This window comes from Lepidothrix coronata, unplaced genomic scaffold (assembly GCF_001604755.1).
Source record: "Lepidothrix coronata isolate B3197 unplaced genomic scaffold, Lepidothrix_coronata-1.0 Scaffold14, whole genome shotgun sequence".
NCBI classification, from domain to species: domain Eukaryota; kingdom Metazoa; phylum Chordata; class Aves; order Passeriformes; family Pipridae; genus Lepidothrix; species Lepidothrix coronata.
Window position 1 is genome coordinate 8,695,610 of NW_016690194.1, and position 63,568 is coordinate 8,759,177.

General features: G+C 37.2%; 1 long non-coding RNA gene across 1 annotated transcript; it reads left to right on the forward strand.

The window, feature by feature from the left end:
- The first annotated feature begins 48,830 nt into the window (after window positions 1–48,830).
- On the forward strand, window positions 48,831–59,265 carry LOC108493100. The gene is made up of 3 exons (XR_001873343.1): window positions 48,831–49,084; window positions 52,603–52,639; window positions 57,416–59,265. It is a non-coding gene; the product is annotated as an uncharacterized LOC108493100 (long non-coding RNA).
- The last annotated feature ends 4,303 nt before the right edge of the window (window positions 59,266–63,568 follow it).

The window sequence follows — 63,568 nt, forward strand, 5'->3', positions numbered from 1 at the left end:
GGATATTGAGGTGCTGGAGCAGGTCCAGAGAAGAGCAACAAGGCTGGTGAAGGGACTTGAGCACAAGTCCTATGAGGAGAGGCTGAGGGAGCTGGGGCTGTTCAGCGTGGAGAAGAGGAGGCTCAGGGGAGACCTCATCACTCTCTACAACTCCCTGAAAGGAGGTTGTTGCAACCATGCCCTCTTCTCCCAGGCAGCTGTCAGTAAGACAAGAGGGCATGGTCTTAAGCTCTGCCAGGGGAGGTTTAGGTTAGATATTACGAAGAAATTCTTTACAGAAGGAGTAATGAAGCATTGGAATGGGCTGCTCAGGGAAGTGGTGGATTCTTCGTCCCTGGAGGTTTTTAAGATGAGACTGGATGTGGCACTTAGTGCCATGGTCTAGTAACCACAGTGGTAGTGGATTAAGGGTTGGACTTGATGATCTGTGAGGTCACTTCCAGCCCAGCTGATTCTATGTTTCTATGATTCTATGGTAGTTAAGTCTGCAGAACTCCGAGTTCCTCATAAATTGACCAAAATTAAACACATTAAGAACTGTGCTGGTTTTGGCTGGAATAAAGTAGGAATTTTATCACTGAATTTAGTGTGTGGAATGTCAGGTGTTGCTGATTAGCCATACCAAATCCATAAAAGCAGAAACCTAAGTATATTAGAATAAACAGATTTGATTTGCAAAAATGCATTTGGTAATCAGGAGCAATCATAGAGGTAGAGAGGAGAAATATTTAAAGGTCAGATTAACTGCTGATACAAATCAGCACTTCCCTAAACCAGCTCTAGAATGTTCAAAAGCATTCCTAGTTATTTCACTCTTTAAACCATCATCAGCCTGGAAGATTAGATATTTCTGAAAAAATATCAGCAAAGCATTATCAGTTTCAGATTCAGAGTGAAAGAAAACAAGCAGAAAAATCAACATTGTGTAGAAATATCTCCGAATTAAAAGATTAGTAGGGCAGGAAGGTGCCACTTTAAAATACATATTTTGAATAAATGAATTCTAAGGAACATCATTACTCTACAAAGCCACATCAGCATTTAAATTAAAATACTAGGTCTTGAGAAAATAATAATAATAAAAGTAGGATCCAATGCAATTTCACATTCCTTTTGAAGTTGCTTGTTCCAGCAATTCTGACTCTGCAGGCAAAACATTCATATTCCCAGTGGATCTCAAAAGCTTGAAATGAATTTTACTTTAAATATGCAACTCCACTGCCATGTATTCAGGGAAAAGTTTGGATAATAGTCCTTTCCAATCAATTTCTTCTTCTCATGTATGAATGATGAAAGTAGCAGGGCTATGAAGGAGAGGCAAATGGCAGAAAAATACAGAATTAGAGACATAGAGGAAAAACAGCCAAAAAAAAATGGCCTTTTGAAAGACAGGTGTGCCAGCATCAGACACAAAAAAAGGATGAGGAGGAAAAACAAACCCATAACCTTTTAGCAAACTAGGATTCCTAGGGCCTCTCTGAAAGTGTTGGAGGGTAAACTTAACCCAGTCTGTGCTGAAGAAAAATAAAAAAATATTCTGACAAATATTATAACAATGGCAATCTATGTAAACCCAGAGTAGGGGGGGGAAGAATGCTACTGCACTAGGAAAACTCCATAAAGTTCAAAAAGGTCTAGAGCTGCCATCAAACTCTGCAGGCAGGAGGCACATCTATTTACATAAAAGTCAGACGATATATTAGACTGTGCATGCTTAGAAGCAGATAGATGAAATGGAGTCACAACTCCAAATGAATATTAATCCATTACTATGGCTAATTTTAACAGCTTGAAAGTCAACAAACACATTTGTCTTAGGTCCGAAAGGAATAGATGTGCTTTTGAAGTGAAGTGATGAAATTATTGCTGGAAATAAAAAGCTACCTATTGTACCAAATGTTAGGAAAATGAAATGGTGTCTTGTCAAGTATCTAAAGAGAAATGAATGCAGATAAATTATAATTAAATGTGACCATTACAACAATTTTTTATGCTTCAAAGCTATGCATTACACATCATTTATCTTTACTCCTTCACTGTTCTTAATGGCCAAAACTGGCTTTTGCTAGTTATGAATTTCTAATGTTATGAAGATGGGTTTTTTTCCTCTTTGTGTCAAAGAACAAGTCACAAAAATGCTGTCCCTCACCTAAAGGTATTAGTGCCTGAATGGCTGATGGAGCTCAATAAGAAACAGTGAGCAGGGACTGAGTTTCCTCTTCCGTTCCTACTGAAGTCAACAGAAGCTGAAATTGGCTCTTAAACCAGTTTTATAATGGCATGGTTGAACTGAGTATTTTTCTTTTGCTCTTTGGCCAGTAAAGGAGAGATTGATCAAACTAATTGCCTTTTGAATTTTTTTTAATTAATTTTATTTCTTTTTTTTGTCCCAAAAAGGTTTTCAAACAGAATTTGAATGCACATGAGAGTAGTGGATAAACAATGGAGAAAAACATTACATACTTGAAAATGACAATACAACAAAATGCACAAAATTATGAAAGAAAAGCTATGGCTGGCACTTCAGAGGAACAATCAAGAGAGAAGTTGGCAGAGAAGGACTGAGGTCTGAAGGCAGGTTCTGATCACCATTTACAACTGACAGGGGACGTAACAGACTGAAGACTTTGCAGTGGAGCACTGTTTTATTGTGGCATGAGATGGTGTTAAATGTTGTAGCCTTAAACAACTTAAATACCTTTAGAATATTAATACACTCAAGAATTCATTATAACATGAAAAATATCTAAGGACTTCTTAGATATCAGACATTTCCACACAATAACATGATATCTACGAGCCACAAAAGCACTCTGGAGTGTCTGTGTAGAAAGTCTTTGTGACCAGTGTGATGATGTCTTCCATGAACCTTTTGAAAGGAGAAAATTATTAAGGAATAAAAAATATTTTAAACATACAATAAATTAATCCTAACTATGATTACCATCAATTTTTTCAATAAATAATAGATGAGAAAAGCCTTCTGTCTAGTCAGTTACAGAAGTTTAACATCCACATTTGTACATTTTTTAGTGTTATTCTTACTCTGTTGGAAAAGTGTGTATCTCTGTTCTACTAAAAATGTGTGTGTACACTCTACGTAACTATTCATAGTACCTTTGGATCAAGTTTTGCACACATCTTAAAAGTCATCTACATACATGAGGTGGATATTTATTTAGAAGTTTTTTGAAGAAGCCCTTAAGGTAAGGTTTGCAATACTTTGGTATCTATATCATTTGGTTAACACCCTTTAAGTTAATTGAACACACTTCACCAGAAGCAAATCTATCATCACTTGGTTCACAACACGTGGTATTTTTACTGAACTTTCATGTCCCTTTCTGATGCAGAGGAGGCCATCCTGCAAAGACTCATCTAACCCCTTAAGTCTGTGCCCAACCACATAGGTGGAACATGAGCTTTATGAGATTATTCATATGTTAAGAAGGGGAGCAAGATACAAATCATCTTTCTATTCACTTCTTGGCCTTACTAGTTCCTTCTTTCTCCACTTCCTGAACTGAGCTTTTCCAAGGACACTGCTAACATGCACCTTTGCTCCTTTATCTTTAAGGTCCCCATAGAGTGGCAATCTTTTCATAAGTCACTCTGGTCTTTCTTCTCTGACCCTCCATACTTCATATTCCTGTTAAACCTTCACTGTGCTCACACCCTGACTTCCAACTCCTGGAAATGAACTGCTAGACTTTGAAGAAAATGTGTTTTCATTATTTCTCTGTAACTCTCATCTTTCCAGTAATGCAACATAAAAATGACAAATAATTTTTCAAAACTAATTTTTCAAACCTTTCAGAACATAGCCATCAAAGTGAGCTAACACTATTTCTCAACTTTACTTGAACTTTAATTTCTCCTGCTTTTTACAGGGAGTTACATCAGCTTTGTTCGTTTTTAAGGGCTGCTCAGGGTCATCAGCAGCTCAGAAATAGATTTCACCTGAAAATATTGATGTACATTCTTTCTAGTGATATTTCTCTTTTGAGAATAGCCTTTTAGTGTTGTGAATTAAAGGCTTGGTGAGAAACATAGGTTTTGGTTAAATAAAAGTGCAGGCTTTATCACAAGTCAAGCAGCTGACCAACTAGTCATGGATTTTTGTTTTCTTTGTCGTGCTAAAGTATAATTATAACAACAATCATTATGTTTTGTTATTCCTTTTGAGGGAATGCCCTGGATGCCCAGCTGCCAGGTGAGTCCCATTGAGCAGGTGCAGCACAGATGTGGATGCGACATGCCTGAAAACATATTCCCCAGGGCTTCAGTTGCCAAGATTACCCACCCAGAAAATAAATCTTACATTTGCACAATCTGAGGAAATGCAGACACTTACAAAATAGGTATGACACTGAACTGTTTGTTGGGAATTTTGTGTTACAGAAGAATGAGGAGTTACCCAAACAAACAATGTGCTGAAACTCAAAACAGAGAATCATAGGATCATGGAACTGTTGAATCATAGAATCAGGGAATCACAGAGTCATAGAGTACATGGAATCAGTGGATCTCAGAATCATGGAATGATTGAATGATAGAATCACAGAATCTTGCAATCATAGAATAATAGACTCAAGGAATCAGAGTCATAGAATCATGGAATCATAAAAACAAGCAATCAAAGACAATACCAAAACAGGGTATCAAAGAATCATGGAAACATAGAGAATCATGGAATCATGGAAACATTTGCATTATAGAATCAGGGAATCACAGAGTCATTGAATCATGGAATCAAAGAATAATTGCAGCGCAGAATCATGGAATCATATATACACAAAGTCATTGAATAGTCAAATCACAGAAGCAGGGACTCATAAAGTCATAAAAACATAGGGTCATTGCCTCATAGACATATGGAATTCTGGAATCATTGTGTCATAGAATCATAGAATTGTAGAATCACAGTATTATAGAATCACAGAAGAATGGAATAATAGAATAAGGGAATCACGGAGTCATAGAATCATGGATTTATCACAACATGTAGATATGAATGTGTAGAATCATGGAATCATTGCATCCCAGACTCATCGTATCATAGAATCACAGAAGCACAGTTATTGAACCATTAAATGAGTCACAGATTCAGGGACTCATAGAATCAAGAAATCAAAGAATCAAGAAGTCATAGAATCATGGTATCAAAGAATCACAGAATCATATAACCAGAGGATCACAGAACCCCCAAATACTTTGTTTTATATATGCAACTTCTTTTCTCACAAAGGTGTTTGCTGTTTCTAAGAGTTCACCCAAAGTTTACAAAAATCTAAAATCCCCACACTTTTATGGAATTCTCTCTGATGGCTTTTGAGAGAAATGGAGATGTTTGTTCCAGTACTCTTGCATGTGTTCTTTTAGAAGAACCAGAATATCATTATTTCACATTGTATTTTCAAACACTGCACAAGAGTAAAATATGTCTTTTTTTTTTTTTTCATTTATTAACAGTTTCTAATGTCATCGCAAGTCAAACAGCTGGATTCTTTNATGAAAAGCAAGTTCACTAAACAAACAACCAGGATCTCAATGAAAGATTGGAAACAAAGTTATTTAAAAAAAAAAAAAAAAAAAAAAAAAAAAGAAGAAAAAAAAAAAAAAAAAAAAAAAAAAAAAAAAAAAATATTTTTTTTTTTTTTTTTTTTTTTTTTGCGGGCTGGAATTTTGGAGTTCCCTGGAACAACATTAATAAAAGGAAGGACTTGAGAATGGAACTAGAAGACATGGTAAGGAGAATGACACCACACTGCCAGCACTCCAGTGCAAGGTGGTGACAGAGCAGCATAAGGAAGATATAGGAGAAAAAGAAAGTAAAAGAGAGGAAAATATAGAAAGCCAGTATCTCAGGTATCTTCTTACTGTCATTTAACATAGACTTCTCTTCACTAATCCCAGTTGACTAACTTCTACTGACTCCAGGGAGCTTGTTCTTTTTTGGTTGTGTCTTTTTTTTATTCCTCATTAAGTCATCAGCAGCTTTGTTCTTATAAATTGCTAAATTAAGGAGCAACACATCAAGAAATCACCTACTCATATGCACTTATATCATAAACAAAGAAACACTTTCAACATGGCAAACCCCAAGTCTTACTCTTCCCTGCTCCATTTAGGTGGGGAAATTAGAGGTGGGATTCAATAAATCAGATTCAGCTTTGATCTCTCCCCATAAAAGTCTGAACCTAAAGCTTTATTTCAGATCTTGCATTTACAGTCAACACTGTACTTACATCTGTCTCAGCTCCTGACCAGTCCTTTTAAGCTGCATCTTGTTTTCAACAGCCTCAACAGGAAAAACTGCCCATCAAAATTCCCCAGCTCCTCAGGAACCACTGAGTATTGGTGCTGCCTGTGGCTCAGACGATTCTAGCCCTTAATAGTACTTCTCTGAATGCTGAATTAGCTTCAAATCCCTACTTTAGACATAAGACAATGCCTTACTTTTGTGCCCTTTAAACCATAATTTGGAGTTCCAAGTGGCATTAAATTACTTTCCTTCCTGTAAATTTCAGTCTGAATAGTATTTCTTGCTTTCATTCTTTTATCCAGCAATTGTATACAATAAAATAAATTGTATACAATAAAACAAACAAAACCACTGCCTACTGCTTGTCATTTTTACCAGTGGAAAAAAACAATGTGCTCAGAATTTATCATAACTTTCATAAAACTCTGTAATTTTATTGTATTCAGCCATAAAAAACAGTTGACTCTACTACAACGATTAAAATCACAAAAATAGCTTCATGATTCAGTATTTTCAATGTATAAACACAGAAATATCTTTCAAACAATGCTTCAGTAAGCCCTGGGGTTACAATACAGTCTGATTTAACACAAAAATGCATAGGAGGCAAAAATCTGATAAATAAAGAAAACACAGATGCTGGAAACTGTATACTATCTCATATTTCTTAAAAAAAAATTAGTTGGATGAGAATGGGCAACATTATTGTATTTTGTCACAATGTTGTTTAATTTTTATTTTTATGAAGTTCAGGTGCTTGTTTTCCTCCACTTTCACACTATCACAAAAGTTATGTAGCTTTAAGGGAAATCCAGTAGTCTACAAAAACAATGGTGCCATTAACCTCAACCATTCATCTACTCAAGCTTAAAGAAGACAGAAGTTCTCTATCAACCTGAACCTCAGGAAGTCTTCCATCATCCCCATATCACCACTGGCCAATCAGTGCTCAAATCAGTCCAGCAGTTTAATTACCTAGGTAGCCTCATCTCCTCGGATGGTAAGATCGACAGATAGACAACAGGTTAGCAAAGGCATACAGTGCCTTCGGAAAGCTTCATAAGAGAGTCTGGCGAAACAAACACTTGAAGAAAAGTACAAAGATCAGTGTTTACAGAGCCATTGTGCTGTCTACTCTTCTATATGGATCTGAATCATGGGTCATCTACCGCCACCACCTGCGACTCCCAGAATGCTTCCATCAACGCTGCATCCGTACAATCCTAAACATCCACTGGTCAGATTATGTGACCAATACCTCTGTTCTAGAACAGGCAGCGGTTATGAGTATTGAGGCCATGTTGCTGAGAACACAGCTGCGTTGGGCAGGACACGTCTCCAGGATGAAGGACCACCGCCTCCCTAAGATCCTGCTTTATGGTGAACTTGCCACTGGCTGCCGCAAGAGAGGAGCCCCAAAGAGAAGATACAAGGACTCCCTGAAACAACATCTCAGCCTTGGCCATATTGATCTTCATCACTGGTCTACTCTGGCCTCCAATCAGGAGGTCTGGAGACAGACTATCTATAACTCTGCTGATGCTTTTGAGAAAGCACGCAGGATCACTCTTGAGGAGAAAAGGCAACACAGAAAGAATTGTGCCTTGCAGAATATACCACCTAAGGAGTCTTTCTGCTGTGCCTTTTGCAACCAGACGTGCCTGTCTCGAATTGGCCTTTTTAACCACCAGCATGCTCGTAACAAACGTGGGTAGAGCCCTTCCCAAATCTTCGTTCGCAAAGCCGAGCCATGATCATCTACTTATGGTGAAAATAAAATTTAGTAATACCAGGTAAGAACTCTAATTTACTCTCAAGATGAACACCATGAACTAGGATATCTTGTCAGAATTGTAGTTTTGTATTGCAGCCATATCTATTGAGTTCATGAGGTAAGAAACAATGTTTCACAATAAAGCTGCCAGGGGATATGCAACTTCAGAAAAATAACATACAGAACCATATTAATCTTGATAAAAATAAGCATTTAATTGAAGTTTCATTCACAGACACCCCAATTGCTTCTCTCTTTCCTACCTTCCCAAATTTATTCTGTACATGATGCAAATCAAATGGGAATATTCTTCCTGCGAAGTCTATTGCAATAATGTCAGCGTTATTGCAAACCATGACCAGCTGTTACTGTGAAATGTAATTTCAGTCACTCTACTGTCTTTTTCACTACAAAAAATAATATATTTATATACATTTATTAGACCTTCAAGACTCTGATTCTTCAAAAGTCTTGTTTCAGTTCAAGGAATAGTAATCCTTAATAACTATTCTAAATCACATCTACTAGTTTAGGCAGTTTTTCCTTTATATTTACTGGCCTGTTTGTGCCTTCGCATTATCCACGTACTTAAATAAATGGATAGTCCAGTTATCCCAGACTCTCTGGGTTTCTTCCACCTCTTTATAACTCCTACTACAAGAATTCATAAAAAAGATGAGTCCTCAATTAGACAAGCTGAGGCTCTAAAAAACTACCAACTATTCCCCATTTCCAATACCATATTCCTTTATTTCCAAGGGGAAACTGGGGAAAATTATCATGGGTAGTTCCCATGAATTTCCATGGGGATTTTGGGGAAATTAGACTGGGTGGTGATCAGTAACCTGGTCCCTCAGCATTTATGCAGAATATGTTATGGTATCTGATAATTTTGTGCTTGGAAATAGATGAGTGAATCGGAGAGTGGTTTAACAGAGATTCTGATAAAGAGCATCCTGATGTAAGCAGTCAGTCACAGGTAAAATGGAAACCTCAAAGGAACTTTTGTGGTCTGTCCAGCAAATTCAGAGCACTGTGAAATTCTGCCAGTAAAGGTAGAATTTTGAGTGTGTGTGTGATAAACAGCCATTTCTGTACAATATTAAATTCAATCTAATGCAAGGTAATTTATCTGTTTGTGGCATGTTCTCTTAAGTATATAATGGAGCAGAGTTTTTGAAATAATAGAGAAAATAAAATATCCTGCAAAGAAAGCATATCTTAATCAGATTTTTTTTCATATTTTTGCCTAAGTACACTTTGGTTTATCTTCTCTCAAAAATCAAACCAAATTTAAAAAACAATAGAATATTGAATTTGAATCGCAAAAATACTCCCATGAAACTTCTTGAAGTTGTACATCAAAGATATAATTAAGTATCAGTTATTTAATTAAATTATATTTATTTTTCAATTTCTTGATGGAATGAAAGATGGACACTGTCTTGTTCCAATATCTGACATATTTGCTAATATTCACAGCAGATATAAAACCTGGCAGAGGACTTATAGCAGGAATTTATAGTCATAGATCAAAGTATTCGTAGTTCACCTTAAATATAACAACAGGCACTTTTCAAATAGGAAAGAACTGACAGTGAAGGGGTAAGACATGAAGTAATAGATACATATTTGTAGACTACAAAAATATATTCAGTATCTTAAACAAGATCTCTAGTGGAATATTTACACATGGGAAACTTTATTATAATCAGAAAGTGGGAAATCTGGTGAATTCACATGTGTGAGAAGAGCAAAAAGGAGGCAAAACCTGAAAATTTACAAGAAGCATTTTCAGGATGAGTGGACGGGAGAGACAAAATTGTACTTGTGTGATTGAATGACATAAATAAACAGATGACAGATTAGGACAACAGCATTTTAGATCAGAGCAGTTTTAGGAATTTTGGATTTGCTGGAATTTTATCATTAGCAGGCAGTATTTCTGGATTCAGGACAGCAACTGCTATGAAGCTGAGGACAAACCTCAGGTGATAATCAGCAAATACAGAGAGATTGGCAACCCACCTCTCAGAGCCCAGGCCCAAAATTCAGAGAAAAAAATTGTCACTTATCACCTGAGCCTGATGCAAATTAAACAAACAAAAGAGACAAACAGTAGAGCACTATCCACCTAAAAATGTAAGGAAGGGAACAGAAGAAATAGAGCTGACAAATAAATTAAAGGTTGAACCAAAGAATATAAAAAAAAAATTAAGCAGCCTAAAATTGCAATTAATTATTGTAAAAGACAGATCCTTATTATGCAACATACTTTAGAAGTTCTTGTGCTTGTAGGTCATAAAATAATTACACAAAAACCAGCAAAAACAGAGTCATGAACATATTGCCTTCTGCAAGGAGTGAGAACAAAGATAATCAAAACAAAAAGAAAGAATTCAGAAAACAAACCACAACAAAACAATATTTTTGGGAGATAAGAGTTTAAAACAGATGCTAGTCTTCAAAACTAGGATATTAGCTGCTGCTCTAGCATATCTTTAAGTCATTCTGAATTAGTACAGTTATTTAATTTTACAGTCTGTACTTGTAAAAGTATGTGCCTATGTACATGATGACACTACTCTAACAATTGTAATTTCATCTAAGGGTTTCAAAGATATTATTTTAATTTTGGGGGGGCAGGAGGGTCAAGAATGGAAATAAACTCAAAACTCAGAATCAAATTATCCTCTGGTTACATAGGTTACAAAGGAAAAAAAAGGTCCAGTTTCATGTATTGATACTATTCCATTTTCTTTCTATTAGAAAACTGAGAAAGGGATGATTCAGAGTAAAGAGGTTCCTCTTTTCCTACTGGAGAGCTGTAAGTAGTCATCGCTCTGACTTGGTAACCAACTTCATCCATTAGCAGATACCAAAGGAGTGCAAGAATCTCAGGCACAATTAGAATCAGGAAAACATCCAGTTCTTCAGATTCTTGTAATGATTTTCTTAATAGTATGGTAGATCTGAAGGACAGTAATATTGTCTACTAACTACACTGCAAAATTCTAGAAGCATCCTTTCTGAAAAAATTTCTTCTCAAAGTCTCTTATCATGAATATTATGGGATTCTTAAAAACAGAGAGCAAAAAGATTTTTATTTACCTAGGCATAGGAAGTAAAATACATACATACCACTGGTTCAAATAAAAAAGGACAAAAAAGCAGTAGTTGACACCAGAAAAGGGCTCATGTCCAAAGATTTATTCCTATTTAAATTAAAATGTAAGCAGTTTCACAATAAGGGTTTCCTTACATACATACAAGCTTCACCTTACAAAATCTAGGTCTTTTTTCTTTCTCTTCAGTTTATATCAAGATCTTTAACTTGACATTTCAAGATTATTAAAAAATTAATCAAAATAATCCAGTCATTTCTCCAGTAAAGGCTAGGAAATAAAATGCTGCTTTGCCTACTACATTGTAATAGCTGACCTTTAACATTTCCAGTTTATCTTGGATTACACCACAAAGAGCTTTCCTTTGCTTTTCAATGTTCTTTAACAAAAGTGATTACCTTACATGTGGGAAAATCACAGCAGTTTAAAAAGATAGAATCAAAATGAAAAGCAAGTTCACTAAACAAACAACCAGGATCTCAATGAAAGATTGGAAACAAAGTTATTTAAAAAAAAAAAAAAAAAAAAAAAAAAAGACCTGGAAAAGTCTAAAATAAGGAAATGGGCATTTTAAATGCACAATAAAATAATCTCTTTTCCAAACTGCTGTTCAGGGTGTCTCCAAGGGGTCACCTTCCAAAACAGCAAAGCTGAGCTTTACTCGACAAAAGCTGAGAGGCTGTTGGGTGTCACCTCACTTTGTAGGTGACAGATTTCAGAGTCTGGCTGCCAGTTTAACCGAGGGGGCTGGAAACTAACACACACTCAGGAAATTTTCAGATTTACCTCCATTTTCTCTCAAGACTGATCTTGCTCTTCCCCCCACTTTCAGTGCTCATTATTTTCCCCCAAAGGGAATGGAGATATAAGCGTATACCAGATACAACCAAAAAGACACAAAAAAACCTTTTTCCACCCTTTTCATTTTAACTGAGGTAAAAAGTAAAAGACAGAAATGCAGCAAATGGGACAGGAACTTGAAAACCATTGTCCCATTTTTGTTTGTTTGCTTGTTTATGAATGTAAAAATTGTCAGCAGATAGAGTTGGTGCTACTGTTCACACTGCAAATCTGCCAAAATCTATGTTTCAGGGCAGACAGTGGTGTCTAGTCATAGGGATTTTATTTTAGATTATGTAGCATTATCTTGCTTGAACTTCACCTTCTGCTCCTCAGTGTCATGGTTTGCCCGAGGCTTTCCCTCTGTTCTTTCCTCTGCAAGGTACCTAGATATTCCAGAACAACTAAAAAGCTTAAGCACTTGGGTCTCTCCATTGAATTCTTTCTTAAAAATAAAAGGAAAAAAAAAGAAATCATAGTTCACGCTGCTGCAGGAAAAAAAATTAAAAATCCCTTCTACAAGTGGTGAAGAGTCAAATAAGGTTTTCCTCTCAAATGCAGCTGCAACCTTTCTGGAACAGGCAGTTTTTAGGCAAAGACACTGGCAATAAGAAGCAAAGAGCTGCTCTCTGTATGCCTGAGAAAACTGGTTGATTTGAATGCAAAGATAACAAACATTTGTCTTGGTAAGTGGTATGGCATGGAATTAAGCGCTGTTGGATAACTACCTTTGAGAATTAAGAGCATGTAGAGATGTTCCTTTATATTTTTTTCCTTTTAATTATATGCTGTATGTCATTAAATCTTCTTATCATGTTCCTACACATTCAATTCTTCGTGTAACTTTAATGTAATTGCCTGTTTTACCAAACCAGATTGCAAGTTAGCCTTTCTTTAGCAAATTTTTATTGCAGGAGCAGAGGAATCAGACAATATGGTTTGGGGGTATAATTTGCATGCATTGTATCAGAAGCCACATTCAGTTTCCTGGAGAAAAAAACCACCAGAAATTGAACCCAGCCATTGCTACTGCTCTGTGTCACTGTTGTATTTCTTCCCTGTATTCTGCCATGAGCACACATAAGGTAAAAAATCATCATATGCTGTACACATAAACTTAAAATGTTGTTGTTGTTTAAGCAGTTTAACTGTTGACACCTTTCTGAACAAATTGAGCTGCACAATGAACACAGTAAGAGCTACAAAATCTAACAGGCAACTTAAAAATATGAAGAAAGAAAACTAAGATTACAGTGCAGTCACATTAGGTTTAATAAGTAAGACTATGGTGCAACAGGCAGAAGGAAAAGAAAAACACAGGTGCACTGCCTGGAGAAAGGAGAAAAGGAATTGAGGACACTGAAAAAAGCAATGTGTATTCAGTTGCTGTCACTACAATAAAGAGTAATCGTTAAAATCTTTTTTTTGTTTGGTTATGTTTTTTAAAATCAGAATAAGGAAAACAAAATCAAGGCATATGTGGTTAGACAAAATGCATTCAAGTCAGAGGATCTGGTGGTATTTATTTTGATACAATTTCTGAATTATTGATGGTTATATGAGAAGTAATGGGAAATTAATGAGAGCCTGGAGGATTGAAAAAGGACATAAATACTATTTGTCTTCAAAAAGTGGCTAAAAAGAGGATAAACTGTCCTAAGTTTAATACCTAAGGAGATATCTGAACAAATGACTAAGAAATTGATATGTAAATTATTTGGGGATTAGAAGCTGGATCTAGCATATGATACCCAACCAATTTCATCTCTTTCTTTGAAAAGGTCATTTAATCTATCATAAAAGGAGCACAACAATTGTAATGTAATTTGAACTTTTTTGGAAACCCCCACGAGATTTACAGAGAGTATGTTGCAAATAAAACCACACCGAATGCAAAGTTAATGTAGTTGAAAAATCTTACCAAAAAAAAGCCTCTTGTAAATGTTAAACTTTTGAGAATTCTTCACAATTTAGGCAAATGCAAAGTGTTTAGGAGGTTATAAAAAAATGTCAATATAGTTCTTCTGTTAGTACATTTATGAACATATTATTTTATTCCTTCATAATAATAATATAATATAATAATAATAATAATAATAATGACCAGTCTTCGCAAGCGAAGATTTGGGAAAGGTCATTAACCCTTCGAGCCTGCGCAGTGGATTTTTTAGGTGAGACCCAGCGTGCGCTGAACTGAGCCCACCCTTTAATCCTGAGGTTCATCTGCCGGGGCCAAGCAAACTTGGACAGTGGCAGTGAGGATCTCAGGACATAGGTTTGTTTAGAGTGACCTTCTCTTAGATGGATTGCCACACAGGGCTGACGAGCTCCATCTGCCCGGGGGGCCGGGAATCAAACCCGGGTCGCAGCGGTGAGAGTCCTGCACCCTAACCACTAGACCACCAGAGGCCCCCTGAAGGAATAAAAGGGGCCTCTGGTGGTCTAGGGGCCTCTGGTGGTCTAGTGGTTAGGGTGCAGAACTCTCACCGCTGCGACCCGGGTTCGATTCCCAGCCCCCCGGGCAGATGGAGCTCGTCAGCCCTGTGTGGCAATCCATCTAAGAGAAGGTCACTCTAAACAAACCTACGTCCTGAGATCCTCACTGCCACTGTCCAAGTTTGCTTGGCCCCGGCAGATGAACCTCAGGATTAAAGGGTGGGCTCAGTTCAGCGCACGCTGGGTCTCACCTAAAAAATCCACTGCGCAGGCTCGAAGGGTTAATGACCTTTCCCAAATCTTCGCTTGCGAAGACTGGCCATTGAGTTGATTTTATTCCTTCATATCCTCATTACTTAAAATTTGGTTTCCATCTTAGCTGGTTTTTTACTTTATCTCTACGTACTTATAGCATGTATATATACGTACTTAGAGTACGTAAAGAAAAAATAAAAATCCTTTCACTGGTTGCCCTAGAAAAAGTGTTACATTTCAGCATTATCTCTTCCTGGTCTTCATTAAAGTAATCTTGATGCAGGATGACTATGCACTATGCATCTTAATTTTCAATTGTATTGTTTTGGAGTGGTGCATATTCCCAATAACTTTCATCTCATCACAAATAGCACATTTTCACCATTTTCATGTGAGATTTTTCCTACTAATTTCTTGGTTGTGTTGAATCCTGTTTGTGCAAAACCTATAATCTGTGTTCTACTGCAGTCACAAGCACCTTCCTTGAAAATGAATGAATGCTTGCATTTCACAATCACTCTCTCACAAATTACCTTCAATCTTTCACATTCTCAATCAATTGTAATAGAGAGTTGTCTCCTTCTAGATGTATTGGCTAAGATTTCTGAGGGGTTTTTTATTTTCCAGTGAGTTGTTGATAATCTGATAATTCCCAAGACACATTCACTGTTACTAATCTTTTTCCTGGACATTTCCAGTAGTTCCTGAGGTAGCTCAAGTATCTTTCTCTTCCTAAGAACGAAACCCTACATCACCTTTTCTGTCTTCTGTTCCACCATCTTCTGCATTGAAAGGGCTCAAAAAACTTGAGTCTCATCTCTTTTAGACTAAATACAATTTATATCTAAATTAACAAATAATTCATTGCAACAGGAGAAGATCTAAAGAGCAAAACAGCTCATTTCAGGATTTAGTGGAATTACATGATCTTTATGTCCCCTCCAATCCAAATAATTCTGTGATTCTTTGTTTCTTGTTCTTTTTTCTACTATTTCTGGTATTTCTATATTAACTAAATTACATTTTCTAATTAATACATTTCCTTTTTCGTCAGTATATACTTTGAGGTTAAATCCTTCCATGTCTAAGGAAACATTTCTTCTTAAAAAAAAGAGGACATGAAACAACAACAACTATATCTTTTTTACTGGAAATATTTTTTTAACATACCAAAATAATATTTTACACCAAATTTTAATTATTATATTCTTTATTTTTTTTAGCTCCCCATTAAAAGCAGCAGATGGGAATTAGAAAACTGTATCATTTGGACCACCACTAATGTTCATGTCTGCATGATGATGGACCTCAGACCTTTTCCTCAGAAAGGCAAACTTATGAACATAAAGCTTTAAGCTTCCATTCTAGTATTTACTTTGAATTTTAGCATCAGTAAGATCCCAGGGATGTTATGAATAAAAAAAGGGGGGTTTTCTCAATTATTTCACTCTGTTTTAGCAACATCAGAGCAGATTTGAGCAGAAATTTTCTTTTACAGGAGCTCAAAAGATGTAAAAATATTCATACATCATGGTAAGTCATTTTTCCTTTGACATGAGGACTATTTCCAACACAAAAAGTCAGATTTTTCCACATAATATATAACAAAGCAAGAATGCAGCAAAGGTATTGGCAATATTTAATCAGCAATTAGTAGTTCAACTTCAGCAGAAGATGGAAAATGCAAAATAGACTTTGCTATATAAAACTTCTGCTTGTCCTATGCACACAAAACTATCTTTGAGTCCACCAGCCCCACATATTTTTTTTATTAGTTTTGCAAAAATTTTATTTTCAACATAATCTTTCTCCTCCATTCATGAGCCTTCCTCTGAAGTTATTCTCTACAAAAAAACCCCAAACCAACTCGCAACCAAAACACCTGATCTCTCCCCATTTACCCATATCATGCTTTTAGTACAAATTAACAGGCACAAATTTTTGTATTAACTGATTCAAGCTCATATGTTGTATTTATTTGCTTAGTTAATGGTGGAACCTTTCCCCTAAACAAAGATTGCGTTGCTTGCACTCCCATAATTTTCAGGGACTGATTAACAAATTATTTTCTTGCCTGACTGAGAACGTGGGTAGGCCCAATATCATTCCTGCTCACGGTGAGAATTACACTTGGCAGTAGTAAAGTGCTGGAATAACACTATGAATTAAATACAGAAAAAAAAATGGATGGCTGAATAACTTTTTTTATATTGAGTGTAATTAATTTGAAGTATCCTCCAATACTGAAGAGGCAAAATAACTCTGATACTAATAAAACTGAAGAAATAATTGTCTTCCTGTTTCTTTAAGTGAAATTTTCTCATTATTTTCTTAGTACTGACAAAAAAAAGGTGAAATTTCCTGGCTCTTGTTCATATTGTATGTTTTATTGTAAAATGTTTGTATTTTTACATCAGTGTTGTATTTCATGGTAGAGATTCTGTATATTCATGTACTAGTTTCTACTCACAAGGGAGTAAATCCATTAATGTAATTTATGACAATTTTTGAGGTTTTCTTTCCTTTGCTTCTGGGAAAAAGCAAATCTTTCTGGCTGAAGACAACCAAATGCCCATTATTCTGATAGAAGAATTTTAGTTTGTTCTTGAAAAGTAAAAGCACTACCACAGATCTGAAGAGGAGACCTATTTACATCTTAGTAGTCCCTGGTGTAGTTAATTATGTGTTGTTAGCTAAGAATTGCCTGTAAATTAATTCCTGTAATTTCACTGAATATTCTTTGTGCTGGTTGCAGAAAACAGATAGAAGAAAGGGCAGATTTTCCTCTTCCTTCCCTCTACCAAATATTCTTTTTTTAATGGTATTTATTAACACAGCAATAAGTAGTTTTGAATGCCATTTTAAAAATCATAATTACTTATAACTACTCCAAATGTTTATGGATTGAAAAGAAATTGTACCCTTTTGAAATCAATGGATATTTCAACCTAAAATGAATGATATAGTGAGATATATTGTTAGTGGATAATATTTTCATTAAGAAACTCTTTATAGTCAGCAAATATTCTGCAGAAAATATTTCCAATACCTTTACTTGCAGTGTTCCTATGGGTAAGGATTGGAAGTGTCTTAAATAGCAGCAAAACAAATCTAAATACAGATCACCTTTCTCTTCGCTCTCATCCACTTATCACAAGTATCCAGCTCACAAACTTTTCCCATCTTTGTTATGTCAGCAGCCATAAACAGTCCAGTGACAGCAGGGCACTGTGAAAAAAAAAAAGTAAAAAGAGCCATATCACCAGAAACACAGAATCACTCCAAGTGCATTCCATAGGCAGGATAACAGGAATTTGAAAGCCCTTTGTACTTGCCTCATGCATGTTTTCCCTAAATAGCACATGAGCATGGAACCTCTTTGCAAAACCACAATGAAGTCTGATCTTAGAGGGCTTAATTAACTCTAGAAATTACCATTTTTGAGAATATGAGAAGAAAAAATCTGGTTTATGTAGGTGCACGCAAGCCTACGAGAAAGCTGGAGGACAGTGGGGAATGATGGGAGGACAGTGGGAGGAAAGGTGGAAAGAGTGTTCTGGAAAATAAACATTAAGAAAGCAAACATTTGCAAGGCTCTGCTCTCTGAAAGAAATATATTGCTTAACTACGGGACTAAGTAAGTAATGGCCAATCTTCGCGAGCGAAGATTTGGGAAAGGTCATTAACCCTTCGAGCCTGCGCAGTGGATTTTTTAGGTGAGACACAGCGTGCGCTGAACTGAGCCCACCCTTTAATCCTGAGGTTCATCTGCCGGGGCCGAGTGAAACTCGGACAGTGGCAGTGAGGGTCTCAGAACGTAGGTTTGTTTAGAGTGACCTTCTCTTAGATGGATTGCCTCACAGGGCTGACGAGCTCCATCTGCCCGGGGGGCCAGGAATCGAACCCGGGTCGCAGCGGTGAGAGTTCTGCACCCTAACCACTAGACCACCAGAGGCCCCCAACTACGGGAATAGATAGCAACAAAACTTCCTTCAGCTGGTTTTTCAGGTGATTATGTCGCACAGTTAAGGGAAGAACCGATTTTCCTGGGGTTTTTTGGTGGCTGTTATCACAACAGTAGATTGCTGTTCCCCATTTATATTAATGAAGGGAAAATTTTCCAAAAAGACAGAGTGGTGGAAGAGGAGACAATTATGATACTGGAAATAAGTTTCCTTGCATGAATTGTATTTAGATATTTTGAGGCATACCCGGAAATGAAAACTGATGTTTAATTTCTCCCTTTTATATTGCCTTTATTTCAGTCCTACCAAGTTTGTAGCATCTCCTTTAAACTCACCTCCCTGATGCTAGCAGAGGCTCTTCTTACTAAGGAACATATTCTTTTGGACAATCTCAGGCATTAGATTCCCAAACCACAGGGAGAAACTAAAAAATTAAACCAGTCTGGGGTGTAGAGCAAGAAGAGGAAAAAAGAGAAGGGGGCTCACACAAAGGAATTCTCTTCCCAGGAAAGACACTAATTCCCTGGCCATCATTTTGATATTTTAATGTTGACAGAAAAGGTTCAGAAATGCCACAAAACTTTCATGTTCTGGAAATGCGACTTCCTGAACTAAGTCTGGTTTGCTGCTGCTTTGCTTAAAACCAGTTTTCATTCTCTATAGGGATGTCAAGCCCTATGGAAGTTGTAATTTGAAAATCTCACCTTTGCTACTTTTAAGGTATTAAATTTACAAAAACACTCAATTTTCTTAAATCCTTTGTGTCAGTTAATTGAAGAGTTTAAACTGTGCTTTTTAAGACCAATGAAATATCCTTGGAAATCGTATGAATTTAAATATATCTTTAAGCTGCATCCATACTAAATACGTGGGGTCTACAAGAATACAACAGTGATAAAAATATGTTCAATTCTCCTCAAACAAATTATTTAAGCTTTTCTAATGGAAAATTTGAACCCTAGAGATAATTTGAAACTTTATTACAGCACGTAATATGGCAGTTTTCCAGCTACCTCTGGGAAATACTACTTCACAGAATATTTAAATTCTTAAGGAAATGATGGCAGAGTGCTGTCATTTCTCTGTTATTAGTTCTATTAGCCCATGTTATTTACTCTTAATCTATTTCTTACTGAAGCCAAACTTAAGGATTTGAGCAAATTTCATTCTATTTACCATCAATGTGGTTTTAGAAGAGTTTGATTTTAGAGAATGAGTATTGTTAAGAGTCAATATAACAAGTGACATTATTTTTGGAGATAGTCTGTAAAGAGCCCTGTCTAAATTAGCACACATTTGCACACTTACAGGAGTTTCTTTGTAAATAATAATTCAGATTGGACAATCCATTCACTAGAAGTAAACGTATTTATGATTTTTAGAGTGCTAGATAATGTCAGCTATAAATTAAGTTTATACAGATTTGCACATCACATTTCCAAATAAAGTTTCAGTACTTGAAAGATATAAGGAAAATAGATTATTTACTGCAACTACTTCAGAGTTTTAAGTTAGTTCTAGCACAATGGAAATAAATTATAATGCCTCATGTTCAGATATTCACAAAATGATCATCTGAACATGATTTACTGAATCTTTCCCCTGTATTCTTACATGGTTGTGGAGAAACAAGAATCAAGGACTGAGTCTGAAGGGAGAAAAATTACAATGATGGAGCAAAAAGTTCTCATATCTATGTGTCCTTGACATAAACATTTTTTTTCCGGGAACAGGCTGTTAAATTCCTTTCAAACAAATCTTAAAGGAGAGTTTATAAGGATCTTAAATTTTGAACCACACTGAAAAGTCAAGAAATAAAAATATAATTCTAAGAGCAAAAGTTTTTGTTAAAGTACTTGTAGCAACATTGAGTTGATCCTGCAACATCAAAGAAGGACACTTAGAAAAGTATTGTCAGGGACAAATTTTTATCTTCATTCTCCTCATTTTTTAAAGCTCAAGATTTGGAGCACTGTTATTACAAATAAGCTTTTCCTATCAGGGCTTATTATATTAAATTATTTGCTTTTACACATAAATATTAAAAGAAGTATAAAGATCAGAAGTTCCAAATTACAATTTTTTTATTTTTTAAATCTCATTTCCCTGAAACGTTGTTCAAATATCAGTAGTGCTTCCCTTATTTTATATTAAGGGTGGATAATAATGATATAATAATGAAATTTAATCTCTGTGTCCAAGTTGAAAACGAAATCATATTCCTTTGAAGAATCTGATGCAAGACTAAGTGACCTAGAAATGGAAATTATGTATGCTTGAAGCATAAGAGATCTAACCAGAAATGTTTTGCAACACCATATTTGTCTCTCAGGGCATCTGAATTAGTTCTTCTAAAAAAAATCAACAAACTTTTAATAAGAGAAATCAGAAGTTTGGGATTGTGATATTTGTGCTTCTAGGTAGAAGGGAGATATGTGGTTACTTATATGAATTGTGGGTGTATAAATGGAGCCATTCAGCTTGCAGCTATATTTTAGAAGCATAATGAAATTGTATTAAATTCAATATGCATTTTTTGCATGTGCACAAGAATACAGGTAAGGCAGCTATGGAAAAGCCACAATGAATTTTTATCTCTCCAAAGATAAATTTAGCCCACTCAGACTTTGCCTGTTTATAGGAAATTCAGAACACTGATTTCTTCATAACACTCATAAAATCATTACAACACAAATTCTAGGAATCACCAAATACTTTTGGCATTTTTCCATTTATTTTGTTTGTTGACTAAAATACACCAATATTCACCAAAGTGCATCTAGATAATGTCGTGGTCAAATGGGGTCCTGAAAGGAGGAAAGATCTCTTGTACTTGGTGCAGAAATTTATGCCATGAAAACAAAAGGCTGGCATTTCATAGAAAATCTGTTTTTACTAAAAGTAACTTTCACATTGTCCTGAAAGAACTGAACAATTGGAAGGCTCTGAAGGATATCAGCAAAGTCAATCCAAATTGTATAACAGTTTTTCCTTCTTCAGATTCAAGCCATAGAGTAAAATCTTCTCAAGTCTATAAAATAAAAAGGTCTAATCCCTCTGAACCCAATTACAAACTCTGCAGATTCAGTATTTTTATTTTATATATTACGCATATTTCCAAAACAAAATGAAAACTATATGGAACCTATATGAACACAGGGATTTGTTCATCTTATTCTTTAACATAATTCAAGTGATAAAGTGCATATTCTTGTGTCAATACTTAGTCACTTATTGTCACTTGGTCACTTGGTCACTTATTCTTCATTTTTTCCCCCCACGCAATATCTAAAAACCTTATCAGAAAATATTTTCTGCTTCAGCTTTCATCCTCTGAGATATCAACCCTCTTTGGGAGCTTCCCAAGGCATACAAACTCTGCGTTACATGTTAAGATTTTTATTCACCAGACTTTCTCCTAGATCAGCCCACGAAACTCTTTTTTTGTATGTGAAATTAGTTGTCTTTGTCAACATTCTCACTGCTTTATGTGCAGTGAATTATAAGGCAGTTTACTACCATTCACAATGTTTTGTAAAGTTTTCTTATAATGTTTCATACTCCAACCTGTCTTTACATTTCCAGCTAACTTAGTACCACCATAAAACTTTGTTTCTTCACTGTTCATTATGTTTGTAAGTAATTTATTAAAAGAATAAAAATCTTCCAGTGCAGAGCGCTTTAGAACGCAGATGGTCTTCTCTCCTAGAAGAACTGGATATTTCCTCCTACACTTTGTTCCTTAAACTTTTAAATTTTTTAGCATTTATCCATGTATTCAAGGACCTTCTTTCTCACATTGAGGCTTCTTGGTTTTCCTACAGTCTTTGATTAGGGGCTCTGTGTAAAGTCTTTTTGGAGAACCAAACAGGCTATAACAACCACATAATTCCTGTGCCGTTTCAATTACCATCTCATTTCCTTTTGCTTTTAAGTTGATTGAATATCCTCTGCTGCTGTTTGGAATTTCGGTTTTATTTCTCAGTTCTGTTTCTACCAGTGAACCTCTTACCCATGTCTAAACTAATATGTGTTTACCTGCTCTTACATTCAAGGCTTTTTAGTGCTTATTTTCTCCTGAGATATTTATTATTTTCTGTAACCTACTCTTGATAACAGATTACCGTGCCCAAGAGGGATTGTTTGTTTTAAAATTTTCTTCACTTTCCTTGTTAATTTTTCCTTGAGAACTGCAGAAACATCAAGCTCCTTTAATATAAACTCTCCCTTTTCTGCAACTATTGAAACACTGAGCTTGTTGAGGCTCCTAAGACCATCACTGCTAATTCTCACAAATGCTGTCTCATTGACTTTGTGGTTCTCCATCTGTTTATTTGCAACCATTTGCCAGTTCTTGCCAGTTTGAATAGGATGAAAATTTGTTGAGACAGAAGTTCTCTTTAGAACTTCCTAATATTGTGTCCTACAGACCACTTACATACTGTGAGTTTTCAGTCCATGACTAAGTCAGCAAAAATAAGCAAATAAATCAACACATTGATAGTATTATAAATTATTAATACCAACATCTCTCTTAAATCTGGTTAGTGAGGCTCAGGTTGGACTCCTGTTTGCAATACTCAGATGGCCACTTTTTTCTGCCTCTTGACATACTGTGGCCAGAATCTCTTACTCTGTTTGGCTTATGCAAGAGCAAAGAAAATGTGTTGTATTCTGTACAGCCTGAAGTAATTCTGGAGCCACTGAAGGTGCCTTTGGTGTGGTGCTCAACCAAAAAACCTTACAGTATGTCCTCAAATGCTCCTGCACTCATGTCATACCTACCTCAGACAACCTGCTAAGTAACCAGGGTTTATTGCAACAATAGTCTATTTTTAATAGACTATTATTAAATTAATTAATATAAATAAACTAATATTAAGTTAATTAGTAATTAAACAATCTCATTGTTTCTGCCACCTCAGAACTATAAGCGACCAGCAGGAAAGAAAGCTTACTGCTAGAAAAGCAGACTCGTGATTACAGTTCAGAAAGTCAACCACTGGTGGGGAAAAATAACTCCTTCCTACACCAAGCATTTGAATAAGCTCTCTCAAATGTATTGGGTAAAGGGAGAAGGGCACTATTCAAGATTCTCATAGAGTTAATAAAGTAAGAGATGTGTATCATTGCTAACACCTCACAGCAGAACTTCTCAGGAGTTAAAGAGAGGGTGCAACAAGGGAAAGATTAGGGATATCAGAGCAGTAATTAGATTTATTTTCTTTTCCCCTTCATTTTCCATATTGATTCTTAGCCAAAACTCCCTCTTCTCTACCTTTCTTATCTGTCTGAACGTAGCTGCTGGGTTTTCAATATAAACATACATCATGCCCTATCAGACAGCACTGCCTCCTCAGCAGACGGTGTCTGGTGGAGCCAGGTAGACATCAAAGCCTGCTAAAAATCTCCACGTGTGAGAGTGAGAACAGCATGAGGGGGAATGTAAGGATAAAACCAAATTTTGCCACAAGTTAACCACTCCTCAATTAAAACTAGATTATTGCTGGAATCAAAGTGTTCTTCTTTCTTGCTTGAGCTGAAATTAAGAGAAAGGGATTGAACAGATGTGCAGCTGTGTCATGCAGATAATCAACCTACCTCAACCTACCTCATGGAGGGGGCGGGGGTGCGAATCAAGAAAAAAAACCCCAAACACATCTCTATCAAATACTCTATCAAATCCAGTATATTATACTACAGAGAATGAGTTCTGAAGATGAATTGCAGTTTTTTGTATTCACAAATATTGTCATCTACTGGAGCTGGGGGGTGGAGGGAGAAGGGAGATAGAAAAGAAATATGATTCATTCTTCAGGTTATTGAGGAAAGTTACTGTGCTTACATGCTAGTAAATAACACTGTGACTGCTGCTGCAATTTCATATTCTGACTAATATTGTGCAGCCTGGTTGCCATTAGACTGTCTTTGTAGCATTTCCTTCACCTGTAAATAAATGGTTGAGGGGTTGTTCTTGATAATAGGCATTTGACAGAACAATATCAAGCGTGTAAGTTATTGCACTTTTGTGCTTCCTACTTATGTAATTTTTTTGAGACTTAGCTATCACGAGGTAATTTTTAAGATTCAGGGAGCTTTCTTCAGATATAAATAATCAAAGGGGAGATTTTGCTGACTGAAAGCTTAGAGCTTTTTATTTTTTTATAATTTTACTGAATGGTCAAAAAAAGGTATGAAATATTTGTATTAGATGAGACCTAGGAGTAATGAAGTTCTACTAAAATTTAACTGAAGCCTTTGTTGCCTCAGTGTTTCTGTGCTTGTTCTTTAATTAGTTTGAGGAAGCTCCATGTATGGTGTCACCCAATTTTAAACATTTTCCTCTTGCGCATTCTTTCCTCCGATGTAAACAGGGCTCTGGCTGCACAGCACGTGCTGAACTTCAGTGTTTACTAGGACTTTTCCCTGTGGAGGAATGAATTTGCTGGATATATTTATTCAAAGATGTTATTGACCAAAACCAATCTTTTGAATAAATTGTAAATCAGAATTTTTATAGAATAGTTTCATTTTATTAGATAAATTATTTAAATGAAAAGAAAATTGTCACATTTAGACAGTGAAGATTAAAAAAAAACAGGCCATGCAAAAATCATAAGAAAATAATCTTAGATTATTTTAAAGTTTCTTTAGCTTATTCACTTATTAATGTTGTTTTGCTAAGTACGCTGGCAGAAGTATGAGGGCTCGTATTCAGAAACATCACACATAGGAGATTCCCCAGAAAACAAAAACTCTACATTTTATTTTCTCTACTTTGTCTATTTACTTGCTAAATTGCTGTTTGCCACATTAGTTAGTGCATTAAAATTTAATTCTTATTAGCTACTGAAATCAGTTGGCAAAACCTTACACACCAAGCGCTACCCCATTAGTAAGTCTATATTATTGAAATTTAACATTAAGTGGTATTTTAAACCATGAACAATACAATATAACAAAACACTGTGTATTTATTTTTCCTCCTAACAAACAAACAAGGTCACTGAATTATTTTTTTGGGAGCGTAATACAGCAGGTATCAATGTATATACAATGTGAGCTGAATGTTCTAGGTAACCCTTTCATGTAATTCCTTCTTTCCTTTATCCTTGATTTCTCATTAGCATACATATCAGATTTCCTAAATGGCTTCTGTAGGTTCAAGAAAGAGCATCATTGCAGTGGAGGGTCTTAAGCACAGTATGAATTTAAATCAGCCCAATCAGACTTACAGAGACTCAAACAGCTCTCAGCAATACACTAAGAGAAGACATGTTAAAAATGTGATCTTTTTTTATTTCTCTGCACTTAATGCAGATTAGCAAAATAAGGCAGTGCTAATTTTATGTGCTGACTTTGATTTATGAACTACCAGACATGAACAAGGATTTGTTTCAGTCAGGATGTTCAACCATCCTTCCAGTGAAAGGTGGTTTTCTCCAGGCAGCTCTTCAAGTCTTTTGTCCTCGTGCTTGTCAACTAGAGAACCTGCAACCCAAAAACTTGCTTTGAAAGGCTGAGACCTGAATAAAAAAAAAGAAAAATTAAAAGACTAAAAAAACCAGGAAAAATTTAAAAAGAGATAGAAAGAACACTGGAACAAAAGAGATATAAATAGAAAATTCTATCTCTCTCAAAGATGAATTATTGTAAACATTTAAGTTTTGCAAAATCTTCCCTTGAAACTGTATAAGGGTTCAAGTATTATTCAAAGGAGTAAATGTTTAAGAAAATCACTGTAGGAGGAAAGCAAGTTTCCCTGACTTCTAAAGAGTTCTGAAATAGTCCAGCTTTAAAGAAAATTGACATATGTGGGAAACCACTTAAGAGAAGTGGAACAAAGAGAATCTTCTACTGCTCAACACAGTTTGTGCAGAGTGGAAGTGTCCTTTCAATCCTTCTTTGTTTCTTTTTTTCTTTTAGGTTTTGAAACCATTGTACAAAGGAAGGAACAAAAAAGCAGGAGTTATCCAAGAGTTACTGATGGTCCATACAGAAATCACGCTTAAGCTAATTAAACCCAATCATTGAGTTTGTAGTTGACTCTAGAATTCTTAATACTATGTTAAAATCTCCATATGCATTTATTTGCTTTGCAGGAAAGCAACCAAATGTTCTCCAATTTAAGCATGTTTCTTCGAGGGGGGGAGCTGTACAGTTTAAGCATTTCAAACAAGGTTTAGGAAAAAAAGCGTTCCGTTCCAAAAACCTTCATGACTACAAGAACAAGAACAAGCAATAACATTGGGGTATCAACAGATATCATGCCACATTCCATTTCTTTACTAGAATGGTTGATATGTTGTTGAATCCCTCAGACTCATTAGTTATACATGATCTCTCCATAGATGTTATTCAGTAGACTATCCAAAGTTTTAATATGTAGTGGGACAAGCTCAGCTGACTTGTTTCTTAAATCTTGGGTTCCCGGTGAAAACCTGGAATATTATACCTTGTGTCAGCTTTTCAAAAAGGAAAGTATAAAGAAGAAAAGGCTACAAGAGCCTCAAAAAAAGTAAAAATTGAAAAGGCAGTTTAAAAAATCTTACAATTTGTGTTTCCAGACACATTTTTCAGGAGCTAATGTTCATTTCCGTGCTGGACACTGAATACTCTAAGCAAGTCTCCTCTTTCAGATGTTCCCAGTTCAAAATTTAATGCCTCTGAAAGGCTCACTTTACCCAGATTTCCAATTTTATGCATTCAACATAGAGAAGAATGAGTCAGGTGCAAAAAATACACAAAAGCCAAGAATATGTGAGGTAATGATCTCTTCTGACCCCACATTTTGTGAATCCATTTTAAGATTCAACGTTACTTAAAACAGACAGGATGTCTTATTTAAAAAAAAAAAAAAGAAAAAAGGAAGTAAGCATAAATAATATTCATTAGAAAGGGAATGTTGGATGAATACCTTACAATTTCTTCAATCTTTGCACAAATGAACACATTAATTCATGTCAATTGTTTTCTCACACACTCATTCATTTTGTATGAACATCCTAACAGATGCATTTCTTACTCTACTAGAGACAAAAATGGCAAATACTTAATTTTAAACAAATTATATTCATGGGAATGAATTCCAAGTTCTGTAAAGATCACTGCCTCAATAGAAATTTGATCATATACAGTTATATCTGCCTACTGAGTTGATGAAAGCAGATGATCTCTGCTGTGAGAGGGATTCTCCAAAGGGCTGAGTGTTGATCTAGCTTTGAAATTACCCATTGAAATTTACTTCAACAGCATGCACACCCTCATTGAATCTAATCAAAAACTGCCAACACAAATTCAGATTCTATAAAAAAGTGCTGACAACAACTTAGAGGTATTGAACAGACCAGCAACAGTTTGTAACTATTTTACAGTATAGAATTTAAAATAATCAGATGTGAGAAACCATAACTGCTTGTAGATAACAGGGGACCAGAAAAACCTTGGTTTACTATTTTAGAAATTATCTTCTCAATTTAGAAACAGTAAGCAAATAAAACAGGGCTTCTCTGAGCTTTCTCTAACTTGCTCAGAACTGAGGGAATCTAAAAAAAAAAAAAAAAAAGAAAAGGTAAAAAAATCAATATATACTTTAATCTCCAGTTTGCCAAAATAAGCATAAGAAAAGAAAGCCTAATATCTCTGAATTAAGATTAGTTTACTCATTTTTCACTCCTTTTGGAATAAGACACATGTGCCTTTTCTGAGGAAATTACATTAATGCCTGTATAAATCATAACATTAGAAGAACAGATGTCTGTTTAAAGATGGTTTTCATAAATAAGTCTTTCAAACTGCCAACTCCTCTCTAGAAATCAGGATAAAGCTCTAAAATGAGAAATTGATTCCCTTCTACATTTGAGCATCTCTAGCCTGTAAATATAAAAGAAAATGGAGAGCTAAATGAGTGAGATTATTAAATAACAATTTTCAAACACTCCATCATATACAACACCTAAGCAAGTGCTGGTTTAGGGCTATTACATTACTGAAACAGATCATTCAAATTTGACAATCCAAATAAGTCCATTGAGGTCTGTAAGATAATGACAATATAATATCCCTTATTTAAGGACATCACCTAACTCCAGAATATTAGAAAACAAAATATAAATTGTTCAAATTCCACAGTGTCCACCAGCATCTATAATTAAAATGTCATGTACATCGTGCTTGTACACACCCATTTTCCTTCTCTTCCCTTTACAGTTACAGGAACACCAAAACTCAAGCAAGGAGGACCCGCTCTAGGCTGAAAACTATAGAAAGACACAAAGAAAATATTTCCCTGTCAAGTCAAAATGGAAACATAGATTGAGAGTCCCCTGGATTTACAGAACCTGAGCTTCTTTTCCTCTAGTTTTGATACACCTCTGTTGGGAAATGAAGCATTTTTAATCAGTGCTGTAGCACAGCTGAGGCCAGTCTTAAATTTCAGACCATTACAGGTTTGTCCCTTTGCTCTGAAGTTGGACAATCCAAGAGGATTGACTATGGTTATGTGTTCGTGGGAAATTGTAACAGTCAGACCACAAAGCAAAATTCTTCAGGTTTCCCACTCAAAACATCTGAAAATGAGTCTTCAAATCCCTTTCCTGAAAATGAGTCTTCAAATGATAATTCCTATTTTTCTTAAAACTGTACAATAGACCCAGACGACTAAATTTCTTGACATTACTTTAAAACCTATCATGTATTTCAGTGATTTTTTTAAATTACTAAATATAGAATGGCAGTTTTGCACTAAGATATTCATACATTTTTATTACCTGTAAACATGATCATGAAATTATAGAAATAATTTGTATAATATCATATATTTTATCAATTTATGTGTATCTGAAACACTGAGAAATGTTCTCAGATATTTTTTTTTCATGAGTCAAAGGATTTTTTCTGAATTTGTGAATTTGTGGGAGAAATTAGTGGTCAGTGTTAAATTTAATTACTTTGGCACTAATGTATTTCACCGTTAAGTAAAAGACGTTAGCGTAATTTTTTTTTTTTCTCACAGAAGGACATGAGAAAAAAAAGAAAATCTGGAAAGGGGAGTTTTTTACGTTGATTCTTTGAAACTGTATTTTTATTTATTTACCTTTAGAAATCCACACAATATTATGTACGGCTAGAAAATGTGAGGTACCAAGGAGTAAAAACAAACATATCTCTGTAGAATTTGAGTATAGAAACTAAGGAGTAAAAACAAACATATCTCTGTAGAATTTGAGTATAGAAACTAAATACAATTTTTTAATTTATTCCAGACAAAACATATTGTTTTCCTCTTTTTTTCAGAGGAGAACTCAGTAACCAGCAGTGCATGATCCCAAACCAATAACAATTTTGACAGGATATAGAGCTGTACAGCTGCACCAATACTTCAGGAAATGTTTCGCCTCCCTCTCTGAAGACTTTAAAGAAAGAATATCAATACCACTCTTAAAAATCAGCAGTGCAAAATATGATAGAAAATAACCTGTTTCAGACTATTTCTTGCCATTTTGTGAGAGATTAAATCAAACTTGTCAATTTCTCAGTACATCCACTTTATCCCAATACAAGAAACATAAAAATCATATTTTAAAAGAAGGGAGAGTACCCATCTGTTGCATGATGACTGACAGAAATCCCATTTCTGAAAGCTGAAATGGCAGATGGCCTTTCTTGATCCTCATCCGATGGATTTGTCATAATAGGAAATGTGCCCTTTCATTTGACATGCTCCTTCCCATTGATTTCCAGATGACAAATAACTAGGAAAAGCACTGAGAAATAAACAAACAGTGGCCTTAGACTGGATATTTTCTTGATTTTTAATTTAATTTTTCATTAAATTAAGATATACTGTAATAAAGTCAACTTCACAAGCGTTTTGAAATGGGTCCTTTAATTGCCACATACAAGAAATGCATCTAAAAGCTAAACTTTTGCAGAATGATAATGCAATTGTTGCTGCAGAGTTCACGTTGCAACAACATTTCCAGAATGTGGATATATGTGGACATATTCTGTGGTAAAGATATTTACCTTATTATTCAGAATGTGGCTTTAGCATCTGTTTCTTTCTGAATACTACTATTTCTGAATACAATTTTTTATTTAGAATGGTCAGATGTTAGGTTTTGCTTATATTTTAAAGCAGGGGAAAAGTTTTTGCAGAAGACAAGGACACTAAAGTTTCTTAAAGGAAAAAAAATCTTCTGTGGGCACGGTTAATCTGATACCATAAAAGGCAAGTTACTGTCCAATCCTGCTATATAGAAAAAACAGTTTCATCTACATCCAGTTTTGGCACTGGAGTAGGGCTTTAGAACACTAAAGAAAAGGGGGGGGAGGGGAGAAATTGCTTTCCTTTTTTCCACAATCATTGCATCCTCTCAATATGGACCAAAAGAGGTCTGATTTTGATTCACATCGGGAAGTCTCCTTGAAAGCTTGTTGAAGGTATAGATGCTCAGCTTATTTTGTCACCTATTTATGGTCTACATAATGGAAATAATCCAGAACAATGTGATTACACACAAAGATGGAACAGAGTTACCTCGAGTGCCTTCTGCACAGAAAAATGTTTCTACAAGGTCTGTTAAAACTGGGTAGTAATCACTTCCAAAAGTCATTGTGCAAGTAAATAATGTAGGAATGATGCCAAATCTTCCTTACTAACTGCTCTTGTTTCTGGCAAGGCACATCTGAAAAGAGACTGTCCTCTGAATTACCTTCCTCCTCCTCCTCCTCCCGGGTAACTGGGGAAAATAAATATGAGCAACATATGTAGAAGACCCTCTATAGCTAAAGGTGCAACACAAAAAGGTAGTATTTTCTTGCAGAGCACTGCTGAGTGAGCAGAGAATCGGTGCAGAAGCACAAAAAAGCTGTGGATGCCCCATCCCTGGAAGAGTTCAAGGCCAGGTTGGAGCAACTTAGTCTCGTGGAAGATGTCCATGGCATGAGGTGGAACAGATTATCTTTAATATCCCTTCCAACCCAAACCATTCTGTGATTCTATAAAGGGAGAAGGCAAGGAAAGAGGTTTGCTAAGCACTAATGAGAGGTTAGAATTAAACTGTGATGCCCTGGAGACTCCAACACAACCCAGAGTCCTCCATCACTCACAGTGGACCTGAGACTGGCTGGGAACATACTGCCCCCTCCCAGGTACACTGGAGAGAGAAAAGGGAGAAAAACACCTGAAAACCAGAGCAGAATGTTTTCCTCAGTGAACCTCTGTGCTGTATTTGATCTACAATCAATTCAGTCACAACATCTAGAAAAAGAGTTTACCTTTGCTTTAAAGCAATGTGATAAGTTTATGAGTCTCAGTCTTCAGTGTTATAGCCTGCAGAACTTGGAAGACAACATTAAAAAACATGTTTTTGATGCAAAAATGGTTTGGGCTATAAAATCCATTACCAATTCTCTTCTCTACCTTGGGATCTCTCACTTGTCCTCATGAACTATTCTCAATCCAGGACGTTATTGTGCCTTTATTCATTATACCTTTTGACAAATAGGTGTGAACACAAGCAGTGGAGTAATTCCCTTGAGAATGAACCAGATTTATTGCTCAGGCATGAGCTGACTGCACTTGCAGCTGTGCACAGCTCAGGCACCAAACTGGAGAGATGATCTCCAAAATATCATTGCTCAGGAATGTAGGATGTGGGTGGTGCCAAGTAGGTTGCTGGATTTCTGTAAATCCTACATTTTATCCAATAAATCCAGGTTTGAGACAAATGTTGGCATGCCCCAGGGTAAGGCAAGGAAAAGGACATGCCTGTGGACACCATAATGTCACATTAAATTACATCTATTTCTTTTCAAGTTCCAATTCCTCCACACATTTTGCCAGCTGCGCTTCTGCCACAAGGACTATCAGCTGCCATCCTCTGGACCTGCAGCTGGGAGTCCTTGCCCAACACACACAGTGATACTTCTCAGTTCTCACTTTTTCCCTGAAACCTCCTCCAGACTGGTCTTATTTTCTGCTTTACACAAAACTGTGTCTCTCCTCTTTCCATTCCGCAGTCTTTCTACAAGACCTCCCTGTGGAGCTCGCTCCATTTCTGTTGGATTCAAGACACATCAAAACTGCTGCCTCTGATGTGTAAACAGTAGAAGCAGAGATTCTTGACCCTAAAATCCAGAAGGTTTGTTATCTCCTTGCTGATTTTCTCCTGAACGTGTTTTTCATTCTGTTTGAAATAGCGCAAATAATTTAAAAAAAAAAATCAATTAGATCACGTTACCAAGCTCCTCAAACTTCCACTGAAGTTACACAGTTGATGAGTTTTAAAGTCATTGTGTTAAGAGAAAAGGAAATTCCATTGAGACAAAGTGGACTCCACCTCTGCTTTTAACTCAGACAATTCTTCGCTTCATTAATCCACTGATTGTTAGACAACACTGTAATAGCCAAACAGCTCAGATGTTCTGAGAGTCCCTTTTTATTATGCACTTACAGACAACAGTGTCTCCCTCTGCGATATCAGAAATCTATGTTTTAAATAAAGCCAAGTAAGTGACTGAACAGACCATAGAGAAAAGGAGAGCAAACGTGAGAAATTACTAGGTTTGAATTAACAGTTAACATGGTTTATTTACCTATATAACTAAAAAATGTGAACATGCTGTAGTGGGTTGACTCTGCCCAGATACCAGGTACCCACTAAAGCCGCTCTCACTCTTCCTCTGCAACTGGACAGAGGAGAGAGAAAAAAAAAAGCTAAGAATTCATGAGTAGAGATAAGTGCTGGGAGTGACTGATTACCTTCACAGGCAAAACAAGACTCAAAGTGGGGGTAGTACTTATATTTATTACTAACAGGATAAAAGCCAAAGAATGAGAAATAAAACAGTCTTAAAAACACCTTCCCCCCACCCCTCCTTCTATGTCCTCCCTCTTCCTCCCTAGCAGTGCAGGGGGACTGGAATGGGGGTTATGGTCAGTTGTTGTTTCTGCTGCTGCTCAGGGAGAGGAGTCCTTCCCCTGCTCCAGTGGGGTCCCTCCCACAGGAGACAGTCCTTGATGGACCTCTCCAGCATGAGTCCATCCCTCAGGCAGCAGTTCTTCTCAAACTACTGTCCCATCAGTCACTCCTCCATGGGGTGCAGTGCTTCATGAATGAGCTGTACCGACATGGGTCCCCCACAGGCGCCATGAGTCCTACCTGGAAAAAACCTACTCCAGTGTGGGCTTCCCTCTCCACAGGCCATAGGTCTCCTGCAGGACGCTGCTCCATCCTAGGCCTCCCACGGGGTCACAGCCTCCTTCATGCATCCACCTGCTCCAGCATGGGCTCCTCCATGGGCTGCAGGTGGGTCTCTCCACCCCAATGGTCCTCCATGGGCTGCAGGGGCACAGCTGCTCCACCATGGGATGCACCACGGGCTGCGGGGGCCTCAGCTCTGGTGCCTGGAGCACCTCCTGCCCCTCCTGCACTGATCTTGGTGTCTACATTGTTCCCGTGTTCTCACTCCGCTCTTCCCTGGCTGGAATTTTCTTCTGCCCAACAACCTTCTGTTATTAAATACGTTATCACAGAGTCGTTGCTATTACTCCTGATTGGCTCGGCCTTGGCCCGTGGCAGAAAGTCCATCCTGGAGCCAGCTGGCATTGGCTCCACAGAACAGGGGAAGCTTCTAGCAGCTTGTAGTGGGTTTGTGTAGCTAAATAACATTTCTTTTTCTGAGGAGGAAACTAGGATAAGTCACCTGACTCGAACAGGAAGATATTCCATACTCTGTTACATCAGCCAAAACATAAAAAGGGGAGGAAGAGATAGCTTGCTCTCTTCTTTTCTGGTAACTGTGGGGAGCGGTTGGGCAGTTCCATCAGGGGAGGAGATCATTGGTTGTGGGGAAGTATCTTTATTTTTAGTTCTTCTCTGTATGCATATTGCTTATAGTGGTTTTTTATCTTTGTGTAAATATAAATAATCTTTCTTAGCAGCTCCGATCTAGTAGTTTTTTCCTTCCCTCTTTTCACCCCTTCCCTCCCTTCTTTCTTTTGGAGGGACTTGGGTGCAGGCCCAGTGGATACCTGGTGTTCAACCAAAGTAAACAATAATACAGCTTCTAACAGAAGCTACCCCCATATGCCCCCCGCTACCAAAGCCCAGCCTCAGAAACCCACTACACATGTAAATATAATTTAGAACTTTTACACACTCACCAGCTTCTACTGTTAAAGATCTTCACCCAGCAACGTATAAAATAGTTGCACACTGTCAATCAATCTGCAATAGCATGTTTGGCTTGGAGGTTCATTGGTCCTATTAGGTTCAAATGCTAAAATTCTGCATATTTACGTGATCCTGCTTCTTGTGTTATTAACAGCAATGAAATAGTCAGGTACTAAGAAAACAGGGAGACTGCTAAAGCCTTAGCTTTGGAATAATGTAAATATATAATCATTCACACAGACATCTCACTGCATAGTTTGCTTTGCAGATTGCTTTACAATTGCATCTCTTCATTATTCAGTGTGCCCCATCTGATTACTGACAGGAACCATTAGACAATCAGACAAATAAAATATGCCAACTGAATCAAGGAGGTTTCTTTGTCATAAGAAGGAAATGAGGTGAAAACTAAAATACTCTTCCTGATTGGTGTTTTTAAACACATGTATCATGAAACACTAACCTACAAGCTAAAATCTCTGCTGCCTTCCAGTAACTCATATTAAATCTTTAACCAGAGTTTCGATCTTTTTCAGAGAATGAAAAGGTATGGGTTTGTGTCTTCTAAAGTGACCACAGCCGTACATTGCAAACACCCTGCTGTAAGCTGATGTGACCAGTTCTCAAATCCTGGGATTTGAGATAACCATCTGGCTTTCAACAAGGTCAGCTTTTGGCTTGTCCTCTTGTCAAACACACAACTGCAATGCCTGAATGAATGATGTAGGTATGAGAAAATTATGCCCATCAATTCCACATTTGTGTAGCATTTATTTAAATTTTGAAAGGATACAACGTGGAAGAGGTCTCAAACAGTAGGCACTACTGATTATGAATAAACATTTCTAAGTTACTGGTAAAAAAAAAAAAAGGTATGACCTTGTACACTGGCCTGCTAACAAAAGATTTGAGTTTTCATTCAGCTGCATCAGCCCCAGTGAGGAAAATGCATTGCAAGAAGGTGTAATTTTGTTTGATGATGGGTCACTGAAGAGAGAGTCTCATGATAAATCAAAATTTCCTACCCCTTCCTCAGCACTAAGTTCCCCAAAGACACAAGTGCCTCCTAAAATTTCCACTCATACACACTGGTACACAGTCATGTCTCAAAATCAGCCATATCTTCCCATTTTTTCTTATTCAAAGCAATAAGGTTTTGTTCTTTCTAGTGAATGAATTTGGATAAAACGGTGGATCAAAACCATCCTTCTCCGAGTGGTATAGAGATGACCAATCTTCCAGGAACAATTGGGATGCTTCCAAGGGAACAGCATGTATTTTGGACTCATTATTATATTATATTTAAACTAGAGGCAAAATAAAAAATTTCAGACCAAAAATTCTACCTACAATAATTTCTTCATAAATGTCCTTTTTATGTATAATTTATAGCAATTGTGTAGAGCAATGTGGTAATCTGATTATACATCGCACAACTACAACTCATAATAAAACATGATTAACTCCTTACTACTGTGAACTATTTGCATGTGCAAATAGTTTTGAATAAAATTATTGGAAAATTTATTTTCAAGTCAAGTTTTATCTTTTGTTCTGCATATTAAGTATGACTTACAAGACATGTCTTACAATTTCTCCAGCTAATAATTTAAAATGTCATCTTATTTAATATTCTGTAAAACAGAGACGAAGTGTAGAATGACTGTCATTCTCAGTGGATTTCTTCCCTCACACCAATAACATAGTGTTGTAGTAGCCCAAATAGTGGAGTAGCCCAAAGCCAAAATAATTATTAGGAAGATTCGCTGGAAGAAAAGCTAGAAAATTTATGGCCAAAAAATATATTTGTTTTTTGAAAAGGAAAATCTTTTTCTTTGTGTGTATAATTCAAAACAATTCTGGAAGATTCCATACTTACACAGTTAAAATTCTTTATCTTTTATGACACTGTAAATGTTACTAGATCTATGAAATGTCATGGAAATGTAATTTTGGATGGACTTGAAAGATGCAGTGGCACTTCCAAAAGTCCTAACTGTCTTAGCAATAAATCCACAAATGGACTTCAAAGTTAAGCATCTATAACTGGTCTGACACTGCCTTAAATTTTGATTATGCTTCCTGATATCAACAAAGCACAGACATAAAGTTAAAGGCTACATCTAAGCCACAGGTGCTGTCAGTGAGGTCCAGATTTTGATCCCCAAATCATTGATGCTGAACAGTTTGAGCACATCGTGGCTTCTGTGCACTCTGTCCCTCTCTAAACATGTATCCTGGCTTCCTTATAGCAAAAGAGTGGGAGAAAACAAGCAATAAGGACCAAATGCCCATGAAGCTTGTTATTCAGGAGATCTAGGAGAAGATAAATGCTCCAACATCTAACTACATACAGAAAGTTCCAGCCATGCAAAAGCCTAACTGAACCGTCAAAATAGAAACACAAAGGAGAATTCTATCCCCTGCCCCCAACATTTTAGTTCCTGACTCTTTCCCTTTATGAATTTTCTTCTGTGTATACAGTCAACAAGATAATGAGCATTTCCCAGCCAGCATGAAACGGACTATAACATGGCAGGAATCAGCAAGGTAGAACATCTTTTTTCACTTTCACGAAACTCGAAAAAAAGATTGCATACCATTAAATTTGGATAGTGTCCCAGGAGCTATTCTGGGAGCCACTCTTCAGTCTGCTCTGCTGAGCTGGTCCTGATTTTATGGTGAGTTGAAAAGACTTCAACATGGACCCTCCTTTCACAGACTCAGTAATGTCCTCAGCAGCACAAGCTGCAGGGGGTGTTTAGCATTAAATTCACATTAAACCTGGCTCAGAATTATTAGTGTCAAGACAATAAAAATCACCATTTTAGAGTTAAGGGTTGTTTATAAACTCTTGTTGTCAAAGAGCTCCACCAGGAGACAAACCCTGAGTCTCCAACTCAGCAGTAAGGTGACCATGTTTTGGGAAGCTGCTGCTCAGTTTTTGCTGGCATCAGACACAACACTAATGAAGGCAAGTTTCCTACATCTCAGCAGACAGCCTTAATCACTAGGAAAGGGGCATCATGCCTTTCTGAACTGAATCTTCCCATTTTCTCTCTTTACAGCCCTAAAAGTCCTTCCCAGCAAGCTTCATTTGAGGTATTTGCAATTTCAGGAAATGTTTGGTTTCACAACTCAGTGTTTCTTGCCAGTAGCACATACCTAAAAGAATTCCTGACTGTGTCTAAATTCTCTGTGTAAACAGTACATATTAAAAATATGGTTTTCTAACATATGTAGACTCATTCAGGATACTAAGCACACACTCACAGGGACCTGACTGCATACCCCACAAGTATATGCAAATAAAGCTAGTTTAGGGTTGCTTAAAACCACAGACCCATCTCTGAAAGCGAGGTTTCCAAGGGAAACCAAGGATCAAGAGACGTTGGAAAAGTTTTGCATTTCTGTTATCAAGTTAATGCCTTCTTTAATCATATTGCTTCAAATAATGAAAGAAATATTCAGTAGTGTTCATAAAGGTTGTGGTTTTCAGAGAAGCTCAGAGTAGGTTTCTCCCTGGGCAGATCCCAGCCAAACATACTAACATTTGAATGCAGCTGAATGCCAAATATTGTGCACTGGAATGTTGTCATTTACCTCAGAGAGTCCAGCAGCACACCCAAAGTTCTCAGAAAACTACCAACCCCTGCCAGCCACTGCATTATAATGCATATTTTCACTATGAAGAGCAAAATATATAACCCTAGTTATTTTAATACCTCCACTTCAAATATTAAGACAAACAGATCTTTTAAGAATAAGGAGAAAGACAAATATCACCCCAGCAGCCTACTATCAAAAATATGAGCTGACACGAAAAGAGGAAATTCACCATGAAAAGGACAACAATGCTAGTGGTCTTGTTGGTTGACATAAAATGCTGACCCACAGGCATCCAACCATTGACAATTCCATCAGAAGTCTTTATTTTTGACAGTCTGGGCCCCCAAAAAGCTTTCTAGTGTTCTATAAGTTGACAGGCAAGTTTTACTTTACATAAGTTGCTGAACAATTCCATTGCATTCAGAGAAAGCTTGTGTGCTTGAATAAAGAGGGGATCATGCTTAACACTCGACTTTCACATGACATTAGTGTTGCAGGTAATTTTCCTCTTAACAGGATGCAATGTGTTACAGAAGATGGGTGAAACAGAGGTCAAATAGAGTTTGGCAACTATAGGCAGGTTCTGCTGAACTAGCAGCAAAGATCCCCTACACTGAGGTCACATCCCATCAAAACCCACATGTGTTTAAGAAAACCCACTAAATTTTGTTGTATGCTTTCCTTCCCTTTTCTTTTTTTCCTTTAGAAGAAAGCAAACACAGGAGGAGATAAGTTGAAAATGATGGCATGTCTGCCAGCAAATATCTTGATGCCAGTCTAGCTAGAAATGACTCTTTGAACACACAGAAAAGGAACAGTTTCCTTAGCAACCAGGGCAAAAGCTCTAAGAATCTCTCTTCTGCTCTGTGATGCTTCACCATTCCCCAGTTCAGTCTGCCACCTGTCGCTCATGGATTTAACTTAGTTTAACATTTTATAAGGTTCAGATGGGACAACTCCTGCTAGTGGAAGAGATAGTAAGGCTAAAGAAATTTGGGGTGGAGTGGCAGGGGGAAAATCCATCCTCATAATAAGGGGAGGTATGTGGTTTGCACACCCAGTGGGGTGTAAACGAGGTACTGGAGAGTTCTCTAGTTTGTCAGGCAGATATTGGCCTTTTCAAATACCAGATCAGGTCTTCACAGAGCCATGGCTCTGCCCCAGGTTTTGAATCCCTTCTATTAACCTGTCTTAGCACAAGTCTTTGCAAAGCAGTTCAGGGGCTCAGCTGTTGCTTCTTCCCTTTTTTATACAGCTGCTACAGGAAGGTATAGGAGATAATATCTACATCTCTTTATATTTTCAAAGGTCTACCGAAATATTAATCCATGCATGTGATCTTTAGATACCAACACATTCCAAACTGTCCTAGAAAATTAACCACCTGGTTTTGAGTTGCGAGGAAAGGGAAGAGGATGGAGAGAAGAAAACAGGTCAATTTTATCATCAAAGCCTTCTATCTTCTTGACTAAAATAACATCATTTTTATAACTCCTATTTCTTTTTTGCTATATCTGGGCATTTTAACTCTTTTTATACTTCCTCTGTTTCAACTTCTTCCTCTGTTTCAACTTCTTCCTCTGTTTCAACTTCAATGAGTGAATTCAGGTTGCTTCATGCATTTATAAAGCCTTCGGTTAATACAGGCAAATATTTAATTTCCTCCACTAAAAATTTGGTGACAAGCCTCTGTAGTATGAGCTATTTCCCTTTAGCAGACACATGTGACATTTTGATTTGGGATTGTATATCAGATAGTACATAGACTATTAGCAGTGCTAATACATGCTAAGGCTGGAATTCTGTGACAGTTTGACTGATCTCTTTTATCAAGGAACACAAGGAACCGAAATTGCCGGCACAAAACCAAAAGGGAATACCTCTCCTCTTCCTCCCTACTACCAAGAATCCAAAATTTGCTGCAGCCTTCCTAAGACAGTTTACAAGGGAGGCACCTTGTGTAAGGAAGATGTAATTCCGGGAATACAAAGACTTAAGGTGCAGAAAACTGTGTCTGCTTTCCAAGCCTCTGGAAATTATCAGATTCTGTAAGTACTGCCAGGAATAACCCATGAAAATGAGACAGATCTTACTTTTTCTCACACATGACATACAAAAGTCTTAAACAGAGAAACAATCTCCACTTCAGAACCTAAACTGAGCTTCATCCTTGAGCAGATTAAGAGTTTTAAAAGTGAAGCGTTTCACATGATGCAGTAGCAGGCTTCAAGTCTATTGAATGCTTTATTGAATTTCACACATTTTAAAAAAAGTCATAAAAAACACCCAAACTTATTTTTTTATAGTCATGCAGCGGTTTTTGCTAGAATATCCCAGTGCTTCTGAGAGATGTCTGAATGAGACATGAATATAAAGAGACAAGATAGGAATCCCTCTTGACTTTAAACCATCTGTGGTAAATTTCCGGAAATTGGTTAGGTGATGATATCCCTGGATGCTTTAGTCACAGCAGTGTTCTATCACACACATTTTTAAAGCATCCATTTGGAAAGACTCATCTCATCTGTCCCTATTTGATCAATCTATGCAGCCCCTTAGAAACATACATATTGTGTCACTTCGGTTTTCAGAAGTTAAAATGGAGTGCTTCCAAATCCATGTTCCAAATTGAATTTACCCACTTGCTGAAGCATTCTGCAGGATCACAGCTCTCAGGCTGAGAATCCATCCCTCTGCTGTTGTAAGGCAATCAAACATAACACCAGGCAAGGATTATTTATAAAAGTTCATTAACTACAGAAATTTACCTCATGCTGGCTTTGATTGATAGTATCAAAATGACTGTTTGCTTCAGAAGGTTCTACTTTTCCATATGTGCTTGCAGTGCTATGTATGTTATTTTTCTGAAAAAAAATGTTTTCTCCTGGGTGAGGAAACTCCTCTGATTTTCCAGACCAACCACAGCCTTAGGAGCCAGCTGACAGTATGGTTCAAACAGCAGGGAAAGGGAAACAGCTTTTACTGTGCCCTTTCCTCTTCCTTTCTACAGCCTTTCTTTTATCCCTCCTTCCTATTTCTCACATAGAGTACAGTGATAACAACGAGAGAAAGTGAAAAGCATAGCTGAGTTTGTGAACAAAGTAAAATTAGCATTGATTGAGGTAAAGCAATCAAAGGGAGAAAGGAGATGAACTGTCTGAAAGGAAGCGACAATGAAATGGAATATATGTTAAGAGTAGGGAGGGGAGTACACAGGGAAGAGCAGAAATGTGCTTAGAGCAACAGCTTTTCTGGTCCCACGGTAGTTTTGATTTTGATTTTGAGAGTCAGGACATTACCCATGTCATTTAGATAGCAATTGGCAGATGCTTAATCTGCAGATGGAAAGAAAATTAGATGAAAGATGATAAAAAAATGTCCCTGTAGCTGTTCTTCATTCATAGGCGTTTGGAAGTCAACACTGCTATTTTCAGTTTATTGTTTTGTTTGCATTTAGTCCGTTCCAAAGACAGTGACCTGGCTTTTAGGCACATATTTTAACAGGGGGAAAGTGGATTCACCTTGGGTGGCCAGGTAGCCCTGCCATTCTCACAGATGTATCTTCCATCTCAGTCCCATCCACATATGGATCTGATAGCACTGGCAGCACAAATATGGAAAAAATAGCACAGGTGAATGGCACTTTTCAATCTGGTGGACACAAGTTTTTTTATTCCCTGTATGTTGCTGAAATGTGAGAGCAGGAAACCAAGTGTAGATATGTTAGTTCACAGTTCAGTCAGGAGCTACACAGGAAAATGATTGGAAAATGAAGGGAAGGGGAAGGAAACAGCTCAATTGAAAGGAAACATTTAGATTACAGAAGAGAAACAGGCAAAGAAGAAATTGAAGGTTGTGTTTTTCAGGGTAGAAAGCAGAGTTTTCTCTCTAGTTCCACTCTCTTTTCAGTCCTGAGCCTCTGTCTCTGTTACTATCACCTGTAATATAACTGGATACCTGTCAGACTCAGGGAAGAAATCCAGGCTTCTGAGGGAGTCTTTTAGTCTGAATTTATATCCAAAGAGAAAGAGAGAAACTAGGCCATACTTGTGCCATTTCCCATATTAGGTCTGCTTCTCACCGTACAAAAAACATTCAAAGACTGTGAAAATGATATTAACCTTTTTATCCCAAAAGAAAGACAATTGGAAAAATAAACCACAAGTACACTGTCAGGAATATAGGGACTGCCACAGGTACCAGAAAATTTAACAAAACATAAATATATACATGAAGGCGAATGACACTGACTAAAGCTGAAGTAAAACCCAGCAAATAGAAGGTTGAGGGGAAATATTTCCATGTCACAGACTCCTTGAAACCCATGGATTACTTTCCACTAAAGTTTTACTAGTATTGCAATATTTATAAAAACTCTTTGAACAGTGTTCCACAAATATTGTAAAAAATGCACATGTTATTGCCCATCACTAATTTATATCCCCCTTCTTGTGTTTCTCATTTTGGATGAATTTTTAAGGCTTTTTTGGGGAAAAAATAGTGGTTAAAAAACTATAAATCTCAGATTGACTTGAGCACCTCATCACAAGACATATTTCTGTCCTCCAGTTACACATTTTTCTTCACCTTATCTCCCTAATTACTCTAAGATTCCTATTCTTCCACAAACAGAGTAAGATTACTAATTGTGAAGTTAGGAGGACATGCCCATAAGTCACAAATCATCACACCCCCCCAAATACCTGACTTGATCCGAAACCATCTTGGATCTATGGGACCAAATATTGGTCCCATATACTTGTGGGGATCCAAGTGGCTCAGCAGGCCACCAGCTGTTTCCTCCTGGATTACAGGGGGGCTATTCAGATTCTTATCTCTTTCTACCAGTTCCAGAAGCCAACCTGTCCTCAGGACAACCTGTCTTACTGTTGAAAACCGAGGTAAAGAAGGTGTTAAATACCTCAGCTGCCTTCTCATCTTTGATAACTATATTCCCCCCCATGTCCAACAAAGAATGGAGGTTTTCCTTGCCCTCCTTTTGTTATTGATGTATCTGTAGAAGGACTTTTTTTATCCTTCACAGAAGTGGCGAGATTAAGTTCAAGTTGTGCCTTCATCTCTCTAATTTTCTTTCTACATGACCTACCTATATTCCTAAACTTTTCTTAAATAGCCAGACCTTTTTTCCATAATCAGTAGGCTCTCTTTTTCGCCCTAATTTCCTTCAAAATCTCCCTTTTCAGGCAGACCAGTCATCTTCCCCACTGCCTTGCCTTTGAGCACACTGGAACAGCCTGCTCCTGTGTGTTCAAGACTTCCTTCTTGAAGCATGTCCATCCCTCCTGGACCCCTTTGTTTTCAAGGGTTGTTTCCCAGGGTACACTTTGAGCTAGTCTTCTGAATAGGCCAAAATCTGCCCTTCGGAAGTCCAGCGTAGAGGTTTTACAGAGTATCAGTTCAGCTGAGATAAGGAACAACAAAATCTTTTTTTTTTCTTTTTTTTTTTTCTATACCACTTAAATCTCTATAGTCATGCTCAACACTTCCTCAAGAGGTTTCCAACGCTTCCTGCTCTGAGGCAAAATGGAATACTACCAGAATAGCCTGCTTTGTAGTTAATCAATATCACAGCTTTGAGCCTCTGCAAGAACACTACACTCCAGGTTAAACAAATATTTTAAAAAGCTGGAGAAAAAAATACATTGAAAGTACAAAGATTGAAGAATAACACCAGTTTTCCACTTCTACAGGACTTCTTTCATGCGTTCTAAAACAAAGGGAATGTTTGGAGATTCCTGCAAAGTTTAGCAGCAAGATAGTGATTAAAGACATGAAGAAAAAAAAATGAAACTACCTGAGAAAAATTGCCCTTTCCCCTAGATCTAATACATACAGATCAAAAGGGTATATACCAAATTCCATCCCCACCTCTCTTTATAGAATGCACAGTTCTCCTGTGCCCGTTATTTCAGTCAGTTGCATTGTTAGCTTATGTTCTCTAGCCTCCTTAATTATTTACATATGCCATATTTAAGTATTTTAATTAGAATTGTAATCATAATAGCCAGTAAAGCATCATTGCAAATTATCCCCTTAAACAGAATTCTCCAATCAATTTTATCTCTTTTTATAATAACCTGAGCACATAAAAGATTAAAGGGATTTTTTCAGCTTTTTCCTTTGGTCACATTAGGCATGATTCAAAAATGTAAATTTTCATGTTTCTCTGTAGTCCATGATGGTACCACCAACATTCTGCAGTCACCCGGTGTCTCCTAGGTTCCTCCAGAATGTTTCCTAACGTTCTGTCAAGATCTCAAATGCTTTGACTGGATTCTTCTCTCGCTTTTAAAATACCATGTGTAGATTGCATGTCTGTATCAGTTTTGATTTCTGAATAAACATTCATAATAGACAATTAAATATTCACAAAAATAAAAAAAAACCTTTTGAACATTTAAGTAATAGTATGTAATTAATCTATCTAGTATTTTTGAGGATTTTTGCCATTGGCATCTTTCATTTTCATTCAGAATTGACAATTTTATTTAAAACTAGAGATTTTTACATCAATAATTTGATATACATCACAAGTAACACAGGAATTACATAGCCCATGTAAACTTGTTTAGGTAAAGCACCAGTAAAAGTGCTTTAGGCACCAAGAAAATCTTAAAGTTTGAAATTACTGAGTCTGAGATTGCATGAGGACAAACTGTTAAAGCAAGACCCAAAGGGCACCTTCCTCTGATCAGGTAAAATAGGTAGTGAAGAGGACCTTGGAAAACCACTTTAGTTCCTTTTCAGTGTAGAATGAGGCCCTGATGGCTGCTGACATCAAACAGATCAGCTCATTCATAGTGGTACTGCACACAGAAAGGAACACAATACTTTCCTTGGGAGTAAGAAGTAGGACAAAGTACATGAAAGATGAAAATTATGTATATATTTAGGGTAAGATCACCCTTTGAGAAGAGCACTAAAGAACTGGGTTTCTTCATAAGACTGCAAGCCCTTTCTTTAATTTCTTAGATTTCTGTGTGGTTTTTATTTCAGTCAGAGCTGACCAAAGGGAAAATCAAGTATGACTGACCATCAGCTGCTTCTAAATTCCTGTTCAGCTCCTGTCAAATGTCAAATGCTTTGCTCTCTTGCAGATTTTTCCACTGGTATCATCGGTCTTCGATATGCCAATTTTTACTGAAAAATTATTCTGACTACCCACAATAACTACATTAACTTACATCTTAAAGATGAAGGCCATAAATAGGTATTACACAAAAAACATGCACTTAACGTCAAAGACTTTTTGGAGTCTTCTTATTATTCACTATCAGAGTTCCAAAGAATCAAATATGTCTCAAAACATATTTGAGACATCACAAATGTCAAAAACATCAATAAAATGTGCTATAAACATATAGATATTTTTAAGCACTATCAATATTCAACAGAAGAAGCTTGCTCTGACCTGCATGATCAAAAAACAGTTGTTTCACCATTCAGATTTCTGATTTCAGTATATAGAAATGCTTTTACTTTTTCCCCTGAAGCAGTCATTTCCCTGGTTTGGTACAGGTAAACTGTTGAAACATCAGTCTGGGTTTCTTCTCATCTTACATTTTATCTTTCTGTAATTTACAGTACCAGGAGATGTTAATTGATTTTTTCATTCTGCAATTCTGAAATATTAAAGCTAACCTCTCAGAAACAAAACAAAAGGCAAGTGGCACTATTACCATAAATAACTGAAGTAAATACTAAGATACAACTTGCCTTTGGGGAAGTTCTTAATTAGAGCTGTACTCCTCATAACAGTTTTAGGTATTACAAAGCCAAAACATGAGGGAAAATTGAAAATATAGGAATGCACTTTGTCTTGGGGATTCTTTTAAATACATTCTTTTATGTCAAGAATAAACTGCAAATAAAGTAGTCAAAATCTTAGCATGGAAGGTTAAGTCACTGCTCTGGCAAAGGAAGCAGTGCAGAAAGCAGGACATAATTTAAGAAACTAAAAATGGATTCTCTATTCAAATCCTAACCCCAGCCAGGAATCTAGTTAATGAAGTACATCAAGAGACTGCATTTAATAGACAGGGTCAAACTAAGTCACCTCCTCAGTCTTATACATGAAGATTAGCAACCACCCAGCCCTGGGTCCCTTCACTTTTTTATCTTATGCTATATATTCAACTGATTTTTGCTGTGAAAGCTCCATCGAAACCAGTCGCGCTCTGAGTAGGCAGAAGCAAAAACCTCCTCTCCTGCTGACTGGAAAGTGTAGAAATCACTGATCAGGCAGGCACATGAGCATTCCTGTGATCTTTGCCAACTTATTACACAGACAGGGATGGGCTTTGGAATCAGGTTTAAACAGCAGTATTGCAGAGGAGCATAACACTCAGTACAGTTCTTGGATCAGAAGAAGGCCTTGATGCCTCTACATGCTGCTCCCTGAATATACCACCCTGCAAAAACTAAGTTTCCTTTGATTTTTTTTTTCTTTAACACTTTTCATAGAATCACAGAATATGCTGAACTGGAAGGGGTCCACCAGGACCATCAAGTCCAACTCCTAGCCCTGCACAGGACACCCCAACAATCCCACCACATGCCTGAGAGCATTGTCCAATGCTCCTTGAGGTCTGTCAGGCTTACTTTCTCTGTGTTTGAAAAGAAAAATTAAGAAAAATAAAATTTGGCAAACCCACAAATTGTCATTTCTCAGTAGATGTAACTTCTTACCCATGGGTTTATTGTCAGGAGGCAGATGATGACAACCAACTATCTCACCTCAGCAGAGCATTAGAAGAGTATTTAGGACTGTGTGCTATTCAGAAAGTATGATAAGGGGATAAGTAACATAGATATTGTCAGAAAGGAAATATAATTACCTACAAAGTCACCATTTCTGTGAACATCTGTGAAAATATCTCTTCACAATATTTAAAAAAAAAAATAGACTGGAAAACCAAAGAGCTTTCTAAGTCAAGGGGTTTTCCAAGTTCATCTACTGATACATGCCACACTGCACAGATTTCACAGTTTTTAGCTAGTTTCTCCAGGTTTTCATACATCATGACTGTAATTTACACCATTAATCTCCCTGCAGTGAAACTGGGCAACTTTCTGAGAAATTGGAGGTGCAATTTTAAAACATAAATGTTTTACCATTAGATTTTAACAGAAAATTTGATGTTAACAAAATACAAGAATATTTTAAAGTAATTTATATTTTATACTAATGGAATTTTGTTGAATAAATTGATTGCAGTTGGAAATACAAGTTAAAAAAATTCCAGTCCTATAACTGAATTAGAAACGTGTAGAAAAGAGTGAAAAATAGACTTAATGCCATTTTCACATTAAAATTAACAACATGAAGAAGTGTCATATGCAAAATTCATACAGAGAAAAACTAATAATTTTTTTTTCCTTTCTTATTTTTTTTTGCATTTTTCAAATACAGTCACATAGCTCTGTGTGTAATTAGCAAATCTGGGAAACTCTTATTGAGGGTCAAAATTTCACGCAACCTCCATACCCCACAAATTTGACAGAACTGGGTAATGCTACACCTGGTTAACTTACTTTTTTTTCCGCAGCAACATTTTTGATACTACTTATCAGCTTCCCACAGTACCGACAGAAATCAGCAGCACCACCAATTTTGTTCCTTCTTGTGGCCTACATTTTATATTCCAGTTTCTTTGATGGATTGTTGTTTTGTTTTTTGAAAAGTGAAATAAACTTCACACCACAGAACAAAATTGTTGCAAGAAAAAAATTAAAGTGATGGCTGAAAATAAATAAATACATAAGTAAATAAACAAGTAATTTGATCCTCACAGCTTTAATGTTCTGCATATAACCTTAGCATGATACTGCTCCCCATTGCCTGTCAAAGCAGGCTACTGTTCTTGGATTAAGCAGTTAATGCAGTTGGTGCTGAAAGAAATTGCTCACTGTACAGCTGCTCTTGTTAACATCCAGCTCATCAGCACGAAATGCCTTATCCATAAAATACCTCTTTAGCTCTCTTTTGTCCAAGAACAAGAACAGGAGCATCTCTGACCGTATCAGTTTAATGAGACTGAAGTGTTTTACTAAGGAGGAGGAGTTATGAGGAAGACCAAACTCCTCTCTCTAAGCAATTATAAATCCGAAATTAAGAGGCTCCAATTGAGGAAGTATGGAGAAAGAAAAAATAACAGCCCTTTATTAGAGGATATATGTGTATTGCCAGAACAACAAAAGAACACAAAACCAACCAAACAATAATCCTGTACCCAAAAACCCCCTTCAAAACGGAAACAGTTCAGTACTTTCTGCCTTTTGGCACAATTAAAACCACGATGAGGAGGGGGCGCTGTTGGATCACTGGAGGAGCAGAGCCTGCAGTTGCTGGGTGTTGGTCAGCAGGGGGAGCTGTTGGGCGCTGGTGGTCACTGTGTGGGGCCTCGGTACGTGGGAGAAGGCAACGATGGTGATTTTCTCCCCACACACCAAGAAGGGGAAGGGGAATAGAGGAAAAAGGGGGCTCTTCCCACGAAACTCATGCAACTGGCTGTGGCTAGGACTTCCCCCCCTCATCGATGGGCACAAGCCTCTGCCAACACGGGAGTGGAGGAGAGAAAGGGTGGCCTCCTCCCCAAAAGGTTCCTCTGAAGGTGGGTCAAGACTCTGATGAAGTTCAAGCAGGTCTGGGCTGGGGGCAAAACAGGGCGCAGGAAAATTGAAGGCAAACTGGGGCCAGAAAACAGCCAGATTACTAGGCCTAAAAACAAAGTGAACCTTGGACCCCTCCAAAACACCTTGCCTCAATTAGGGCAAAAGTGAAGTGCCTGCTGTTTCCCAAGGAGAGGGGAAAAAAACTAACCTCCCCCCACAGTCTTCTGACAGCCATCAGTCTGGAATGCAGGCCTGGTAGTTAGTTCTTTTGTGTATGTCAATCACTCCAGCCACAAGAACTACCTTCCCCCTCCCTCCTTCAATATCCCTCTTTCAAAAGGATGCAGGGGAAAGAAAAAAAATCCACTTGGGTTTTTTTTTTTAGAACAAGTAAACCTATGACACTGACAGACACCTAATTCACCCTCAAACAAGGGACATCTCATGGACCTGGAACAGTCTGACCCTGCAAAATGTGGTGAGGGAAATGGGTGGTTGGAGAGACAATGGAAAGGAAGGAAAGCCACAGAATTGTTATTGAAAGTCCCTAAGAATGCGAGGGATCACTTTTGTGTACAGACATCCGTAATTAAGCCCCTAGATAAAAAGTGAAGGCGTGAGTTGGGAAACTGATAACATGACTGACTCTGTGGGATGGACCTAATCCATAAAACTGGAGGTAGTTGGAGGCATGCAGGAAAGAAAATTAAGGTTAATTGAGGGAGCTTGCACTTCAAGGGTGCTATTTTTCTCCACTAAAGAAATTCTGGACAACTAGCTCAGATGCAGAAATGCAGGTAATAAAGGCAGAGGGAAGCATAACAGATTAAGTATCTGTGCAGACACTTCTGTTCTATTTAACAAAAGTGCTTGTGGCACTTTAATCAATGCATGTTTAAAAAGACAAGAGATCATCTGGAGAATTTTCTTACTGGATAATGATAGGATTTACTCCTGTGATTAGTAACAGCATCAGGTGTATTTAGCTCTTAAATCATACTCGCAAATAAATTTGAGCAGCAAGCAAACTTCCTAATAGTTTAAAAGTCTTTGTAGACTCTCATGTCTGTGTGATTTACACTGAAGAGGACAAAGAGTCTTGCAGAGCATTCACAGCCTTTGGCCTTGCAGAATGAACAATTATAAAGCAACAAAACACCTGTGGATCTACTTTAGGATTTTATCTTAGCACGTAACTGCATCATGATGCTTTTACTCACCCTTCCAAAAGTGAATGATCCTTGTCTTGGAACAAGGCATCTGTGCCAGAGGAGAACACACTCAGATAATTTGTCATTATTCCAGTTAGAGGAAACCCAATACGAACTACTCAAATAGCAAAAAAGACTTCCTGAAAACAATTTTAGGTGCAATAAATAAACCAATCCTCATTTATTTATCCTCATATCTCACTCAGAGATGCAAGTTCCTTGTACAACACCTGAAGTGTTACACTAATAACTAATGAGTGTGGGTACTTACATGTAAAATCATCACCCTGGTCTCCTGTATTCAAACGGAAAGCATTTCTAGAGTGTGATATATTTTATTTTAAGAGAATTTGTAGGAATAGATCAGGTGCCTTTTTTTGAGAGACATTTTCAGGTCTCTAACCTGTCACAGACATTTACCCTGGGACCTTCTAATGCCCAAGGAGATGCACAACGCATGAAAGGTACAGATTATTTTTTATTTTTCCTGACCATTGTGTACTAGTCCAATAGAACAATTCTAATTGCAAGCCAAATACATATATTTATATCAGCCTTAGACCCATTCAAATAATTTTCATGGAAAAATTCTCCCGTGACAAACTGTGGTTTGTGTGTCCTTTAAACTCTCAAGAAAGATCACCTTGTTGGAATATTTTTTTGTAGTTAAAACTGCAATGTCATGAACTGTCTCCCTGGCATCTTACCATAGGCCAAAACAGAAGGTAATATAATGGGTGAACAGCAAAGGTAATATAATGGGTGAACAGCAAAAGAAAAGCAATGAATTGATTTGGAACAGTCCACTGTGAGATCCTGGATCCGAATCTCATGGAATTATTGATACGGGTCGGAACCAACTCACTGTGAGAGTGTGTGTGCGCATGTGGGGAGGGGCTGGCCCTGGACCTGCAGGTCCATGGTAAGGCCTGCACATCAGGCCTCTGCTGAGGGCACAGGGCAGAGCTGAAGGCAAGGCCTGCAGCCCGCGCAGAGCACGTGGCAGAGCTGAAGGCCCTGCAGCCTTGTCAGTCGGGCTGTCAGTCAAGGCAGAGCTGCCTGAGAGCTCGCCCACACCACACCCCTGCAGCCTGTGACTGGCTACAGCACAACTCAGCTGGGGCTGGAAAGCGCTGGTGGGATAACCTGCCTGGGAGGGAAAACTGAACTCTAGAAATACATGAGACTCCATGTGGTATCCCTGTCTTTCTCTTCTCCCTCTCTAGCTGGTACCATGTGAATCACCAAATCTTGTCAGCAACCATTTTTTTTCCCCTTTCCTTTCTCTGCTTCTCTCTTTCTTTTCTCTTTACCCCTTTTAATCTGTTTTCTTTCACTCTTTTCTTTCTCTTGTGGGTAACTTAAAACCAGTGAACTGTGTTTTACTAAAGCTGGTATATGAATTATTTTAGTGGGTGTTTCCTGTGGAATGGATCTTTGTGCTGAATGTTTTAGTGAAATGTTTTTTTCCTGGTTGTATTTTACTCGTGTAAATACTTTTTGCCAAAATATCCTATTTTCTCACTAAATTAAATAGCCTTTCTCCTAGAGAAGAGTGTGAGACTCTTTCTCCAGATGCTAATTAGAGGTTATAACAAACCAAAAGGCTTTTAAAAAGTTTTAAATAAAAATTTAACCTCTCTGGGCAGTTTATGGCTTAATCCAGAGCGTGACATCCACCTAAAAGAAAATAAGAATTTTATAATAGTTAAATATGTGAACTAGAACTTGCCCATGTAAATCATGTAACTATCTTAATACTGTGTTTTTGCAACTTGCATCTCAAAAGCCTTGCAGAACATTTCTTTTGGGGAGGGGGGAGAAAAGCATAACAAGTGCATTTTTTATTTATTCTGTGTGAGCAACAGAAGCAATTTTCTATTTCCTTTGCCTTCTTTTCCTCTGCTTAAATTCACCTTCAGTATGATAAAATTCCATTGTAAAATGGAAAATTATTATACAGTCAGAAAGGAAACATATAGTAGTACAGGTTTTCAGCTTTTACAAATCACCTAACACAGATCATTTATCTGATTAAAATTTACTATGTAATTATAACTTTATGCATTTAAAGAGGATAAGATATATTTAAACAGTCCACTTTCTTCAAATATAGTTTGCTTTCATTTAAAACATCTGAAGTCTTCTCAGTTTTATCAAGGGATGTACTATTTATTTTCCACAACATTTTGTTCTTCTTCTTTCCTTTTCTCCTGTAACTTTAAATCTTCCCAAAGGAATCCATAAAAATAAGCAATTTAAATTGACTCTTTCTATGCTGAATTATCCATTTTTGCCTCCTCCAGATTGCAATTTACATTCCAAGTGGTGTCTGAAATGAGAGTAAGTACTTTTTTTTTTTAATTTTGATGTGTATTCTGTTCCAAGCACTATTTCTAGAACATCATGCATCAAAAATTCACAACAACAAGAATATAAAATTGCCTTGGGATGACTATTTCTAGGGCACATTCAAGCATTAAATTTGTTCACTACAATAAGAAAATGAAATTGCCTTGGAACCTAGCATTTAACTACTTTTAAAACTGTCCTGTTGAGGTGATGTGCAGTAACCCCCTTTTGTCTACAACAAAGTGAACTGCATTAATTAAATAATTTTCAGTTTCCAGTTATATTTTACTCTTGGCAACATCAAAAGTGTAGATTTTTTTTTCTTTTCCCTTTCAGGAGTACTTTGAAAGTATAAACCTACACATCTTTGGATTCCCAGACTTTTCTAAGTCACATACATTTCTTGCATGTCTACTGAACAAATATACTATGATCCAAAGCCCTTGAAAATCAACAAAAATCTTTCCATTGTCTTTAGAGAGCTTCAGGTCAGCTCAAACGTACTAAGTTTTTCTTGGAAAAATCCTAAGAATTCAGGGGGGAAAAAATACAAAAAATTGATTAGAAATTCTCTGTTCTTCTTTTTTTAACCCACAAGTGAAAAATGCCTCCCTACATGGTTGTCTGTAAATTAAGATATTCACAAAGCACTTTCAGAACAGAAAAGTTTTAGAGCTACAGAAAATGTAAGAACACCCATGAAACAGCAGGCTGTATCAAAAGAGCTAGAAAATGAAAAGCCATGTGCAGACTTCCTGTTGCATATTAAAGGCAGTCTGGGAAACTACCAAAAAAAAAAAAATCCAAAGAAGGAAGAAAGCAATGCAGTATAATAAGTTTTTACTGCTTTAAGTTGTTGGGCAAAATACTGACAAGAAGCATTCATAATGCTGAAATTGCTTCAAAACTTTTATTACATATTAGCACAAGGCAAACAGAATGTGTTAGATCTTACTCTTACAACTAGAACTGAGAATAAAGTAATGAAAAATATGCATGAGACCACTAAAGCTAGAGACTGAAACCTCATATTTCGTCTCACTTTGTGATGAATATTCACTTGCTGTGACCCATATGATTTTAAATCATGTGCTGCTTCAAAAACTGTAATAGTAACCTAAGCATAAGATGCAGAGGCATATATAGTAACTGTGGTAGTTTAGTCTAGGCCTTCCTTGGTGACCAGTTTGTAACCAAGGAAGTGCCCAGATTTACCCAGTATTCCCTACGATTTTTATGTAAGTCGAGGTATAAGAAGAAAGGAGGAGAGGCCTTCAGCACTCTTTCCTTCTGGCAGCTTTGGAGGTGCGAGTTTCCCTGCTGTTGAGTCTGTCGGGTTGGGGAGTGAGGCCTGGTAAGGCCTTGCCAACCCTGGGAGGCAGAGGTTGCCGGCAGTCATTCCAGCATGACTTTCCATTGTCCCAAGGAGAGTAGTAAGATATTCTTTTGCTAATTCTTTTAGTTGCTAGATCTTGGGCTATTGATCTTGTATATTTTATTTTGTTTGTGTTCCTTTTTCCCTTCCCCCTTCCCTTTCTCTTTCCTTGTGAAATTGTATATGTATTTCAATTGTATATAACTGTAATATAAGTGTAAATATATTTATATATATTGCTTTAGCTGTCTCTCTCGCTCGTTTCAGTTCTCTTTCTTTTTTCCCTCTTCTCCCTTGGTTTGTGGAGGGGGAGGGGAGTCTTTTGGTGAGGTTTGGGGACTTGGCAGGGAGCCAGCTTCAAACCATATCAATAATGTAAATATGATTTTGCAAATAGTAAATTGAACTAGAACTCATAATTTTAATTTTCCTCATAATAAGTGTCCTGTTTTGATGTTTCCTTCTCATCCTGGACTAGATTTTCTAAGTGATGTCAACAGTACTTCAACTACAATTTTGGGGGATTGGTTTGTTGGCAATGTGGCAATGCCAACATTTTAGCCAGTTGTGCTATTACTGAGCCAAATATATATATACTATTAATAATTAGACCATTTATAAACCTTTTTTTTTTAAATCAGAGTATTTTTAAGGCATGATGCCTGAAAAATTAGTTTTCTAAAATGTGCAGAAGGCATAAGATGAGTTTGAGGAATTATTCAGGAATCTTTTACTTTAAATGACTGCACCAGTGAACCTGTATAGTGACACTAGACCTGGAAATTCAGAATCTTTAAAAGATGAAGTCTGTTTGGGTGTTCGTTTCACCTTTTGTACTTACAGCAGTCTTCTTTTGATTATTTAAACTTCAGACTACCTTTTTAACTTTGTCATTCACAGTCTGTCCAGGCTTCTAATAAGGTGATAAATGCTACCATGCTACTGATTTCTAACATGCAACTCCGTGCCAGACTTGTAATACATATTTACTACAAACTTCTTATCTCAGTTTATGACACATCATACAAAAATACAAGATAATCAACCATAACTTCCTCTTCCCCTCAGTCTCCTCCAAAAAAAAAAGAAAAGAAAAGTAGCTCAATATTGGGCTAAATGTCAAGTTCTCCCCTTTGTACAAAAACTGAGTCATAAAACTACAGCACCACAGCACCACAGTTAGAAACACCACCCTGCCTCTGGCAAAAAATAACATTTCTATTATTAATATTTCTTAATTCCTTTGGTACACCAGTACAGGGACAGGGAATGGCTTTGCTGCTTGCACAGGGACAGGGAATGGCTTTGCTGCCTGTCAACCTCTCTCTTGCACTACCAGAAATATAGCCCCAGAGTTAAAATGAGCTTTGGGAGCTCAGCAGTAGCTCAGCTCTGGTTGTCCTTAAACAATGCATAAAGTGAAGAGCCAGACTTGCTGTGACCCACTGTGTGCTCCCCGTGAAGGGTGAAACAGGATTCTTGGAGAAAGGAAGAGGGAATAATTGTTTCCTTTCAATCAGCAAGTCTCTCTGTTCTTCACTGCCAGAAACATCACTAGAACCGAAACTGTAATGTAATTATAAACTCTTTCTGAGAACTTTTAGTAGCACCTGAGCAGAATAAATTGGTGTCAAAAATATCAGAATTGATCTTTCCACCTCTAGAGGCTGGGGTGTTCTCAAAAGCAGAAAAAGAAACTGAAAAAGATGATCATTCACTACAAGTGGTTCTGAAGCCTCCTGTGAAAGAAGTCTATAAGGAAATAAACAGCACTGCTGCTCAGAGCTGGGGAAAGGATGCAAAGCCCAAAGGTAAAAGAGGGAGCCCAGGTGTCACTTAGGGCTGAGAGATTTAACTGTCAGCCTTGGAAATCTGTTCTTAACCACTGCTTAAGAATAAATGTTAAACATTAACACTGAAAAAGCATCAAAATTCATTTCAGACCCAAAAATTCCCAGCTAATTCTCAGCTAATTCTGCTAATTCCCAGTGCATCTTTCTTGATAGTGCTGAGTTTTGCTGACCTCTGATTCTTACTGGGATTCAGGAATAACATGATCTCCTGCATAAAACTCCCAAGGAGTTCAATCCCATGAGTGTTCTGAGATGAAGTTAGATCCAATAAGTGTTCTGAGACTAAATTTAACACTTACACCAAACCTGGGCAAACCATAAAACAGCACCAGCCACCTCAATCCCCTTGAGTGACTATGGAGCTGCATCCCAGCTGGGAAGAAATGGAGGGGGCTTTTGTCAGAAGGAAACACACAAAAAACAAGTAACACAATTCTGTTATGTTCAAGACATGCTTCATTTGCTTTCAAAATGAGGAAATAGGTCTCTGTTTCCAGGAGAGCAGCCGCTGTGGCTTTACAGACTCAGATCTGCTGAATGCACGGAGTGATACTCATTATAAATTACTATGGTTTTGTTTATTCTACTTCTATGTGGGCAGAAAAAACCTATTTCACGTGTATGACATCAAAATTGCATACATAAATTCAGGAAATAGTTAAATTAGAGTATAAAGATTAAATTAATTTCAATAGAAGCAATAAAACTGATGTTGCTGAGTATTTGCAGACTGTGATTGTCAGCAAGAACTTGGATGGATTTCCTGATTTGCTCTTTATTGAAGCACAATTGATACTAATTTGATGAATGCAGAAATACTGACTATGGCTTTCAGTGAACTAACCTTGTTTAGGAATAGAGAAATATGAAAAGCATGCCACCAGTGCATGACAGCCTTTGTGTACAGCTTCCTTCCTTTTACCTTTATTACCTCAAAATGAGACAAATATGAATGTGTTATCAAACCTGAATATGAAAAACTAGAAGTCCTGACCTGACAAATGAATTTCAGTTATTCCATCTGATGGAATATTCTTCTATTTCTATTTGCTATTTTTTCCTAAGCATGCATAGAAATAATTCAGGAAAATGTACATCTTTACATATTGTTTCAGGAAAATGTACATCTTTACATATTGTTTCAGGAAAATGTACATCTTTACATATTGTTTTCACTATATATATTGTTTTCACTTTACATATTGTTTTCACTATAGCCACTGGTATGGATTTTTTAATACTTTGTTTTTAATAGGGCCAATTACATGAGAAGATCAGAGAAATGAAGGAGTTTATCTCAAAATAAAATTGAGTTACAGGATACAAGATTTGGCCTTCCTAGTATAACTCTTGAGTGATGCTCATAAACAGATCAGTCATGATGTGCATTACTAAAAGATACCCCCACAGACATTCTTTTCTGTTCATGATTGTCAGTGTTCATGATTCAGCTAAAAAAAAAAAAAAATGTTACTTTTCAGAGGAATGAAGTGTCGGATTTATTGGGTTTTTGTTTTAATTTTTTTTATCTGGTTTCAGTGTTACCAGAAGGAATGGCCATACCAATAAGGAGACCCAAGACTAATTTCCTCATATAAAGCATCATCCACTGACAGGAGACTCCACACCTTATGGCTCAGAAGTACCACTGACTCCTACAGAAGTGTTATTAAAACTAAAATAAATAAAACTTTTTAGTTTCTTCCATGAATTGCAGCAGTGACCACAGTGGCACAATAGGTGAAGCACTCTCAGGTCACATTTATGTTCCTTTCTACAGTGATTTGGCTTGGAAAATATTTACATAAAGGGTAACAAGGTGCCTGGTGCATTCAAAGCAAGAATGACAATGAATTTATCTTCCTCTAAACTTGTTTCAGCTGTTAAAGAAGGAATGATACGCCTCATGCTTGTACAGGATTACTCACCAATCCAACCAGTTTCCAAGATTTTTACATTCATTTGTGCTTATTCCTGAAAGAACAAATTATACATAAGATATCTGTGTTCTGTAGAGTTTAACTGGAAACACAGAGTGGGAAAACAGACATGAGAAAGAATGCTTAATTATTTAACAGCATTCAAATAACTAAGTTACTCAGACTCAATAGCAGTCGGAGTGTGGTACAGCTAATGCTTTGAGAAGTTTTAGCTTCCTTTGAATTTTTTATTCCATATAAATTGAAAGACATGATACGCATATTTTAGCTCATATTTTCAACTACTTTTCAGCAGATAATATGGCTAAAGGTCAGCAGCCAGCTTAGAAGAAAGGGAAACAGTGTCTCTGTGAAGTTAATTTGCTAGAAAGCAAAGGGCACAGTCCTGTAGTTGCTCATAATGCAAGACTGTCACTGCCTTCCCAGGAAGATGGAAGAGCTCAGTGTGGAGGATGGCTAGTAATTTGCAGTGCTGAATCCATGAGGTGCAAATCTGCCTAATTTCCGAGAAATTATGTGCTAAATATTTTTATCCCCAGCTGGAAAAACCACAGTGGAGAACATTAACAATATTCTTAAATGTAAATACCTGAATTTTTAGTTGGCTGAACCTGTCATCCACACAGACACACAGGAGCCAATCACTTCTAGGGATCAAACCCAGAAATGTCAAGACTGAAAGATCAGACTTCCATTGTATCAAGTGAAAAATTGATCACCAAGATGGAATAATTAGTTTGTTCAGTTGCTGGAAACAGGTATTGTGGGTGCTAGTTGAGATAACAATTTCTGCTTTGTTTTTTAGAAGACCGCGTCTAAAGAAAATTAGGCATTGACCATAAAATTGGTTTTACACGGACTAAAAAACAGTCACTTGAAAGAAACTTTTAAGCTTTTACAACCTGAGCCAGGCACAAACTCAGAATCTGAAAGGAAGGGTCCTTCACTTGGACCAGACACACACACACATCACTTTAACAAAGGTAGAACGAATGTTGGTGAATGCAAAAGTACAGTTAACTTACTGAAACTATGCAGCTATTTCCTGCTCTGTTTACGTGGTGTGTAATTACTTGGTTGTATTACTTAGGCATCTACAGATGTGTAGCCATTAAATGAATTATTCATTCTTCTCAAAATGAAAGTTAAAATTATGCATCAAAAATGAAAGTTGCAACTATATATCGCTTTCACTCTTTTCTCCTTTACTCTATGTCATTATTCATTTTTTCCACATGCATTATTCTGTCCAACCCTGTATAAGAAAATAGGGTAGATATATGGAATCATACATATCTTAACAGTAACTATTTTATTTACATAGACAAATGAAACCATGATTGCTGTCCATATAGATTTACACAAAGCTAATATAAAAATACATTGTCTATACTTTGAAAATAGAGAGTGTTTAAAAATTTATAAGCTTTGTGATCCTCAGCTGCTTTTCCATGATCATGTTATCTTTAATTCAAACTGAAAGTTTTGTAAATTATTATAGACCAAAACCTTGTTGTTTTTTTTTAACTATGTATCAAAGGTAATCATCTACTAGTGATGTAGAATAAATTGTTAGTAAAATATATGAGGGTCTAAGTTTTATTCAAGAAGCTGCCCTGAGGCTGAGTTTGAATGAGCAACCTTGGTCTCTTTAAAGAATTCTCTTACTTGACAGAAAACAGAAAGCAGGGATGAAAAAGTCAGGGAAAATCAGCTTGCAAAGTGATGAGCAATGGAAGCCTCATGACTCTTTTGTATTTTAATTACTCCCGATTTCACTGTAATGTCATAAAATAGAGGAAAATGTGTTTGTTATTCTGAAATCATTACTAAATTCATTGGGTCATTAGGCACCAGATAGATCTCTTGCATGGAAATGCTCCATTCTGTGCATCAGACAAGTAGCTCCAGGACCACAGTTTCTGAAGGAGGTGTTATGCTGGCACTGAGCAGGAAATGACTTTTTCCTCTCATGACCAATAGTTCAGATGAAATTTTCTGAACTGATAAAATAAGTGCATTTTCAGTTTGAATTACTCAGAATGTTCTACTGACATCCAAATAATCCTCTTCAATGTTATGGAGTTTTGTGAAGATTACAGTTTCACTTCTCATTAAATTTCTAAGTATTATGCACTTAAATTCTGTTTCAGATAACACAATCAAAACCTTCACTGAAACAAGGCAAGAACGTATTATAAAAACCACTATTTTCAAAAGCATTTCCTGAGAACCTAACTGAAACAAGCACTTTCTCATGAAAGGCTTCTATTTTGCTAAATTACCTCTTTCAACAACAAAAATGTCTCACAATATTGAGAGGCCTTGTTTTTTTATGAAACCTATCCTTCCACTTTCTGCGAATAAATCTCTGTAACAAACTCTTACAAATGGTAATTTTCCCACATTTTAACACTTGTATCTGAAATGATGACATGTAGCAAGACTCCCTGTATTGCAGTGTCTGGCTGTGAAGGGTTCTGGGATGTTGCTACCTTATAATACACACCAAGTGAATTACCTCTGAGATCATCAAGTCCAACCCTTAATCCTCTACCACCGTGGTTACTAGACCATGGCACTAAGAGCCACATCAAGTCTCATCTTAAAAACCTCCAGGGACAGAGAATCCACCACTTCCCTGGGCAGCCCATTCCAATGCCTGATTACCCTCTCTGTAAAGAATTTCTTCCTAATATCCAACCTAAATCTCCCCTGGCAGAGCTTAAGACCGTGCCCTTTTGTCTTACTGATAGCTACCTGGGAGAACACCAACCCCCACCTGGTTACAACCTCCTTTCAGGGAGTTGTAGAGAGTGAGGAGGTCTCCCCTGAGCCTCCTCTTCTCCACGCTGAACAGCCCCAGCTCCCTCAGCCTCTCCTCATAGGACTTGTGCTCCAGTCCCTTCACCAGCCTTGTTGCTCTTCTCTGGACCTGCTCCAGCACCTCGATATCCTTCCTGAACTGAGGGGCCCAGAACTGGACACAGCACTCCAGGGGTGGCCTCACCAGCGCTGAGTACAGGGGAAGAATCACTTCCCTGGACTTCTTGGCCACACTGCTCCTGATGCAGGCCAGGATGCCATTGGCCTTCTTGGCCACCTGGGCACACTGCTGGCTCATGTTCAGCTTCCTGTCAATCCAAACTCCCAGGTCCCTCTCTGCCTGGCTGCTCTCCAGCCACTCTGTCCCCAGCCTGTAGCGCTGCAGGGGGTTGTTGTGGACAAAGTGGGGGACCCAGCATTTGGTCTTGTTGAACCTCATCCCGCTGGAATCAGCCCAACTCTCCAGCCTGTCCAGGTCCCTCTGCAGAGCCCTCCTGCCTTCCAGTTGATCAACACTCCCCGCCAACTTAGTGTCATCTGCAAATTTGCTGATGGTGGACTCAATCCCCTCATCTAAATCATCAATAAAGATATTAAACAGAACTGGGCCCAACACTGATCCCTGGGGAAAAAGTGAAAATAAAAAAAAAAAAGGGAAAAGAAAAATAGACTGGTCCTGTAGTTTTAAATGTTTAATACATCTGTAGAATAGAGATAGGATGGGTTTGTACCAGTTTAGAGATAAATCTCACATGTTGGTGGTCATTTTCTAAATCCACCACACAGATCTATCTCTTCTGATCTGTACTTTATTTCCTTTGTCCCTTCCAGTCAACTCTCTTCCTTAACTTCTTTTGCAGAAAATTAAATATGTCTGGATAAAGCAGAATGCCCCACAGGGGCATCTAAAAGGTGTTGCCACTTTGCCTATGACTAATAAACAAAAAACTCCTCCGAATCCTTCTTCTCTTACCACCACACTAACAGAAGTTCATCTTCCACATTTCCCTTTGTTGCTTTTCATTGCACTCCACACTCAGAATCCCTGTCTTTGCCAGTGTGAAATTACCAATTCAGGCAGTGCTGGGAAAGCAAATGGCACTCCTGCCCATGTCTGACTGACCTGATACTCCAGATTCCACTCCAGAATTGCAATTTTTCAGTGCTATTTGTGCATTACTTTTTTTTTTCCTCTGAAATACTGAGGATGCCTTTGCCAGAGGGAGGAGGTAGGATTTGAGGAGCAAAAGTCATTCAGAAGCTGACACTTGTTCACCTCTTGACTTTTCTCTTAAAAAATCAAACATAATTAAAGATTTGTTTCTATTCTCATTGGAGTTAAAATAAATTATTATAATGAAAGATCAATGTGCTTTTCAAAAATATAAAGAATAATGACTTCACAGAGTTCATAGTCAGTCTTGTGGGTTGATTTCCTCCTTGAAGGCATATTTCATTTAAATAGATTCCTAAAAGTTGTTTAATGTAAATGGGATCTATATGTAACGTATCAGTCCTTAGCTCTATTCAAAAACAAGACAATAAAATTTACAATGGAAAACAATAAGTAAATATTTATAATGTTTCTTCATGCCTATTTCTTGTACCAATCTTCTTAATCACCATTTCTATTTCATTTGATAGCACTATATTTTGTCATTAACAATCACTGAATGAAGTTTCTTCCATGCCAGACTGTCTCAGTTTAACAAGACAGAAGTGTTTGCTAATGAGGATGAGTTATGAGGAAAACCAAACTTCCTCCTCTAAGCAATTGTAAATCCGAAATTAGGAGTCTTCAGTTGAGGAAATGTGGAGAAAGAAAAAATAACAGCCCTTTATTAAGGGATATATGTGTGTAGGTAACACAACAAAAGAACAAAAAACAAACAAAAAACCCCTCACCCCATGAGTTCTGCACCGAAACCCGGTCCTTCCCCCTGAGGGAGAAAAAAAGAATACCAAAACCTAAGTTCTCGATACCCCCCCACCCTGGCAAAACAGTCATTAAATTCTAAGCCAAGCATTCACCAAAACCTGAAAAACTCGTCTCCACCCCAGCGAAGCAGTTGGTGTGAAAAAATTTACCAGAAGCTAATGAAAAAAGGAAGAAAACCTACGAAACATAGAAAGACACAAACAAAAAAACCTACAAAACCAACTGACCAACCAACCAAAAAAACCCCAAACAACCAAAACAAACAAACAAACAAACAAATACCACAAAAAAGCACAACAACAACAAAACACTTAAAACTGAGTTTAGCACAGAGCAAGTCATTTCAGTGACTTTCTCTCCAGCAGAAAAGGAGCAGACCTCATAAATTTTTATTAGCAGTTTCTAGAGAATCATTAATGACTCAGCTGCCACTCTTCACCTGGTTGTAAATTTGATCTTCCATTCCCAAACATCTGTGCTGACCTTCTGGCATGGAAAGCAGACTATGTCACTTGGAACTTTCTCTGCAGGTCTTCTGAGAAGCTGATGAGGAAAAATCATAGAATTGCAGAATCAGAGAAATGTTTGAGTTGGAAGAGACTTTAAAGTTCACCCAGTTCCAACCCCCTGCAATGGGCAGGGACACCTTCCACTAGACCACGTTGCTTGGTTTTGATTCTCTTATGCAGAATGGGGATAAATGTTCTGATTTTTTATAAAATGATAATGTAAATGTCCCCTTCACTTGCATCACTTCTGCAACTGCTGCTGCCAAAGACATCACCATTCAGACTTTCTTCCAGAGACTTCTGCAAGCAGCAGAGAATTCCTTGTGGACTGGCAGGTCCACCTGAGAAGGTGAGTAGCACTCATCAACTGCTCTGCATGTTTGCATGAAGAAGTGTGAAGAAAATCGTCACTGTGAATTTAGCAGTTGAAGTATGGACACAGTTCATTGTCTGTGCATCTCCTCCAGTGTCCCAGCAG